The sequence below is a fragment of the Thamnophis sirtalis genome, unplaced genomic scaffold, assembly GCF_051295495.1.
Source record: "Thamnophis sirtalis isolate CommonGarterSnake01/CBP01778 unplaced genomic scaffold, rThaSir2_p1.2 scaffold_10, whole genome shotgun sequence".
In the NCBI taxonomy this organism is placed as follows: Eukaryota; Metazoa; Chordata; class Lepidosauria; order Squamata; family Natricidae; genus Thamnophis; species Thamnophis sirtalis.
In genome coordinates this window covers 71,178,036-71,246,938 of record NW_028261390.1, presented here as the reverse complement: position 1 = coordinate 71,246,938, position 68,903 = coordinate 71,178,036, and the positions used below count along the sequence as shown (strand labels likewise).

Below are 68,903 nucleotides of genomic sequence, written 5' to 3'. Positions count from 1 at the left end.
CGGCGAAGATGCCCGTTGTAGACGCCGCGAGCAAACTTCGGGGCGTATCGTAGTTGTGCCGGAGCCAACTGGGAGCCTGGTACTCCGAGCCGGGACTCCTGCAACTGCAAACATTCCGGTCGGAAGGGAAGCTGAGCGAGAGGCTCAGTAGGGACCCAAACTCATCTCCATGAGAAATGTCCAGGCTCCCCGTGTAGGACGAGAAGCTTCCCGAATAAGAGGAGTGGCTGCCGGTCGCTATTCCGCTGTCGGAGGAGCTCTGGCGGCCAATTTCTTGCAGCTGCCTGGAGCGCAGGAGACTGGGGGGCGGCTTGCTGGCCCCCTGGGCTCCGTCTGACTGCAGCCTCTCCACAGCTGCTGCCGCCGCCGCCGCCACCGGTCCACGAGACTCCTGGGAAGTGCCGGCGGATGACTGCTCGGGCCAGAGAGTCAATCTGCTCCCAATGCTGGCATCGGAGTGGCTGGTGTCCGAGGACGCGCTGGACAAGCTCCGGTCATCCCCTGGTTGAAGGAAGAAGGGACACAGGGTTAAACTGTGGAAGCTGTCTGGGATCAGAGAGGGACGCCACTAATCCTCGCCAGGCAGGGGAGCATCAGTTATCAGCCAGGCCGCCTAGGCAGAAGTGGGCTTCTGAGGCCTTATTATTCTGGAGGTGCTGGAGGCGGCGAGCGTGGTCACCTCACGGCTGCTGCTGTGTTGCAATATTTTCGGGGAGGGCTTATTTTAGTGCATGTGCTCAAAAGCTCGATTGGGCTTATTATCTGGGGAGGTCTTATTTTCGGGGGGAAAGGGTTATCTATCTATCTATCATATCTATCTATCTATCATCTATCTATCTATCTATCTATCTATCTATCTATCTATCATCTATCTATCTATCACATCTATTTACTTCTATAATCTATCCTCTCTCTCTTTCTATCTCCTCTATTTACCTCGATCCATCATCTATCTCTATCTTCTACCTCTATTCTCTGTCTGTCTGGAGTTTTTTTTTTTCTCAGCATATGCTCTTCCTTCCCTTCATTAACATGTTTTCCAATAAAAATACCACTATAAAATTAAACATATCGTGTTTCCCCGAAAATACGACAGGGTCTTATTTTCTTTTGACCCCTGAAATCAGTGCTTGGCCTTATTTTCGGGGAGGTCTTATTATTTTTGAGGTGCAAGAGGTAGTGAACATGGTCACCTCACGGCTGCTGCTGTGTTGCAATATTTTCGGGGAGGGCTTATTTTAGCGCATGAGCTCAAAAGCCCAATTGGGCTTATTATCCAGGGAGGTCTTATTTTCAGGGAAACAGGGTGGGTATCTACCTACCTATCTATCTATCTATCTATCTATCTATCTATCTATCTATCTATCTATCTATCTATCTCTATCTATCTACCTACCTACCTACCTACCTACCTACCTACCTATCATCTATCTATCTATCTATCTATCTATCTATCTATCTATCTATCTATCTATCTATCTATCTATCTATCTACTCTATCTATCTACCTACCTACCTACCTACCTACCTACCTACCTATCATCTATCTATCTATCTATCTATCTATCTATCTATCTATCTATCTATCTATCTATCTATCTATCATATCTATCTATCTCATCTATTTACCTCTATCCATCATCCATCCATATGCTCTTCCTTTCCTTCATTAACATGTTTTCCAATAAAAATACCATAATAAAATGGAACATATCCTGTTTCCCCGAAAATAAGACAGGATCTTATTTTCTTTTGACGCCCGAAATGAGCGCTTGGCCTTATTTTCGGGGAGGTCTTATTATTTTTTGAGATGCAGGAGGCAGCGAACCTGGTCACCCCACTTCTTGCTTTTTAAAGGAAGCCTGGGTTAGAAGACCTGGAACTTGGCACCGGCTGTGCAGGAAGCAGCAGACGAGGGGGGGGGGCACCCTGGCATCTGAGGCACAGCCTTCTTCTCCTCGCCCCCTCCCACAGGCCCTGGAGGATCCAGAGTGTCCAAGTGATTTCGGATTCCCTGGCTCAGCTGGAAAGGAAATTTGCTAGGACGGAGGAGGAAGGGCTAGGAGAGACGTTACCTCCGCTGCCGTGGCAGCCGCTGTGGGAGAGCAAGCTGAGGCGCTTCTCCAACTTTGAAGCCTCGTAGGCCACCCTTTCTTCCGTGCAGGCGGGATTCGCACTGGGGTCTTCGAGAAGGAAGAGAGAGAGAGAGGGAGAGATCAACGAGAGAGGCTGAGATGAATTCTAACGGACATTCGAAGGACAGCCTGGCAGGCCTGTTGTAGCCCGCCAGCTGCCAGCGGAGCTGGTGGCGGACTCAGACAGTAAGGAGGTTGGGGAGGAATAGGGGCCAGTCCTGGAGTCTGGGGAAGGCTCCGCGTCAGGCCAGGGCTTCTCCAACAGTTCTCAGCTGCCTTTGGAGTCGGAGATCAGAAGAGGCAGAAGAACAGCTGGAGCCTGTTCCCAGTGTGCGTATGCACAGATGAAGGGAACATAGCTAAAGAACAGGGGTTGACTTGGGAGTAAGGCCACAGGTGGACGATGAATGGCCCCTCCCAGAGGTGATAAAAGGGGAGCGAAAGGGGAGTGGAGTTTGCAGGAGACCATTAGTTCCCTTAATCGGTTCGTGACTCTCCAAGACTCCTGGCCAAGTTCTGCAGATCTCAGCCTGGCAGCTCTCCAAGGCAGATGAGGTCTGTGACCGTAAATCCTCCCTTGAAAGACTTCGCTGGATGTGAAGGAGCAGAATTCACCGCCAATTAATAAAAGGGTTTTTTCCCCCCAGGGCCAGGAGTTTGCTTCATGCTCTTGGGAAGCCTCAGCCAGAACAGCTTATCATCCCATTCCTGGGGGGTGAGGGGTGGGGTTCCCCCCCCATCTTAACCTGCTAGCGCCCGCCGAAAGCCTTTGGTCGGACAGATGCCGTGAACGATACAGTCGAAGAGAAAGCTGATTTTTTCGCCTTCCGTGCAAGAGAGGAAAAAGACTCCAGCCCCTGTAAAAGACGAAAAGGTTTACACTTGCTATGCATTCAGCGTATTATTGATTGATTGATTGATTGATTGATATTGATTGATTTTTCAAACATCGATCTTTTTTTTAATAAGTTTATAATATAAAATGCAAAAATTCGAGAAGCAAATAATAGGAAGAGCAGGAGAGGGGGAAGGGAAAAATGTAGACAGGAAGAGAAAAAGATTTATTCAGTAGAACAACATCAAACCTCAACCGTTTTTTACTTTTACGTAACAGTATAGACTTGGGATGCGGTGGCTCAGTGGCTAAGACGCTGAGCTTGTCGATCAGAAAGGTCGGCAGTTCGGCGGTTCGAATCCCTAACGCCGCCTAACGGAGTGAGCTCCCGTGACTTGTCCCATCTTCTGCCAACCTAGCAGTTGGAAAGCACGTAAAAAATGCAAGTAGAAAAACAGGAACCACCTTTGGTGGGAAGGGAACAGCATTCCATGCGCCTTCGGCGTTGAGTCACGCCGGCCACATGACCACGGAGACGTCTTCGGACAGCGCTGGCTCTTCGGCTTTGAAACGGAGATGAGCACCGCCCCCTAGAGTCGGGAACAGCTAGCACATACGTTCAAGGAGGGGAAACCTTTACCTTATAGACTAGTCATTTCTATACCAACAGATCTACCTGATTGGTAAAACCCAGAATCAAAGATTCATATATTTTTTTCCCTATCTCAAGCACAAAGCCCAGAAGTGGTTTCCAATGAGAAACAAAATTGTGGAGTGGTTTGTTTTTTTTGATCAAAGCACTAAATTTAAACCTCTCTGCTAACCCCCATCCGCTTTTGCAGCTGTTCATCCATTGTGGGAATCCTTCCATTTTTGTACATGAAGTAATCTTGCTGTCATCAACCTATATGAGCATCCATGTTCCAATTTTTCCCCCCAAGTGTTTTTCCATTAAACCCAGAAGAAAAATTTCCGGTTTCATCTATATTCATTTCAAGAATCTACTCCAATATTTCTATGCTTTGTCACATCATCATCATCCTCTCTTTTTTTTTAAAGCAGATTTTTAATTGTTTTTTTTAATCATCATCACTTTTTTAATGAGCCCCATAATAGCAATAGCAATAGCAGTTAGACTTATATACTGCTTCATAGGGTTTTCAGCCCTCTCTAAGCGGTTTACAGAGTCAGCATATTGCCCCCAACAACAATCTGGGTCCTCATTTCACCCACCTCGGAAGGACGGAAGGCTGAGTCAACCCTGAGCTGGTGAGATTTGAACCGCCGAACTGCAGATAACAGTCAGCTATATGTTCAATTTTATTATGGTATTTTTTATTGGAAAACATGTTAAGGAAAGAAAGGAAGAGCATATGCTGGAAAAAAAAAACCCTCCAGATTGGCGACAGGGAAGGCCATCCAGCCAGTAAGTATATAAATCCAATAAACAAAGAAACAAACACTCAGTTGCCCAGACTCCACCCCGCAAGGGAGCCGAGGTGGAGCAGTGGTTAGAGTGCAGCACTGCAGGCCACTTCAGCTGACTGCTAGTTCTGCAGTTCGGCTGTTCAAATCTCACCGGCTCAGGGTTGACTCAGCCTTCCATCCTTCCGAGGTGGGTAAAATGAGGACCTGGATTGTTGGGGGCGATATGCTGACTCTGTAAACCGCTTAGAGAAGGCTGAAAGCCCTATGAAGCGGTATATAAGTCTAACTGCTATTGCTATTGCTAGATCATTGTTATTTTTGTAGTAAAAACAAATATCCTGGAACGGGGAATACTCACAGAAACCGCATCGGGTGCCGCCTTCAAAAACGAATCCGTTAGGGACGGCCCCATAGCGCCGGAGGTCCGATAGCTTCCATTGTCCCATGATGACCGGCGGGACGTCCTTCACCAAGACGAGTATGTCGTTGCAGAGGTGAAGAGTAGCCGGGCCGCTCTCCAGCGTGGTTCCAGGCGCTACCACGACGTGAAACCGGTGGACTGGAGGGTGGGAGGGAGAAGCCCAAAGAATTCAGCTTTTTATTGAAATACTTTTAGTCTGCCCACTTCCCTTCGGGTCAGGTGGCATCACTGCATCCAACAGCAGCGTTCTAATCGGGAGGGAATTGTGGTGGTGGAGTGGTTAGAAGGCAGTATTGCAGGCTAACTCTGCCCATTGCCAGGAGTTCGATCCTGACTGGCTCAAGGTTGAGCCGTCCTTCCGAAGTCAGTGAAATGAGCACCCGGATTGTTTGGGGGGGGGGGGGGGGAAGGCAAGAGGCTGGCTCCGCAAACCGCTTAGAGAGGGCTGTAAAAGCACTGTGAAGTGGTATACAAGTCTATGTGCTATTGCTAGTCCATCCGTCTTTCCTTCCTTCCTTTGTTCCCTCCCTTCCTCCCAGTGGTTAGAATGCAGTTTTGCAGGCTAACTCTGCCCACAGCCAGCAGTTCGATCCTGACCATCTCAAGGTTGACTCAGTCTTCCGTTCTTCTGAGGTGGATAAAATGAGGACCGAGATTGTTGGGGGCCAGAGGCTGACTCTGAAAACCACTTAGAGAGGGCTGGAAAGCCCTGTGAAGCGGTATATAAGTCTAAGTGCTAGTGCTATTTTTTCCCTTCCTTCCTTCCTTTTCCCTTCCTTCCTTCTTTCTTTCCTTCTTTTTTCTTTCCTTCCTTCCTTTTCCTTCCCTTCTTTCCTTTCCTTTCATTTCCTTCCTTCCTTCCTTCTTTCCTTCCTTCTTTTTTCTTTCCCTCCTTCCTTTTCCTTCCCTTCCCTTTCCTTTCCTTCTTTCCTTCCTTCCTTCTTTCCTTCCTTTTTTCTTTCCTTCCTTCCTTCCTTTTCCTTCCCTTCCCTTCCCTTTCCTTTCCTTCTTTCCTTTCCTTTCCTTCTTTCCTTCCTTCTTTTTTCTTTCCCTCCTTCCTTTTCCTTCCTTCCTTCCCTTTCCTTCCTTACCTTCTCCTAAACTGTAGCGGATGTGCGCGTCCCAGACATGCATGGTTTCCTTGCTCTCAAAGCCCAGCATCACCACCTGGGTGAGGCAGATGATGGCCAGGGTGTGGGTCAGCCCCTCGTAGCAGAGCCCGGGGTCCAAGCCGCAGATGTCCTCCAAGGTCAAGCTGCTCCTCTCCTTCAGCCCTCGGAGACGCTCGGCCCGTTCCTTGTACACCAGGAGGAGCAAACAGTCTGGGGGAGAGAGAGAGAGAGTGAGAGTGAGAGACAGAAAGAGAGAGAGAGAGAGAGAGAGAGAGAGAGTGAGAAAGATGAGAGAGACAGAGACAAAGAGAGAGACAGAAAGAGAGACAGACAGAGGCAGAGACAGTGACAGGAAGAGAGACAGACAGAAAGAGAGACAAACAGAGAGAGAGACACAGACAGTGACAGAAAGAGAGAGACACAGAGAGAGAGACAAACACACAGAGAAAGAGACACACAGAGAGAGGAGAAAGACAGAGTCAGAAAGAGAGAAAGTCAGAGACAGAAAGAGAGAGACAGAGAAAGAGAGAGACACAGACAGTGACAGAAAGAGAGAGACAGAGAGAGAGACACACACAGAGAAAGAGAGACACAGAGAGAGAAAGAGACAGAGACACACAGAGAGAGGAGAAAGACAGAGACAGAAAGAGAGAAAGAGAGAGACAGAAAGGAGAGAGAGAGAGACAAAAAGAGAGAGAGACAGAGAGAAAGAGGAGAAAGACAGAGACAGAAAGAGAGAAAGAGAGAGACAGAAAGGAGAGAGACAAAAAGAGAGAGAGAGACAGAGAGAAAGAGGAGAAAGACAGAGACAGAAAGAGAGAAAGAGAGAGACAGAAAGGAGAAAGACAGAGAAAGAGAGAGACACAGACAGTGACAGAAAGAGAGAGACAGAGAGAGAGACACACACACAGAAAGAGAGACACAGAGAGAGAAAGAGACAGAGACACACAGAGAGAGGAGAAAGACAGAGACAGAAAGAGAGAAAGAGAGAGACAGAAAGGAGAGAGAGAGAGACAAAAAGAGAGAGAGACAGAGAGAAAGAGGAGAAAGACAGAGACAGAAAGAGAGAAAGAGAGAGACAGAAAGGAGAGAGACAAAAAGAGAGAGAGAGACAGAGAGAAAGAGGAGAAAGACAGAGACAGAAAGAGAGAAAGAGAGAGACAGAAAGGAGAAAGACAGAGAAAGAGAGAGACACAGACAGTGACAGAAAGAGAGAGACAGAGAGAGAGACACACACACAGAAAGAGAGACACAGAGAGAGAAAGAGACAGAGACACACAGAGAGAGGAGAAAGACAGAGACAGAAAGAGAGAAAGAGAGAGACAGAAAGGAGAGAGAGAGAGACAAAAAGAGAGAGAGACAGAGAGAAAGAGGAGAAAGACAGAGACAGAAAGAGAGAAAGAGAGAGACAGAAAGGAGAGAGAGAGAGACAAAGAGAAAGAGAGAGACAAAGAGAGAGAGAGAGAGGAGAAAGACAGAGACAGACAGAGAGAGAGAGACAGAAAGGAGAGAGAGAGAGAGACAAAGAAAGAGAGAGAGATTACACGTAAACAAAAGGACTATTAGGATATGCATGAAAACCCCTGGCCTCCTCCGCCTTTGCTCCACTGAGCAGAATAACTGAGCTTGTAAGAAGGAAATGAAACAACCAAGTATTGATTAACATTCAATGCTTATAATTTTATATTCGAAAGACTTGGTATGAATGAAAAGAGCATCCTAAAATAAGCCCCAACTGAGAGGCAGAATGTTTCTGGAGAGAGTTTGTTCAATCAGAATAGAGCTGGAAGTGACCTTGGAGGTCTTCTAGTCCAGCCCCCTGCTCAAGCAGGAGACCCTAAACAATTTCAATCAATCAATCAGAATAGAGTTGGAAGGGGCCTTGGAGGTCTTCTAGTCGAACCCCCTGCTCAAGAAGGAGACAGTAAACCATTCCAATCAATCAATCAATCAATCAATCAATCAGAATAGAGTTGGAAGGGACCTTGGAGGTCTTCTAGTCCAACCCCCTGCTCAAGCAGGAGACCCTAAACAATTTCAATCAATCAATCAGAATAGAGCTGGAAGGGGCCTTCGAGGTCTTCTAGTCCAGCCCCCTGCTCAAGCAGGAGATCCCATATCTTCCAGGGAAGTGGCCAGAGTGAGCGCAGGGGCAGAATCCCCGCCTCATTGAGCCACATGTAGGGAGGGGAGCTGTAGTGCAGCCCCCACGACCTCCCCCCCCCCTCCTGGGTTTCCCAGTGTCTCCCTCCCAGGTGCAGGGACTGCATGGGTCCCCCCCCCTGCTCCCAGGCAGAAAAGGGGGCATCCAACAGGGGCAGTATCTGCCCAGCTCCCCAGCGCAATGTTGCCTGGGGTCTCACTTGGAGGGGGGGGGCTAGCGGCTGAGGGGCAGAATCCCACCCCTCTGAGCCACATCCCCAGGGAGGGGAGCTCTAGACCTACCAGGCACCCCCTCCTTCTGGGTCCCCCCCCCGTGCAGGACTGCATGGGTGCCCGCCTGCCCTCCAAGCCAAACCCTTGCCCACCCTCCTGCCCCACTGCCCTTCCCCTCACTTGTGGGGGAGGAGGTGAATTAGGGGAAGAATCCCACCCCATTGAGCCACAGCCCTGCCCCTCCAGCCAAGGAGGGGAGGGTCCCCACGACCTCCCGGGAGCCCCCTAAGAGGAGGTGGTGGTGTGGGTGCCCCCCCCTGCCCTCGGACTCTCGCCCCCCCTCCTGCTCCCAGGCAGGTGGAAATAGGGGGTTCCAACAGGTGCAGCCCGTGGCCCCCTCCCCCAGGGTGTCACTCCTGCGGGGGTGGCCCAAGAGAGGAGGGTGGCGGGGATGGGAGGCCACCAGGAAAGCCCCGGGGAGGGGGAGGACTCACCGGCCACCGGAGACGGCTTGCGCAGGACCAGCCACCGGCTCTTCCACTGGGGAGGGGGAAGACAGAGAGACAAGGGGAGGGGGTTAGCAGAGTCCCAGGTCTCCTCCCCCACCCACCCACCCCCCTCCCTCCCCTCCCCCTCCCCTCCAGGGCACCTTCTTCCCCTCCCGCCACTTCAGCTGCCCCTCCAGCACCACCGCGTCCGTCATCTTCGCGCATGGCTGCCGACAGCTGTTAGGGGGCGGGGCGGGGGGCGGGGACTGGGCGGGGCGTCCGCCTCCCTCCCTCCCTCCCTCCCTCTCTGCGCCGCGTGGCATGCCGGGAGCCGTAGTCCGCAGGGAGGACGCTGCCACGGCGGCGGGAGGGCGGGCGGGCCGGAGCGGGCGGGTGATTGACAGCGGCGGCGCGCGTCGCCCTGGCAACGGGGGCCGAGGGAGGCCGGCGGCGGAGGTGAGCGGTGGCGGCGGCGGACAAAGGGCGGGCGGGGGGCGAGGGAGACCCTCCCCGGGGGGAGAGAAGGCGCGGGGAGGGGAGGGGAAGGGGAAGCGGCGCCCCCCTTGCATCCCCCGGGGGCCTCTGCGAGGGCATCTGGCCTCTCCCCTCCTTTCTTTTCTTTCTTTCTTTCCTTCCTTCTCTCCTTCCTTTTCTTTTCTTTCTCTCTCTCTTTTCCCCTTCTTTCCTTTCTTTCTTTCCTTCCTTCTTTCCTTCCTTTTCTTTTCTTTCTCTCTTTTCCCCTTCTTTCCTTCCTTCTCTCCTTCCTTTTTCTTTTCTTTCTCTCTCTTTTCCCCTTCTTTCCTTTCTTTCATTCCTTCTTTCCTTCCTTTTCTTTCTCTTTCTTTCTCTCTCTTCCTTCTTTCCTTCCCTCTCTCCTTCCTTTTCTTTCTCTCTCTTTTCCCCTTCTTTCCTTTCCTTTCTTTCCTTCCTTCCTTCTTTCTCTCTTCTTTCCTTCCTTCTCTCCTTTCTCTCCCTCTCTTTTCCCCTTCCTTCTTTCCTTTCTTTTTCTTTCTTTCTTTCTCTCTTTTCCTTCCTTTTCCTTTCTTTTTCTTTCTTTCTTTCTTTCAATTCATTCCTTCCTTTCCTCCTTTTATCTTCCTTCTTTCCTCTTTCCCTCTGCTTCCTTCCTCCATCTCTTTTCTTTCCTTCTTCCATCCCTTAGCTTCTTTTTATCTCCTTCCCACTTTTTCTTTCTCTCTCTCTCTCTTTCAGTTCCTTTCTTCCTCTTTCTCCTTTTCTCTTCCTTTCCATTTCTCTTTCCTTCTTTCCTTTCCTTCCCTTCTCCTCCTACTTTTATCTTCCTTTCCTTTTTTCTCCTCCTCTCCTTTCTCCTTTTATCTTCCTTTCCATTGCTCTTTCCTTTTCTTCTTTCTTTTCCTTGCCTTTTCCTTCTTCTTTTATCTTCCTCTCCTTTTTTTCCTCTCCTCTCCTCCTTTCCTTTCATCTTTTATCTTCCTAACTCCCCTTCACTCTTTTATATTCTTCCATTTTCTCCTTTCCTTCTCTTTTCCTCTCCTTCTTCATCCATTTCTCTTCCCTTCTCTTCCCTTTCTGCTTTTATCTTCCTTTCCCTCCCTTCATTCTTTTATATTCTTCCCTTTCCTCCTTCCCTTTCCCTCTGCTCCCCTTCTACCTTTCCCCCTTCCTTTCCTTCTTTCCCCTTTCCTCTGCTTTCCCTTCCCCCCCTCCTGCTTCCCTTCCCCTCCCTTTCCCCTCTCCCTTCGTTTCCTCTCCTCCTTCCCTCCTCTTTTCCTTCCCTTTTCCTTCCTTTCTTTTTCCTTTCTCTTCCCCCTGGGGAATCCCCAATTTCCCAGCCACACTAGGGTGGTGGCGTGCTGCTTCTTGGGGAGGGCGTGGTGGTGGAAAGACCCTTTGGAGTTGAGCAAAGTTTTTAGGCTGCTGGGAGAAGTTCATGTTTTGGCACCTCTCCCCTTCCTCCAGCTGAAGTAGTCCTCGAGATACGACCACAACGGAGCCCCAAATCTCCGTTGCTAAGTGAGACATTGGTTAAAGTGAGCTTCGCCTTCTCTTTCACGACCTTTCTCGCCCCCGTCGTTAAGCGAATCCCCTGCAGCTGTTAAGCCAGTCAACCCGGCCGTTAAGCGAATCGGGCTCCCCCTGTTGAGTTTTGCTCGTCGGAAGATCGCAAAAAAAAAGGGGGGGGGATTGCGTGACCCTCGGGGGACACGGCCACCGTCGTAAATGAGAGTCACGGCCACCGTCGTCAACAGGAGTCCGTTCATCCGAGCATCCTAATTGTGGATCGCGGGACTGCCCGGATCTTAAAGCCAGGGAGACGGTCCTTCCTTCGGTGCTGTGGTAGCTTCGGACCGGTCGCTAAACGGGCGGTCGCAAGTCGGGGACTCCCTGTCTTGCGAGGCCGCCTGCCTGCCTGCCTGCTTTTCCAGTTTCTTGGAGTTTCTTTCCCGGGGGGGGGGGGGCTTCCTCCTTGGCCTAAATTGTGGATTGCAAAGCGAAATAAGAGCAAAATGACAGGTTAACATTTCATGGCAGGTTTTGCTTCCGGGCTAGTGAAAAAAAGAACTTTTGTTGCCCTGCTTTGCGTTTCCAAAGCCGGGATTGGAAAAGTTCAAAGGCCTGGCAGGAAGCCTGAATGTCCCTGGGATTTTCCCTGCCCAGGTTCTCTGGGAGACGGGAGCACATCCATGCGCAGGGTGGGACTCATCCGGCCCTCCCACCTGGGCAGGATTTTACGGAGTCCTGGGGGCACCTATTGCTTCCTTCCTTCCTTCCTTCCTTCCTTCCTTCCTTCCTTCCTTCCTTCCTTCCTTCCTTGTTTATTGCCTTCCTTTTTTTCTTTCCTCCCTCTTCTCTCCCTCCCTCCTTCCCTTCCTTGTTTATTTCCTTCCTTCTTTATTTCTTCCCTTCTTTCCGTCCTTGTTTTCCTTGTTTCCTTCTTGTTTCCTTCTTGTTTCCTTCCTTCCTTTTCTCTTCCTCCCTTGCTGTTCTTCCTTCCTTCCTCCTTCCTATCCCTTTCTTCCTCCCTTCCTTCTTTCCTTCCTTCTTTATTTACTTCTTTCCTTCCTTGTTTATTTCCCCCTCCCTCACTTCCCACTTCCTGAGTCCCCTTCGGGGAAAAGGGCGGCATAGAAATATAATAAATTCAATTCAATTCAATTTATTTCCTTCCTTCCTTTCTTTTTGTTTCCTTCCTTCCTTTTGCTTCCCTCCCTCCTTTCCTTCCTTGTTTCCTTCCCTCCTTCCTTTTTTATTTCTTCCTTTCCTTCCTTGTTTATTTTTCCCTCCCTTCCTTTCTTGTTTATTTCTTCCTTCTTTCTTTTTCTTTCCTTACTTTTCCTTCCCTCCTTCCTTGTTTCCTTCCCTCCTTCCTTTTTTATTTCCTTCTTTCCTTCCTTGTTTATTTTTCCCTCCCTTTCTTGTTTATTTCCTTCTTTCTTTTCTTTCCTTCCTTTTCCTTCCCTCCCTCCTTTCCTTCCTTGTTTCCTTCCTCGTTTATTTATTTATTTCCTTGTTTATTTCCCCCTCCCTCCCGTCCTTTCTTGTTTATTTCTTTCCATCCTTTCTTTTTGTTTCCTTACTTTTCCCTCCCTTTTCTCTTCTTCCTTTCCTTCCTTCCTTGTTTATTTCCTCCCTCCCTCCCTTCTTTCCTTCTTTCCTTCCTCCCTCCCTTCCTTTTCCCTCCCTCCTTTCTTTCCTTCCTTCCTTCCTACTTTTTTGTTTCATTCCTTTTCATTTCCTGTTCACTCAGCCTTCTGTCCTTCTGAAGTTCATAAAATGAGGACCCAGATTGTTGGGGGGCAAGAGGCTGACTCTGTAAACCGCTTAGGGAGGGGCTGTAAAGCACCGTGAAGTGGTATATAAATGCTACTGCTAGGCCTTCCTTCCCTCTTCCCTTCCTTCCTTCTCATTTCCTTCCTTCCTTCCTCTTCCGAGTGGTTAGAATGCAGTATTGCAGGCTAACTCTGCCCACTGCCAGCAGTTCGATCCTGATCAGTTCAAGGTTGTCTCAGCCTCCCGTCCTCCCGAGGTGGGTAAAATGAGGAGCCCGGTTGTTGGGCGCAAGAGGCTGGCTCTGTAAACCGCTTAGAGAGGGATGTAAAAGCACAGTGAAGCGGTATATAAGTCTTAAGCACTCTTCTTCCTGGTCTTGGTATTATTCAAACTTGTCCTTATTCTTCTTTGGTTTCGTGGTATAATGAATTATTTTGCCCTTGAATCTGCTCTCTTGCCTGCTTCTACCGATATCAGGCACACAGGGAGTCCTCGTCGTACGATCACAATTGAGCCCCAAATTTATGTCGCTAAGTGAGACGTTTGTACAGTGAGCTTTGGGCCATGGTTACGGATTTTCTCACCCAAGTCGGTTAAGGGAACCTCTACCGTTGTTCCATTGTTGTTAAGCGGATCTGGTTTTCCCCGTGAATCCTGCACGCCAGAAGGTCGCGAAAGGGGGTGGCGTAACCCACCCCTGGGCCGTGCAACTGTCGTAAGTCTGAGTCAGCTGTCGGGCATCCGATATTTCAACACCCCCCCCATCTGACCCCGGGGAAGTTGCAGTGGCCATAAGTTTAAAAAAAACGGTCTCCGCGAGTCGCTTTTTTTCAAATGGCCTCGTAACTTCGGACGGCCACTCAATCAACCGTTGTAAGTTGAGGACTACCTGTACTTTGCATCCCCGTGATGGCGAACCTGTGGCGTGGGTGCCAGGGGTGGCACGCAGAGTGTGGGCATTTATGCCATCGCCAGCCAGCTCCTGAAGAGCCAGAAAACGGCATGGAAACAGCCAAAAACGTCCCAAAAACAGTTTTGAGTCCTTTTTTCAGGTCGTTTTTGCCTGTTTTCCAGGCCATTTTTTTAAGCTGTTTTTTGGAGCTCTGGAAAAAAAGCAAAAAAAAAAAATGCCCTGAAAAACAGCCTAAAAAATTGCCCGATTAATCTTAATTATTACCGATCCTCCTCCAGAGCTATCAGTCTGAGAACTAATCATTATCCTAGAATAATAGCTATGCTCTCAGATGCCTTTGAGGTCTGCCTCCCTTTGGCCGGGCTCTGTAAAGCCCTTGGATAATTGCTCCCAGGTGTGTGGCGTCTTCTCTTGAACCCGTTTCCCCAGCTTCACAAGTCTGGCTGGCCCCATTTGACCTGGCCAGGGGTGCCCACTTCTCCAGGCCGTAAGATATGGCTGGATTCGGCTCCAGAATCTCCCATCCGGGATGCTAAGAGGTGAAATCCACTTTTCTCAAAAATGGGGAAATTCTGTGGGGGGTAGAGGAGGAGGGAGATGTAGAGAGGGGAGGGAGGGAAAGGGAGGGAGGGAGCGAAAGAAAGGAGAGAAAAGAGAGGGAGTGAAGGAAGGAAGGAAGGAAGGAAAAAAGAACAGGAAGGACAGAAGGGAGGGAGGAAGGGGATAGGAAGGATAAGGGAGGGAGAAGGAAAGAGAGAAGGAAAGAAAAGAGGGAAGGAAAAAGTAGGGTGGGAGCAAAAGAAAGGAGAGAAAAGGAAGGAAAGGAAGGAAGGAGGGAGGGGTAGAAAGAGAAGAAGGAAGGTAAGGGGAGGGAGGAAACAAAAGAAAGGAAAAAAAGCAGGAAGGAAGGATAGGAAGGGAAAGAAGGTAGGTAGGTAAAGGAAGGGAGGAAAGGAGCAAAAAGAAAGGAAGAAAGAACAGGAAGGGAAAGGAAGGGAGAGGGAGGGGTAGAAAGGAAAGGAAGAAAGGAAAAAGAGGAAAAGAAGGAATGAAAAGATGGAGTGAAGTAAGGAAGGAAAAAAGAACAGGAAGGGCAGAAGGGGGGGAGGAAGAGGGTAGGAAGGATAAGGGAGGGAGAGTGAAAGAGAGAAGGAAAGAAAAGAGGGAAGGAAAAAATAGGGCGGGAGCAAAAGAAAGGAGAGAAAAGGAAGGAAGGAAGGAAGGAAAACAGGAAGGAAGGAGGGAGGGGTAGAAAGGGAATAAGGAAGGTAAGGGGGGAGGAAGGTAGGTAAAGGAAGGGAGGGAAGGAGCAAAAAAAGGAAAGAAAGAACAGGAAGGGAAAGGAAGGGAGAGGGAGGGGTAGAAAGGAAAGGAAGAAAGGGAAAAGAGGAAAAGAAGGAACGAAAAGATGGAGTGAAGTAAGGAAGGAAAAAAGAACAGGAAGGGCAGAAGGGAGGGAGGCTTAGAGAGTGGAGGAAGGAAAAGGGAGGGAATGAGCGAAAGAAAGAAAAGTAGGGAAGAGAAGAGGGGAAAGGAAAATCAAAGGGAAGAAGGGGTAGAAAGGGAAGGATGGGAGGAAAAGGGTGGGAGAGAGCAAAAGAAGAGGGAAGGAAGAACAGGAATGAGAGAGGGAAGTGAGAGGGAGGGATAGAAAAGGAAGGAAAAGGGAGGGAGAGAGCAAATGAAGGAAGGAAAGAAAGAGAAAAGGAAGGAAGGCAATGGAGTGAGTAGGCCCCTTTTTCTGCCTCCCTTCCTGCTTTCCCAGAGTCAAGATTCAAGCCCATGGCTTTGCAGGACAGGCAGTCCTCGACTTCCAACGGCTTCGTTTAGTGGCCGTTCAAAGTTACATCCGCCCTGAAAAAAGTGAGTCGTGACCATTTTTCAAACTTGCAACCATTGTGGCATCTCCGCAATCACGTGATCAAAATCCGGATGCTTCATGACTGACTCATACTTACGACAGTCGTAGTGGTCCCCGGGGAGTGGGGGGAGGTCATGTGATCTGCCTTTGGCGACCTGACCGGCAAAATCCGCAGGGGGAGCCGAATTCGCTTCACGACCGTCTGACGAACTGAACAACTTCAGCCATTGGCTTAACGACGGTGGCGAGAAAAGTTGTAACATGGCACAAAACTCACACAGATGCCTCCCTTTGCGACAGAAATGTTGAGCTCTGTTACGTTCATAAGTTGAGTCGGGGGGGGGGTTACTAATTTGCCAGCTGTTGTGATTCACTTACCAACGGTGGCAAGGACGTTTGTAAGAAAGGGGCAAAACTGAGCAAAGACAAATTTAAATGCCGAAGGCAGATTCCTTGGGTGTCCAATCACATTTGGCCAATAAAGAATTCTATTGCCGTGTTTCCCTGAAAATAAGACAGGGTCTTATCTTCTTTTGACCCCCGAAATAAGCACTTGGCCTTATTTTCGAGGAGGACTTATTATTTTTGAGGTGCAGGAGGCGACGAGCGTGGTCACCTCACGGCTGCAGCTGTGTTGCAATATTTTCAGGGAGGGCTTATTTTAGTGCATGGGCTCAAAAGCCCAATGGGGCCTATTATCCAGGGAGGTCTTATTTTGGGGGAAACATAATAGATGGATGGATGGATGGATGGATGGATGGATGGATGGATGGATGATAGATAGATAGATAGATAGATAGATAGATAGATAGATAGATAGATAGATAGATAGATAGATACAATAGATACAATAGATAGATAGATGATAGATGAGAGATAGATAGATGATAGATAGATAGTTAGATAGATGATAGATAGATAGATACAATAGATAGATGAGATAGTAGATAGATGAGAGATAGATAGTAGATAGATAGATAGATAGATAGATAGATAGATACAATAGCTAGATAGATGAGAGATGAGAGATAGATAGTAGATAGATGAGAGATAGATAGATACAATAGATAGATAGATGAAAGATGAGAGATAGATAGTAGATAATAGATGAGAGATAGATAGATACAATAGATAGATAGATGAGAGATGAGAGATAGATAGTAGATAGTAGATAGATAGATAGATAGATAGATAGATAGATAGATAATCTAATGACCTACACATAGATAGATAGATACAATAGATAGATAGATGAGAGATAGATGATAGATAGATAGATGAGAGATAGATAGATAGATAGTAGATAGATAGATGAGAGATGATGATGATAGATGATAGATAGATAGATAGATAGATAGATACAATAGATAGATGAGCGATGAGAGCTAGATGAGAGATAGATGAGAGATAGAGAGATAGAGAGATACATGCATACAATAGATACATAGATAGATGATAAATAGATGATAGATACAGACAGATAGATAGATAGATGATAGATAGATAGATAGATAGAAAGATAGATAGATAGATAGATAGATAGATAGATAGATAGATAGATAGATAGATAGATAGATAGATAGATAGATGAAGATACCGTGTTTGCCCAAAAATAACAGAGGGTCTTATTTTCTTTTGATCCCCGAAATAAGCGCTTGACCTTATTTTTGGGGAGGTGTTACTACTTTTGAGGTGCAGGAAGCGGTGAGCATGGTCACCTCATGGCTGCTGCTGTGTTGCAGTGTTTTCGGGGAGGGCTTATTTTCAGGAGCGACGTCTTATTTAAGTGCATACGCTCAAAAAGCCCAATTGGGCTTATTATCTAGGGAGGTCTTATTTTGGGGGAAAACGGGGTACCTATTTCTCAATCTCAACGTCTTTTTCGGATGTTATTTTTTTTCCCCCCTTTAGGACACGTGAAGATTCAGACAGCCCACGAAAATGTAATTCTTGCAGAGGTTTTCTTGGCACCAACCAAATCCAAGCATGTACAAACCAGGAGAGAAACCGAAAAGGCGGCTGCGCGCTCACAGCTCCAGCATCCGAAACATCGAAATTGCCCGAGGGAGAGCGGGATACGGTTTCACTCTTTCGGGCCAAGCTCCCTGCGTGCTGAATTCTGTTTTAAAAGGGAGCCCTGCGGATTACGTGGGGCTGAAAGCGGGCGATAAAATCTTCGCCATCAACGAAATTAACGTGAAATGGGCCTCCCACGAGGACGTGGTGAAGCTGATCGGCAAATGCTCCGGGGTTTTGCACATGGTCGTCGCCGAAGGCTTCGGCCATGTGGAAGCGGGTTCCAGCGAGGAAGAAGATGGCGCTCGCGATGGGAAGGGGTGGCCGAAGACCAAGGTTGACCTGAAAGGCCCCGGGATCAACCGGGCGGTGAAAGTGGTCGAGGAAATGCAATCCGGCGAAATTTTCAACATGATCTTCGAAAACTCCAACGTTTCCACCGGCGATACGCAGGCGCCAAAGCGAAAGGAAAAGTCCGAGGGGTCCAAGTTGGAAACGGAACTTCCCGCTGGGAGCGATAAATCCCTCGACGAGGAGCGGGAACCGACCTTGAACCACGACTCGGTGTTCCGAGTTGACCCGGATTGCTGCGGAATCGATGCGAGCATTTTAAACGTAGCCATGGTGGTGGGCTACCTGGGATCCATCGAGCTTCCTTCTTCCAGCTCCAATCTGGAGTACGACAGCTTGCAGGCCATCCGCGGCTCCATCCGCCGCCTTCGGGCCGAGCAAAGGATCCATTCGTTGGTGGCGATGCAGATCATGCACGACGCCATTCAGCTGCGCACAAACCCGTCCGCCGTGATCGCGACCTACCCGGCCGAGAAGCTGGCCTTCAGCGCGCTCTGCCCCGACGACAAACGGTTCTTCGGGCTGGTCACCATGCAGAGCGTTGAGGAGGCGAGCTTGGCTACGGAGGACGATGCGGTCTTAAGGACATCCTGCCACGTCTTTATGGTGGATCCGGAGCTCTTCAGTCATAAAATCCATCAGGGCATCGCCCGGCGGTTCGGGTTGGAATGCACGGCCGATCCGGACACCGACGGCTGCCTCGAATTCCCCTTGTCGTCTCTCCCGGTCCTGCAGTTCGTCTCCGTCCTGTACAGGGACATGGGGGATTTCATCGAGGGGGTGAGGGCCAGGGCCTTCCTGGACGGAGACGCGGACGCCCACCGGAACAACAGCATGAGCAGCAACAGCGACAGCGGGATCGGGAATGTCAACCAGGAGGAAAAAAGTCGGGTTTTAGTGGTCGATTTAGGAAGCAACTCCAACAAACACCCGCTGAGCAATCTACAGGGCAGCCCAGTAAACAGAGTTCCAAATTCCCACTGGAGTTTTGGTCACGAACAAGAAAGTGCGGGATTGGGACCCGCGTTCCAGACCGACAAATCTCAAAGCCTAAGTAAATTTCTGGCGTCTTCGGCTCATGTTGACGTTCCGGGGGCTTCATCCAAGGCCTCAGGGCCCCCGGGCCAGAAGAGCCCCGGGGACCATCAGAGGTGGTTGCCCCCGCACGTCCTGAAAGACTGGCAGCACGGATGCCTGAGCGACCAAGAGTCGTACACGGATTCTACCGACGGCTGGTCGAGCGTCAACTGCGGGACGCTTCCGCCTCCCATGAGTAAAATCCCGGCGGACAGGTACAAGGTCAGCGGCAGCTTCGGCCAGCTTCATCCTCTGTCCCCAAAGAAAGACGTGGCGGAGACAGAATTTCAGAGGGAGGATCGCTTGGATTCCCAACACGGATTCCGACCCCCTAAAGAAGATAAGAAGGTAGGTCTGTTAATGAAATATGCGTGCTCCTCGACACAAATGTGCTTTCTTTTATTTCCTGATCTCTCTCTCTCTCTCCTTCCCTCTCTTTCCCCCCCTTCTCTCCCCTGAAAAAAACTCAGCATTAGTGACAGGAAGGGCATCTGGCCAGTAAACACTCAGCTCCATTCAGTTGCCCAGACATCACCCTGTAAGGAATTAGCACTGTGGAGCGGTATATAAATCCAAGTGCTACTGCTATTGTCCTTCCTTCCTTCCTTCCTTTCTTCCTTCCTTCCTTCCTTCCTTCCTTCCTTCCTTCCTTCCTTCCTTCCTTCCTTCCTATTCGAATGCAGCATTGCGGGCCAACTCTGCCGACTGCCAGCAGTTCGATCCTGACCAGCTCAAGGTTGACTCAGCCTTCCGTCCTTCCGTGATGGGTAAAATGGGAACCCGGATTGTTTGGGGCCAGAGGCTAGCTCCGCAAAACCGCTTAGAGAGGGCTTTAGAGCACTACGAAGCGGTATATAGGCGCTATTGCTCTTACCGACTCCCTTAACAACTATAGCAAAGAAGGCCGTATAATTAATTTAATTTAATTTAATTCAATTTATTAGATTTATAGGCCGCCCAATCCCGGAGGACTCCGGGCGGCTTACACAGAACAAGAAGACTCAAACAAAATAAAAATAAAAATAAAAAAATTTAATATAATAATGGAGCAAAACCTTGCTTAACGAATTTCTCACAACTGAAATTTTGGGGCTCAGTTGTAAGCCGAAAGCCACCTGCGCGCCGACTCTGTAAACCGCTTAGAGAGGGTTGTAAAAGCACCATGAAGCGGTAAATAACTCTTAAGCGCTATTGCTAGTCCTCCCTCCCTCCCTATTTCCAGCGGGGGAAAAAACTGCAGACTACATACAGGTATCATTTGCACCACTCAGGTGACCCTGAGGACACAGAGACAAACTCCAAACGTGACCCGTCAAAACCGCGCTTGACTAAACCACGCCCGATTAAACCGCGTCGCTGACGTCATCAACAGGGAGACAACAGCCAGCGCGGAGAAAGAAGGGCGCTTTAAATAGCGCTTTGAAAGCAAGCCGATTCAACTTAAGGTAAGGGTTAGGTTTAGGGTTAGCTTTAGGGTTAGGTTAAGGGTTAGGGTTAGGGTTAGGGTTAGGTTAAGGGTTAGGATTAGGTTTAGGTTTAGGGTTAGGTTTAGGGTTAGGTTAAGGGTTAGGTTTAGGGTTAGGTTAAGGGTTAGGTTTAGGGTTAGGTTTAGGGTTAGGTTTAGGGTTAGGTTAAGGGTTAGGTTTAGGGTTAGGTTAAGGGTTAGGTTTAGGGTTAGGTTTAGGGTTAGGTTTAGGGTTAGGTTTAGGGGGGGTTAGGTTTAGGTTTAGGGGTTAATTTTAGGTTTAGGGTTTACAGCGTGCTTCTGTCTCCGCGCTGTTGTCGCCCTGTTGATGACGTCAGCGACGCGGTTTAGTCGAGCGCGGTTTTGTGGTGGAACCAACTCCAAGTGGCCTCAACGACCCTCTAAAAAGGAATGCGAATGACCAGCCGTCTGCAAGGAGTATCGATCCTTCCATTCCCCACCATCCAATCAGAACTGAAGAAGCTTCTGGGATAAGAAGCAAAACGTCAAAAGGAAAAAAAAAAAAACAGAAAGTCCAGTTTACCTCTTGAAAAAAAAAAAAAAAGCATCTTTCGGACAATCTGTTCCCTACCAAATGTACAGGCCTAAATCTGGATGCACGCTCAGAATTGCAGAGTGGAGGCGGCATGAAGCGTTTAGCGTCCTGCAGGGACGTCGGCGGGAATAAATTAAAAGCAGGGCAGTTATTTTGAGCGTCTTAGACCATTTCAGAAAACGTGGGGGTGTGTTTTTTTTGTTTTTTTATACCCCCTCCCCTCTCTTGAATTTACAGCACCCCGTAATCAAGACATTTTTATATTTTTTTTAGATTCTATTGTTTAAAAATAGCATTCGAAACCCTGCAATTAGGAACATTTGCATTGCTGGTGTATCCGAGGCTAAACAAATCCCAGCTGCGCCTCATTTTGCTCGACAAAGAACTCGAAAACTTTGCAAAGATCGGGCAGTCTTAATGACACAACAAAAAGAACTCGATGTCGCGGGGGGGGGAGATGCAGTTGTGTTAGCGTTGTTCGTGCATCAGCAAGTATCCCTAGACCATTGCACCAAACATCAGGTCCTCCCAATGATTTGGAATGAGTGAATGTGAGTGCAAGAAACAATTGTTTTCTTGAGCGTCTACCAAGTGCTAAAGCTAATCATCATTGTCTTTTTTTTGTAGTTGTTAGTTGCCAAGTTGTATCCGACCCATGTAGAACATTCCTCCAGGCCTTCCTGTCTTCTCCCATCCTCTGGAGTCCATTGAAGCTCAGGCCGGCTGCTTCGTTGACTCCATCCAGCCACATCCTTCTCTGCCGTCCCCTTCTTCTTCTTTTGCTCTCCATCGTTCCCAGTATGAGGCTCTTCTCCAGGGAGTCCTCCTTCCTTCTCATCAGGTGGCCAAAGTCTTTGAGTTTCCTCTTCAGGATCTGGCCTTCTAAAGAGCAGCCAGGGTTGATCTCCTCTAGGACTGACCGGTTGGATGGCCTTGCAATCCAAGGGACTCAATGCAGGAGTCTTCTCCAGCCCCAGAGTTCAAAGGCCTCCATTCTTTGGCTTCCTTCCTTCTCATCAGGTGGCCAAAGTCTTTGAGTTTCCTCTTCAGGATCTGGCCTTCTAAAGAGCAGCCAGGGTGGATCTCCTCTAGGACTGACCGGTTGGATGGCCTTGCAATCCAAGGGACTCAATGCAGGAGTCTTCTCCTCCAGCCCCAGAGTTCAAAGGCCTCCATTCTTTGGCGCTCAGCCTTCCTTATGGTCCAATCTTCACAGCCATCCATTGCAACTGAGAAAACCATCGCCTTAATGAGCCCATAATCCTTTGTGGAATGGAGTCTGGGCAACTGAAAGGAATTAGCAGAGTGTTTTACTGGCCGGATGCTCTTCATGTTGCCAATGCGGAGTTTTGTTCGGCAGATATTTTCCCATTGTGCCCAGAGAGAGAAATATCTGCCTCTACCTAGGATTGAACTCACAGCCTCCTGATTGTGAGGCGAGTGCTCCACCTCTAGGCCATTGCACCACTCTTAAGTGTGAGGTCTAAAATCCTAGCAAAAGAACAAGCCAAAAGTGATCCATTGATCATACAGGTAGTCTTCGACTTACGACCACAGTCAAGCCCAAAATTTCTGCTGTAAAGTGAGACATTTGTGAAGTGACCCAAGGGGGCTTTTTCAGGAGGCAACTGGACCTTCTTGTCTGTTTTCTTTTGAAGACGTTTTGCTTCTCTTCCAAGAAGCTTCTTCCGCTCAAGACAGGATAGTGGGGGAATGGAAGGATTTATTGGAAGGACTTCAGTTGCCTCCTGAAAAAAGCACCTTTGAGGACAGCCATAACCTGGATGACTGAGAACCTCTACAAACGAAGTGAGTTTTGTCCCCCTTTATGACTGTCCCTTGCCTCGGTTGTTCAGTGAATCGCTGCCATGGATAAGCTAGTAGCCCGGTTGTTAAGCAAATCTGGCTTCCCCGTGGATTTTTATTCTGAGAAGGTCACAAAAGGAGATCATGTAACCGCAGGAGCAGGGATGGGATTCAGCCGGTTCGTCCTGGTTTGGGCAAACCGGATGCTAATTTTGCATCCGATTCACCGAACTGGTTGTTCCAAGGACCAGAACCGTATGCAAGTTATCAGCTGCTTTCGGAATCAGACATTAGTGGAGCAGAAGAACAGCTGGAGCCTGTTCCCAGAGTGCGCATGCGTAGAGTGGCCAGACGAAGGGAACAGCTAAAGAACAGAGGTCGACTTGGGAGTAAGGCCACAGGTGGACGGTGAATGGCCCCTCCCAGAGGGAATAAAAGAGGAGCAAAAGGGAGTGGAGTTTGCAGGAGACCATTAGTTTCCTTAATTGGTTTGTGATTCTGAGACTCCTTGCCAAGTTCTGCAGGTCTCAGCCTGGCAGCTCTCCAAGCCAGATAAGGTCTGTGACCGTAAATCCTCCCTCGAAAGACTTTGCTGGATGTGAAGGAGCAGAATTCACAGTCAATTAATAAAAGGGTTTTTTTGTCGGGACAAGGAGTTTGCTTCAGGCTCTTGGGAAGCCTCGGTCAGCCCTGAGGTAAAAATATTCTCTTCTGTCAGTCCCACTTAACGTCCAGACCGTTGAAATTCCACCAACCGACTTACTGACCATTCGAAGTTATGACGGCAATGAAAAAATGACTGTCATTATTATGGCCTTCGCTGTATCCCCGTTCAGAGGCTTGGCAACTGGCTCATAGTTAGGACCGTTGCTGGGTTCCCAAAATCATGTGATCACTTAGCAACGGTGGAGTGATTCACTTATCAACGGTGTCGAGAAAGGTTGTAAAACAGGGCAAAACTCGCTTTAACGAATAGCTTCTGCTGTCCTCAACACTTTTTATTTTCCTTTCTGCTTTACAATAACGCTTAATAACAATTTGATTTCAAGGAAGGTGTAGGGAAAACAGATCGCGGAGAAATGAAGATGGAAACCTATATTCAACGTCTTTTTCTGTGGCTGATTTAGGGCGCAAAATTCGGACCCGCCTTCGGATTGGTGCAGCTCTTCCATCACTCCGCTTCAGCTCGGAGATCGTTCGGCCGTTCCAAGAGATTCAGCGTGACCCGTTCGCTGGAAGATCTTGAGGTAACTTGTGACCGTCGTGTTCTCAGAGCGAAGTCAGTCAATGCACAGTTCATTCTGATGGGGGAAAATTAACAGAGGAGTCGTGTTATTTCTGGAGATTCTGTCCCGAAGTCAATTTTACCCGTCCCCGATTCCTCATTTCTGAATCTTAAATTCTGCTTTGCTTAGCAACGTTTCGTATTCGTAACTGCAAAGGTTTTCTTACGTCAGAGGTGGTATTGAATTGAATTGAATTTATTTCATTTATATGCCGCCCTTTTCCCCGAAGGGGACTCAGGGCGGCTCACAATCCAAGTCAAGGGAAGGGGTGCAAATAAAGAATAAGAAAGACGAACAAAACAATACACAATTTAAAAAGCACACAACAACCATACCATTCGAGGGAGGGGGCAAAAGCTCTTTAGCCCCAGGCCTGTCGGAACAGCCAGGTTTTAAGGGCTTTGCGGAAGGCCTGGAGGGTGGTGAGGGTTCGAATCTCCAAGGGGAGATCGTTCCAGAGGGTCGGAGCAGCCACAGAGAAGGCCCTCCTCCGGGTGGTCGCCAGTCGGCATTGGCCGGCGGATGGAATTCGGAGGAGGCCTAATCTGTGGGATCTAATCAGTCTATTGGAGGTATTCAGCCAGTTCACACCGTTTTGCCAGAACCGGTTGCGGGAATTTTGCCAAGTTCGGTGAACTGGTAGCCCAGGCCGGCTGGCCACGCCCCTGAACCAGTCCACCTGTCACCACTTGCTCGCCCCGGTTGCCACTCGCTCGCCCCGACACTTTGCATACCGGTTCCCCAAGAGGCCGCGGCCAGCCACAGGCTGCTGAAAAGTCCTCCGGTCGGCGAGAAAGCTGCTGCCGTCGCCGCCATGTTCCTTGTGCATGTGTATTCCATTGCCTTGCAAGTCCGCTTTTCCCGTGGGTGTGGCTTGGTGGTGGGGGTCATGTGCCTGAGTGGACGTGAGTGATGTCAGGTTGGCCACGCCCACTCAGTCACATGCCCCTACCCACGCCCACCAAACCAGTAGTGATTTTTTTTTTGAAACCCACCACTGGGAGAGGTTGGTTGGTTAAGATTTGGGGGGTGGTTGTGATCACTGAGTGGTGTGGTGGCCTAGAGGTGGAGTTCTCACAATCAGGAGGCTGTGAGTTCTATCCTAGGCAGGCAGATATTTCTCTGTTGTGGCTTGTCGGACGCTGGCCCCTCCATCAGCCGAATCAGCGATGTGGGAAACCTGGGAGCTCCGAGGGGGAAGAGGGAATGGAGCTGGCAGAGGGAGAGAGAGAGAGAAAGACAGAGGTGGAGCCTTCCGTCAGCCCTCAGATGGAGAGTCAACAGCCCCCAGGTCTGGAGGGGGCTGATGAGGAAGAGGAGGAAGAGCTGGGTCCAATGCCTGACACACAGATGCACAGAAGGCAGAGGAGAGGAGAGCAGTGGAAATCTATGGGCCGGTCCTTGGGCTGGAAGAGCCACCGCTGCTAGCGAAGCCCCACCCTGGCTCTGGGGATCAAAGGCAGGGGGCGGGGATGAATATATGTGGCAGAGGAGAGGAGAGCAGTGGAAATCTATGGGCCGGTCCTTGGGACAGAAGAGCCACTGCTGCTAGTGAAGCCCCACCCTAGCTCTGGGGATCAAAGGCAGGGGGCGGAGATGAATAGATGTGGCAGAGAACTATTCATCTCCCTGCTGGACAGACTTGTTGAGAGAGAATCTTTTTGCCTAATAAAGGAATCTTTTGAGTTCACTTTAGACATTGTCTTGTTGGCGCAGCTGGGTCAGAACATTTTCTCTCTGGGCATGATGAGAATATAATTGCTGAATAGAATTCTGCATTGGCGACAGGAAGGCCAATAATCCCTCCATCATTTCTCCATTCAGTTCCCTAGACGCCATCCCGCAAGGTATTATGGGGTCATTAAAAGAGGATGATGGTTGTGTGAACACCTCTCTCGGGCATAATAAAGCTTTGAGGTCCCTTCTTTCGCGTAGGATATCTCATCAGGGTAGCCTAGCATCGGTTGTGTCAATGCACAACTTCACACTTAGTGTTGTGCCCTGGACCAGAGGTAGCTGGTGCAGCCCCTATTCTTCTGGACCGAGGGTCTCCAACCTTGGTGACTTTAAGACATCTGGACCTTCAAACTGGCTCAATAGCAGTAACTGTGAGAGGGATCTTGGAGTCCTAGTGGACAACCGTTTAAATAGAAGCCAGCCGTGGGCAGCAGCTGCCAAAAAAGCCAACACAGTTCTAGGCTGCATCAACAGAGGGAGAGAATCAAGATCCCGTGAAGGGTTAATACCACTTTATAAGGCCTTGGGAAGGCCACACTTGGAATACAGCATCCAGTTTTGGTTGCCACGATGTATAAAAGATACGGAGACTCTGGAAAGAGTGCAGAGAAGAGCAACAAAGAGGATTAGGGGACTGGAGGCTAAAACATATGAAGAACGGTTGCAGGAACTGGGCATGTCTAGTTTAATGAAAAGAAGGACTAGGGGAGACATGATAGCAGTCTTCCAATATCTCAGGGGCGGCCACAAAGAAGAGGGAGTCAAGCTATTCTCCAAAGCACCTGAGGGCAGGACAAGAAGCAATGGGTGGAAACTAATCAAGGAGAGAAGCAACCTTGAATTAAGGATAAATTTCCTGAGAACAATTAATCAGTGGAATAACTTGCCTCCAGAAGTTGTGAATTCTCCAATACTGGACGTCTTTAAGAAGAGGTTGGATAACCAATTGTCTGAAATCCTATAGGGCAGTGGTTCTCAACCTGTGGGTCGGGACCCCTTTGGGGGTCGAGCGACCCTTTCACAGGGGTCGCCTAAGACCATAAGAAAAGACATATTTTCGAAAAAAAAGACAGAAAACATAAAATAATTTTATGGTTGGGGGTCACCACAACATGAGGAACTGTATGAAAAGGGTCGCAGCATTAGGGAGGTTGAGACCCACTGCTGTAGGGTCTCCTGCCTGAGCAGGGCGTTGGACTAGATGACCTCCAAGGTCCCTTCCGAATCTCTTATTCTGTTCTGTTCCATTCTGTAGTGAAGAGCAGATGGTTCTGAAGCAACATCTGTCGTCTCGTTCTATGTTATGCCAAAAAAAAAATTATTATTTTTTCCATTGTACCATTGGCCATTCAGTCGACGTCGTAACTTTGGTCTCCTAAATGAACGGTTGCAAGGCAAGGACCGCCCGTGCTTTTAATTTTCTTCTACAGAACATTTCTCGTCAACCTTTCAGCGCCCCGCCGGTTTCAAACAAGTGGGTGTGGTACCCGTTCTTTTTTTTTTTCCCGCGGGAATCCTGTTCTTCCAGGAGAAGAGAAGAGCTCGTCAACTTAACGGAGCGAAGAAAGGAGCCAGTCGATTGGAGCAAGCCACGGATCCGTCTGGCGTGTGATGGCAATCTCCTGCGGACATGCAGCGACACGCCAAGAGGCAGCAAAGAGTAACAAGCTTTTACAGGATTCTTTGAATCCGGGGCTAAAGATTCAACTGGCGTAAAGGGAGACTCGAACTGGGGGAAAAAACACCAACAAAGCGGGGCGAAATCTCGTATGGATAATCCCTTAATCTGCTGTCTTCGGTCGACAGCTCCATTGCTATGCAAGGATTGTCACCACCGGAATTTTAAATCCTTGAGTTTGGGCTGCCGCTACTCCGCGTTGTAGCGCAGCGGAGAAAGCCTACGTCGAACCTGGGTGGGTCCCCAACTGGGGGGGAGAAAGGAGGGAAGGAAGGCAGAAGAGGCACTAAACACTCCCAGTTATGACGGCGAGGAAGGAGAAGGGGAGCGTGTCTCAGTGACCAGCCTGAGAATTTGACTTGAATGAAAGATAATTCTGTGATTTATTCCGTCTGTTCATGGATAAAGACTGCAAAGCCGGCCATGTAAGTTTTACTTTGCTAAAAAGAAAGAAAGAGAGAGGGGGGGGAGAGAGAGAGAGAGAAAGAAGGAAAGAAAGAAAGAAAGAAGAGGGAGGGAAGAAAAAGAAAGAAAGAGGGAGGGAAGGAAGGAAGGAAGGAAGAAAAAAAGAAAGAAAGAGGAAAGAAGAGAAAGAAAGAAAGGGAGGGAAGGAAGGAAGGAAGGAAAAGAATGAAAGGAAGGAAGAAAAAAAAAGAGAAAGGAAGAGAAAGAAAGAAAAAGGAAGGAAGAAGAAAAAAAGAAAGAGGAAGGAAGAGAAAAGAAAATAGAGGAAGGAAGAGAAAGAAAAGAGGGAGGGGGGAAGGAAGAGAAAGAGAGAAAAAAGAGGAAGGAAGAAAAGGAAAAAAGAAAGGAAGGAAGAGAAAAAAGAAAAAAGGGATGGAAAGAAAGAAAGAAAGAAGAGGGAGGGAGGAAGGGAGGGAAGAAAAAGGGAGGAGGGAAGGAAGGAAGGAAGAAAAAGAAAAAGAAAGAAAGAGGAAGGAAGAGAAAGAAAGGAAGGAAGAAAAAGAAAAAAGAAAGAGAAAGGAAGAGAAAGAAAGAAAAAGGAAGGAAGGAAGAAGAAAAAAAGAAAAAGAGGAAGGAAGAGAAAAGAAAAGAAAAGAGGAAGGAAGAGAAAGAAAAGAGGGAGGGACGGAAGGAAGACAAAGAAAGAAAAAAGGGGAAGGAAGAAAAGGAAAAAAGAAAGAGGAAGGAAGAGGAAAAAGAAAAAAAGGGAAAGAAAGAAAGAAAAAGAAAGAAAGAAAGAAAGAATGAAAGAAAGGAATAGACTAATTTGAGTTTAGGGTGAAAAGTCTTTATTCTGCAGATTAGAGATTTTTGTTATTTGACGATGCCAGCAAACAATACAATACTTTCCTAGTATTTTAATACTAAATGGTGTGTAGCTTCCTTTAGCCGTTTAAAATATTTATTCTTTTTTTCCCCCTTGATGTTTTCCTCAGCTGCTTTTTGTTGTTGTTGTTGTTGTTGTTGTTGTTGTTGTTGTTGTTGGTTTAACAGAGGTTCGACCAGTTTGTGGCTGGTTCAAAATGTTAACCCTGTCGATTTGCATTAGGTTTTTATGTCTTCGGAATGGAACGGAAGGAAACATTTCGAAAGAGCCGGGTGGGATATTGGAAAGATCGGGGCGGATTGAGGGCAGAAAGAAGCTTAAAACGGGGGGGGGGGGGGGTATTTCTTCTTAGGCTCTCTTTACCTTCGTTTGGGGGGGTGGTGGAAATGTTTTTGGAGGTGCCCAGGTTTGAGAAGGAATCCACGCAAAATTAAAGAGGGGAAGACAAGATAGCAGTCTTCCAATATTTGAGGGGCTGCCCCAGAGAGGAGGAAGGGGGTCAAGCTATTTTCCAAAGCACCCGAAAGGCCAGAGAAGGAATCATGGATGGAAACTGACCAAGGAGAGATTCAACCTGGGAATAAGGAGAATTTCTGACAGTGAGATCATTCAAACAATGGAACAGAAGTTGCCTTCAGAAGTTATGGGAGCTTTATCACTGGAGGCTTTCAAGAAGGAGACCGGACTGTCATCTGTCAGAAATGGTGTAGAGTCTTCTGCTTGGGTGAAGGGGTTGGACTAGATGACCTACAAGATCCCTTCCAACCCTGTTAATTTGTAAAGGATATTGAGACTCTAGAAAGAGTGCAGAGAAGAGCAACAAAGAGGATGAGGGGACTGGAGACTAAAACATACGATGAACGGCTGCAGGAACTGGGCCTAGCTAGTCTAGGGAAGAGAAGGACCAGGGGAGACAGGAGAGCATCTTCCAATATTTGAGGGGCTGCCACAGAGAGGAGGAAGGGGGTCAAGCTATTCTCCAAAGCACCCGAAAGGACAGAGAAGGAAGAATGGATGGAAACTGACCAAGGAAAGATTCAACCTGGGAATAAGGAGAAATTTTCTGACAGTGAGAACCATCAACCCATGGAACAGAAGTTTCCTTTGGAAGTTGTGGGGGCTTCATCCCTGGAGGCTTTCAAGAAGAGACTGGACTTCCTATTGTCACAAATTGTGTAGGGTCTCCTCCTTGGACAGGGGGTTGGACTAGATGACCTCCAAGGTCCCTTCCGACTCTGTTCATCTGCCATCTTTTCTGCTGGGATTTTCACCCAATTTGTCAATTCCACATCCGATATTCAGACATTTATAACCTTCCTCTCCAAATGTTTTAATCTCCATTCGTTGTCCGACGTTTTAGGTGCGCCAGGCTAAGTATTCCTTCTCGGTAGGAACAGCTGCTGGCAAGGAACGATTAGGCGATGAGTTTAAAAAAAGGAACCAAACCTGGCCCGATGTAAGAGTGAACAATCCTCAAGTACAAGCAAGTCCTCGGCTTACAACAGCTCATTTAGCGAACGTTCAAAGTTACGGCAGCACGGGAGAAAGCCGCTTACGGCTGTTTTTTTTCCCCACACTTAACGACCGTTGTGGCATCTCCACGGTCCCCTGATCCGACTTCAGGCGCTCAGCGTCTGGTTCATAGTTATGACGGTCCCGGTGGGGGTCCCACTTTCGCTGAACAACCAGCCGCTGTTACTGGATTTACGTCGGCCGTCATTCGCCTGACGAGGAAAGCCGCGAAACGGGGGCCAAAACTCGCTCGGCCGGTGTTTCGCTTATCGAGGCAAATTTGAGGGCGCCCTCACTGTGGTCATAAGTCAAGGACCCCTTGCGCAGGCAGACAGTGATGTTCGTTGATATGCGTCTGCCTGGAACCAAGGTCTCCATTCATATGGATGGATTAGATCAGTGTTTCCCAAACTTGGCAACTTGAAGATGTCTGGACTTCAACTCCCAGAATTCCCCAGCCAGCATTCGCTGGCTGGGGAATTCTGGGAGTTGAAGTCCAGACATCTTCAAGTTGCCAAGTTTGGGAAACACTGGATTAGATGACAGACAGGCGAATTTCCAGCAGGGTCTCACACACAGAGGGGGGGGGATTTTAGCAGCCCCCTTTCCTAGCTGCTCCCACCTTCCTCTCACCGCACCCCGCTCGGCCTTGGGTTGAGGGACCCCCCTCCTTCAACTATTAGCGCCTTCAAGGATATTCTAGCTCCCAGCTGAACTAGCCTCCCTCCGTCCTACGAAGGTTGTGAAAAGTGCTAGAAAAAAAACAGGCCGAGCCAGATACACACACTCACACTCACACACACACACACAGACACACAGAGGTCAACAAGGCCAAAATTGGGAGTGAAAAGTTAAAGCAACACATTAAAAAGTTAGAAGGGTGAAAAAATCAGGTAGTTTAAGTAGGTTGGAGTCAGAGATGGGAAGGCCAACGGCGTCACACTACAAAACTTTTAGAATTCTTTGTCGGCCGAGTGTGATTGGACACACAAACACACGCAAGGAATTTGTCTCCGGTGCATAAGCTCTCGTTGGACGTACCAGCTCTAAGTGATAAATCGTAGTCGTCATTAAAAAATACATTCCTCGTGAATCATAAGATTCAACCCTTAGGGATCGTCATGGGATAAGCCACCAACATGAGAATAGAAGAATGGAATTGGAAGGGACCTTGGAGGTCTTCTAGTTCGCTTCATTGGTTCGTGACTCTCCGAGACTCCTGGCCAGGGTTTGTAGATATAGGCCTGGCAGCTCTCCAAGCCAGATAAGGTCTGTGACCGTAAATCCTCCCTTGGATGTGAATGAACAGAATTCACAATACATTAAATCAAAAAGGTTTTTTGGGACAAGGAGTTTGCTTCATGCTCTCGGGAAGCCTCGATCAGAACGGTCTCCCTGCCTCTTAAATCAATTTTTATTCGTCCAATATGTTTTCATCGGGAATGTTTTCTTCTCATTGCCGGCCAAATCTTAAATCTCACTGAATGGGCTGATGGGTTGAAAGTCGGATCAAAGGGGTGGATCTTTTGAGTTTTCCAGTTTTTGCATCCATGACTGATCATTTCTCTCTCTCTCTCTCTCTCTCTCCTTCTTTTTTCCTTCTCTCCCTGCAGTCTACAACCGTCTCCGATGGAGGTAAGTGAAATGCTTCTCTGTTTATGAAAAGAACGGATATTTTTTAGGTGTGCGACAATGAGTAGTACTGATGATGTTACCTAGTTGGGTCGTGAAACGTCTGCAAGAAAACAAGCAAGCTCAGAGAGCACTAAGGACCCCACAGTCCTCTTCTTCCTCCTCCTCCTCCTCCTCCTCCTCCTCCTCCTCTTCACAAACCCCACTCCCTTCTAGCACTGATGATGTTACCTAGTTGGGTCGTGAAACGTCTGCAAGAAAACTAGCAAGCTCAGAGAGCATCAAGGACCCCACAGTCCTCCTCCTCCTCCTCCTTCATTCTGCGAATCTCAGAAATTTCCTGACAGAGAGAACAATGAATCAGTGGGACAACTTGCAACCAGAAGTTGTGAATGCTCCAAACACTGGAAGCTTTTAAGGAGAGATTGGACAAGCATTGGTCTGAAGTGGGTTAGGGTCCCCTGGATGAGCAAATGGTTGGACTAGAAAATCTCCAAAGTCCCTTCCAGCTCTATTCTGATTGATTGATTGATTGATTGATTGATTGATTGATTGATTGAATGAATGAATGAATGAATGCTGGGTTGGCCTAATATTCTGCCTTTTCAATATTTCCTAGGATATTTCAATTTTCTAGGAGGGGTGGGTGGGTGCTAACTTTCTACAATGGCCTGGCTGTAAAATCTGCCCAGTGGCTTTTCTCTCTCTCTCTCTCCCTCCCTCCCTCCCTCTCTCTTCCTCCCTCATCTCTTTCTCTCTCTCTCTCTCCCTCCCTATCTCTCTCTCTCCCTTCCTCCCTCCTTATCTCTCTCTCCCTCCCTCCCTCTCTCTCTTTCTCTCTCTCTCTCTCTCCCTCCCTCATCTCTTTCTCTCTCTCTCTCTCCCTCCCTATCTCTCTCTCTCCCTCCCTCGTTATCTTTCTCTCTCTCCCTCCCTCCCTCTCTCTCTTTCTCTCTCTCTCTCTCTCCCTCCCTCATCTCTTTCTCTCTCTCTCCCTCCCTATCTCTCTCTCTCTTCCTTCCTCCCTCGTTATCTTTCTCTCTCTCCCTCCTCCCTATCTCTCTGTTTCTCTCTCTCTCCCTCCCTAGCTCTCTCTTTCTCTCCCTCCCTCCCTATCTCTCTCTCGCTCCCTCTCGCTCCCTCTCTCCCCCTTCCTCCCTCTCTCTCCCTCCCTATCTCTCTTTCTCTCTCTCTCCCTCCCTATCTCTCCCTCCCTCCCTATCTCTCTCTTTCTCTCTCTCTCCCCCCCATCTCTCTTTCTCCCTCTCTCCTCCCTCCCTATCTCCCTCCCTCTCTCTTTCTCTCTCTCCCTCCCTATCTCTCTCCCTCCCTCCCTATCTCTTTCCCTCCCTCCCTCCCTATCTCTCCCTCCCTCCCTCTCTCTCTCCCAACCTCCCTCCCTATCTCTCTCTCTCTTTCTGTGTGTGTGTATGTGTGTGTTGGATTGTCCTCTTGGCTGTGGCCACTGGAGCGCTGCGTCTGTCCTTGCATTGCGCTGCAGGTTGAATAATTCATGTCTCTTCGGCAACAGCCTTTCTCGTTCAATTATTGATGTCTCGCTGGATCGAATTTGAGTCAGGTGTGCCCAGAGCATCTTACAGGCTCTCAGGGAGGGTGGGGGGGCTGGCGGATGCCACTTGGAAGACATGCTGTAAAACAGAGTGAAAGGAACAGGAAGAAAGGATGCTGGCGGCTGCTGGTGTCGCCGCCACCGGGAGGCCAGCCGGGCCTTCTCCGTGGGCTCGGCCGCTCGGCCGGGCATGGCCGCTGAAAGGTGGCCCTCCCTGAGTGACTGGAGGGGTCTGCTGAAGTGGCACCACGCCAGGGGGTCATACCAGCTTTATCCAGGTAAGTTGGTAGGGACCTTGGAGGTCTTCTAGTCCAACCCCCTGCTCAGGCAGGAAAACCTTCGCCATTTCAGATGTATGGTTTTCTGGTGTCTTCTGAAAAACTTCCAGTGTTGGAGCATTCACAACTTCTGGAGGCCAGTTGTTCCACTGATTATGTCAAGAAATTCCTCCTTAATTCCAGGTTGCTTCCCTCCTTGATTAGTTTTCACCCATTGCTTCTTGTCCTGCCCTCGGGGGCTTTGGAGAATAGCTTGACTCCCTCTTCTTTGGGGCAACCCTTTAGATACTGGAACACTGCTCTCATGTCACCCCATTCCTTTTCGTTAAACTAAACATATGTGCTAGTCGTTCCCGACTCTAGGGGGCGGTGCTCATCTCCGTCTCAAAGCCGAAGAGCCAGCGCCCTCCGAAGACGTCTCCGTGGTCATGTATAAGACGCACCAAGATTTTGAAGAGGTAAATTAAAAGAAAAAAGTCCCCCCCCCCCCGGGAGCACTTTGCAGGCTTCTCAAACTCTGCATGCCCAATTTTTTGCAGAGGATTTGGGAGTCCTGCTCCGGGGGGACGGGACTTTTTTCTTTTAATTTACCTCTTCAAAATCTTGGTGCGTCTTATACTCCGGTGCGTCTTATAGTCCGAAAAATACGATATTTGGATCCCACCACTGGATTGACACAGCCGTACTTTTATTGCCAGATGATGATGAGGATGATTATTATTTTTGGACGTTCCCGCAGAGCTGAATCATAGCAACTTGAAAGATGGCGCCAGTGACACCAGCCTCAGCAGCAATGCCAGTCTGCCCAGTGTCCAAAGCTGCCAACGACAGCGGGAGAGAAGAGTTGCCAGTTGGGCTGTTTCCTTTGAGCGGCTTCTTCAGGATCCACTTGGTATTCGATATTTTTCTGTAAGCAACGGAGCAACGGCTCAGCCGCGGTTTTGGGGTTGGCGTTATCGCAAACGGAGTGCGTGCTGAACAAACAGATTAGCAGAGTTGGGAGGGATCTTGCAGGTCATCTAGTCCAACCCACTGCCCAAGCAGGAGGCCCTACCTGGGATCAAACTCACAACCTCCGGATTGTGAGGCGAGAGTTCCACCTCTAGGCCAATGTCTAACCCTAATCCTGGTGGTGTCTAAGAGGGCATGGCCAGCCTGGAATATCCCGGACAATCCCCCCTAGGCTGGTCTTCTCTGACCTCGGGCAAACACGGCAAGATGGAATGGGAGTCACAGGCCTTAGGGAAGGAAGGAAGGAAGGAAGGAAGGAAGGAAGGAAGGAAGGAAGGAAGGAAGGAAGGAAGGAAGGCTCTGCCCAGGTGCTCATGACCTTGGTTGGAAGAAATGCCATCTGTAGATTTTAGATTTAGATTTTATTTATTTGTGATTTATTTAGATGTCTATGGAGCTTCTCCATCATCCAGGTCATGGTTGTCCCAAAGGTGCTTTTTCAAGACACGTGGGCATCGCAGCTTCAGGAATGTCTGGATGTTCCTGTTTGTCTAGATCTCTTTGGGGAGGGGTCTTGTTTGAAAAGAGAAACTCATTGTGTGACATGCATGCACACCCACACCCCCTTCTTAATCCTTCGTGCCACGAGATGGGCAGATGGAGCCAACCCGGAGATTCCCCTCCATTTTTATGCCTGTATATGGGCCAGTAATATGGTTGTCTCCTTCGGGGGCCATCACAAGTATGGTGGCCCCATCATCCTTCTCAGTGGTGGGATCCTACTGGTGTCAGGGTTCCAAATAGCAAATAAATAACTCAAATAAATAACACCTCCGAGGGTAGACAATCCTCAAAGTTCCAATTTATGAAGAAAGCCATGTTGGCACATCTGGGAAAACCCGTATCTGAAAGCTTCCCAGTTCTCCCCCCCCAGTTGAAAGTTCAAGATCTTGCCTCCACACCCACAAGTCCATCCCATGGTCCAATCAACCATTGCCACGAAGGAAGTTTCCTCCCATCTACATCCATCCAGGTGCTGGGGAAAGGTGACCTTGACATCCCGAGGAGGAATGTCATTATGGCTACCTACCTAGACTTTGAAAGAGACACAAGAGGGTCCCTTGTCTGGAAGATGCTTCAGGGTTTGAGACCTGGTGGGCTTTTGGAAGGTCCTTGGGACATTTCCCCTCAGCGTGGTTTTTAATTCCTCTTTCCCACCTAGGATTTTTTACGGAAGGAATTTAGTGAAGAAAACATACTGTTTTGGCAGGCCTGCGAATATTTTAACCACATACCTGCTCACGACAAAAATGAGGTACGTCCATACGGTCAAATGCCTTTTTCCCCCCTCTTTTTTTCTGTTCATTTTGAAACAAACCTACAATAAATTCTGGCCGTTCAAACACTTTTGGAAAAAGTCCGAGGTGGGGAGGGGGAGAATCAGGGAGGAGAAAGGAGCCACACACACCCGGGGGAAGGAGAAGATAGCTAATCCTTGACTTGCAACAGCCCATTTAGTGACGGTTCAAATTTACCACGCCAGTGTGACCTGTGATAATTTTTCGCACGACTTTCGTGGCATCCCCATGATCATAATTCAGATGCTTGGCAACGGTCTCGTATTTATGCAGTCTTGGGGGGGGGGGTCACATGATCCCCTTTGTGACCGCCTGAACCAGGGAAGCCATGGAAGCCAATGGAAAATATGGTCATAGGTCCCTTCCCCTCCCCAGTGCCGTTGTGGCGGTCACTAAATGAAACTGTTGTAAGTCGAGGTCGGCCTGTATCACGGCTGCCATAATTCCTGCGTAAAAGGTAAAGGTTCCCCTCCTTGCAAATCTGTGCTAGCCGTTCCCGACTCTAGGGGGCGGTGCTCATCTCCGTTTCAAAGCCGAAGAGCCAGCGCTGTCCGAAGACGTCTCCGGGGTCATGTGGCCAGCGGGACTCGACGCCGAAGGCTCACGGAACGTTGTTACTTCTCTTAATTCCTACACGCTTCCCTTTTTTAACGTCCTTTCTTCTTGCTTCGCAGCTTTCATTCCGAGCGCAGGAGATCTTTAATAAATATTTATGCAGCAAAGCTACGACTCCGGTCAATATCGACAGCCAAGTCCAGCTGGCGGACGATGTCCTGACTGCACCGCATCCAATATGTTCAAAGATCAGCAGCTTCAGGTACCGTCGGAAATCTGAACAGTCCCCTTCCGCTGGTTGAATGGCCCCTCCCAGAGGAAATAAAAGAGGAGCGAAAGGGGAGTGGAGTTTGCAGGAGACAATCAATTTGCTTAATTGATTTGTGACTCTCCCGGACTCCTGGCCAAGTTTTGCAGATGTCGGCCTGGCAGCTCTCCAAGCCAGATAAGGTCTGTGACTGTAAATCCTCCCTTGAAAGGCTTTGCTGGATGCGAATGAACAGAATTCACAGGAAATTAATAAAACGGGTTGTTGTTTTTTGTTGGGGCCAGGAGTTTGCTTCATGCTCTCGGGAAGCCTCGGTCAGAACACTCTCCTTTAGCTACTCCAATTTCCCCCCGAAATATTTATTTATTTTATTTTATTCCCATCCCGGGGGACAAGTTCTGCCACTTTGGAAACTGGTATTCGCTGCAGCGTGGGGTGAATTCTGCCTTAATAGAACTCCGTTTCGTCCGTTAGATCTTCAATTTGATGAAATTCGACAGCTACGCACGCTTTCTGAAGTCTCCGTTTTACCAAGAATGTGTTTTAGCCGAAGTGGAAGGCCGCCCGGTCTCCGATCCGCAATGGGTCCCAAGCAGCCCTACTCAGAAGTCCAGTTTCGGTCCGGATATGTTCCCTGTTTCCACTCCCAGAAAGGTATCTATTTTTTTAGGCTGTGCGGTTGAAAAGAGACTGAATTCTTGCTGGTGTGGAATAGAATAGAATAACTTCATTGTCACTTTGAAGGTCCACTAACTGGCATGCATTAAAACGAAATTTCATGGCATCCAGATCTCAAAGGGTCACTGCCTCCAATATACGCTTCGGGCAAACCGGTAGTGGCGGGTGGCGGGAGACTCCGCCCACCCGCCCAGACGTCACCACGGGCGCCCCGCGCGAACTGGTAGCGTAGGTAACTGGATTTCACGCCTGCTGCAAAGTGTGTATGTCTGTGGGACTGAAAGTTGTTTGGGAAGAAGAGGACGCGGAGGCAGCAGAACCAGCCAAATATAAGCACCGGTCTGGTGAAAGGGGTTCCACCACAAATCCGCGAAGCCCTTATCCGCGGAGACATAAGCGCGAAGACTAATTCGCGCCGTTCTAAGCGCTAAGGAAAAACGCGACCCTACCGCGATGACATAATCGCGGAGGGCAAATTTGCGCATTCCCAAGCACTCAGTACCCTAAACCTAACCCTAAACCTAACCCTAAACCTCACCCTAAACCTAACCCTAAACCTAACCCTAAAACAAACCCCTAAACCTAACCCTTAACCTAACCCTAAACCTCACCCTAAACCTAACCCTAAACCTAACCCTAATCCTAACCCTAAACCTAACCCTAAAACAAACCTCTAAACCTAATCCTAACCCTTACCTTAATTGAAGTCGGCTTTCTGCCACGCCGCCGTTTTAAAGCGCCCTTCTGTTGCCGCGCTGTTGTCGCGGCGGTGATGACGCGCGGTGATGACATCGCGGGTTTAGCGCCGCGATTTCATCACCGCGATTTTGACGAGCGCAGTTTTGTCGTGCCACTGGCGAAAGGAAGAAACCATCGCGGAAAGTGATTTTTAACATTGCACTTGTTGGTAGTTAGGTGGAAAAGCCAAGTCCGGCCGCTCCTTAAATGAAGAATCTGGAGAAGAAGACGGCGAGAAGAAGAAAAAGGGAACGTTCTTCTCCTGGTCGAGAAGCAGGAGTCTGGGGAGATCGCAGAAGAAGAAGGAGAACGGCAACTGTCTCAAAGGTGGGTTCTAACATCCGAAGGTAAAAGCTTTGCGGGGGGAGAGAAAAGGATGGGTGGATGGATTCTAAGAGACGGAGGAAGAAGGAGAGAAGGAAGGATAGGAAGAGAAGGATGGACGGAAGGCTTCTGTGAGAGAAAGAAAAGAAGGAAGAAGGAAGGAGAGAAAGAAAGAGAAAGAGAAGGAAAGAAGGAAGGAGAGAGGAAGAAAAGGATGGATGGAAGGATTCCGAGGGAGAGGAAGAAAGAAGGAAAATGAATGAAAGAGAAGGAGAGAAAGAAAGAGAAGGAAAGAAGGAAGGAGAGGGGAAGAAAGGGAGGGATGAAAGGAAGGAGGAAGGAAGGATAGGAAGAGAAGGATGGATGGAAGGTTTCTGTGAGAGAAAGAAAAGAAGGAAGGAGAGAAAGAGAAAGAGAAGTTAAGAAGGGAGGAGAGAGGAAGAAAAGGATGGATGGAAGGATTCTGAGAGGAAGGAAGGAAGATGAATGAAAGAGAAGGAGAGAAAGAAGGAGAGGAGAAGAAAGGGAGGGATGAAAGGAAGGAGGAAGGAAGGATAGGAAGAGAAGGATGGATGGAAGGCTTCTGTGAGAGAAAGAAAAGAAGGAAGAAGGAAGGAGAGAAAGAGAAAGAGAAGGAAAGAAGGAAGGAGAGAGGAAGAAAAGGATGGATGGAAGGATTCCGAGGGAGAGGAACGAAAGAAGGAAAATGAATGAAAGAGAAGGAGAGAAAGAAAGAGAAGGAAAGAAAGGAGAGGAGAAGAAAGGGAGGGATGAAAGGAAGGAGGAAGGAAGGGCAGGAAGAGAAGGATGGATGGAAGGCTTCTGTGAGAGAGAGAAAGGAAGGAAGAAGGAAGGAGAGAAAGAAAGAGAAAGAGAAGGAAAGAAGGGAGAGGAAGAAAAGAATGGATGGAAGGATTTTGAGAGAGAGGAAGGAAGGAAGATGAATGAAAGAGAAGGAAGGGGAGAAAGAAAGAAAGAAGGAAAGAAGGAAGGAGAGGGGAAGAAAGGGAGGGAGGAAGGGATGAAAGGAAGGAGGAAGGAAGGAAAGCTGAGTGAAGAAGGAAAGAAGCAAGGAAGGGAGGGAAAATTCAGCTTGCTAAGCAAGACATTTGCTAAGGGAGTTTTGCCACGTTTTACAACCTTTCTTGCCACCATTGTTAAGTGAATCACCGCAGTTGATAAGTTACTAACAAGGTTGTTAAGTGAATCTGGCTTCCCCCTTGGAAGAAGGTCGCAAAAGGGGACCACACGTGAGCCCCCGGGGGCACTGCCACTGTCATAAACGCAAACCGCTTGTATATGGAGATGGAAGGGAGAGTTAGAAAATATATCCAGAATTCCAGTCCTTTTTGGTCCAATTTTGGAGTCCGAATACTTTTGTTGCGCTTAGAGAATTAAAACCGCTGGAGTCTTAAATCGAGATTCCCTTCAGAGATTGAAGCGCAGAAATCGCGGGAAAAGCTGATTTAAGACCTTCCGAGGAGGATTGTGAGGTTTTTAAGCCCAGCTAATAGAGACCTCTGACTTAATATTTCTCCCCAGAATCTCCTCAGTCGGGCGAACTCTCCTACAGACAAAAATCTCAAGATTCCTTATCTTCGGCTGCCAGTCTGGAAATGGTAAGATTTGGCGTTTTGGATGGGAAATATGCCTTAGGACAGTGTTTCTCAACCTTGGCAACTTGAAGATGTCCAGACTTCAACTCCCAGAATTCCCCAGCCAGCATTCGCTGGGAGCTGAAGTCCGGACATCTTCAAGTTGCCAAGGTTGAGAAACACTGTCCTAGCCACTGTCTTTCCACTGAAGAGGATGAAGGTATCTGAGGCTTTAAATCAGTGTTTCTCAACCTTGGCAACTTGAAGATGTCCGGAATTCAACTCCCAGAATTCCCCAGCCAGCATTCTGTTGTTATAGAAATGTCTAGTCAATAAGGTAAAGGTTCCCCTCGCACATGCGTGCTAGTCGTTCCTGACTCTAGGGGGCGGTGCTCATCTCCGTTTCAAAGCCGAAGAGCCAGCACTGTCCGAAGACGTCTCCGTGGTCATGTGGCCGGCATGACTCAACGCCTGAAGGTGCACGGAACGCTGCTCCCTTCCCACCAAAGGTGGTTCCTATTTTTCTACTTGCATTTTTTCCATGCTTTCGAACTGCTAGGTTGGCAGAAGCTGGGACAAGTCACGGGAGCTCCCTCCGTTAAGCAGCGCTAGGCCCCACTGTACTTTGTTTAAATCCCCCGCTCGATTTACCCAGCAGATCCGTAACGCTTTCTCTTCAAAGGGCGAGCCCTGCCGACCCTCGGGACCTCCCGCCGCCAAAGAGAAGCCCCCCAAGTGTTGCCACATCCACCTCCCCGACGGCTCCACCTCCGTTATGCCTGTCAGAGGCGGGTTCTCCTCAAAGAGGCGCTCTCCGACTTCTGCGAAAGGCAGCGGATCAGCATGGCTGCCGTCGACCTCTTTTTAATTGGCGGCGATAAGGTACTTCACCCTCCTGGGACTTTTTAAATATATATATATATATATATATATTCATTTTTAGGCTACATTTTTCCAAGAGGGAGGCAGAGGTTAGCGATAGCGATAGCATTTGGACTTACATACCACCCCAATAGCCTCCAAGGCCCCTTCCAGCTCTATTCTGATTGATTGATTGATTGATTGATTGATTGATATTGTTTAGGGTTTCCTGCTTGAGCAGGGGTTGGACTAGAAGACCTCCAAGGTCCCTTCCAGCTCTATTCTGATTGATTGATTGATTGATTGATTGACATTGTTTTAGGGTCTCCTGCTTGAGCAGGGGGCTGGACTAGAAGACCTCCAAGGTCCCTTCCAGCTCTATTCTGATTGATTGATTGAAATTGTTTAGGGTCTCCTGCTTGAGCAGGGGGCTGGACTAGAAGACCTCCAAGGTCCCTTCCAGCTCTATTCTGATTGATTGATTGAAATTGTTTAGGGCCTCCTGGTTGAGCATGGGGTTGGACTAGAAGACCTCCAAGGTCCCTTCCAGCTCTATTCTGATTGATTAATTGATTGATTGATTGATTGATTGATTGATTGATTGATTGATATTGTTTAGAGTCTCCTGCTTGAGCAGGGGGCTGGATTAGAAGACCTCCAAGGTCCCTTCCAGCTCTATTCTGATTGATTGATTGATTGATTGACATTGTTTAGGGTCTCCTGCTTGAGCAGGGGGCTGGACTAGAAGACCTCCAAGGTCCCTTCCAGCTCTATTCTGATTGATTGATTGAAATTGTTTAGGGTCTCCTGCTTGAGCAGGGGGCTGGAGTAGAAGACCTCCAAGGTCCCTTCCAGCTCTATTCTGATTGATTGATTGATTGATTGAAATTGTTTTAGAATCTCCTGCTTGAGCAGGGGGCTGGACTAGAAGACCTCCACGGTCCCTTCAAGCTCTATTCTGATTGATTGATTGATTGATTGAAATTGTTTAGAGTCTCCTGCTTGAACAGGGGGCTGGACTCCAAGGTCCCTTCCAGCTCTATTCTGATTGATTGATTGATTGATTGATTGACATTGTTTAGGGTCTCCTGCTTGAGCAGGGGGCTGGACTAGAAGACCTCCAAGGTCCCTTCCAGCTCTGTTCTGATTGATTGGTTGATTGATTGATTGATTGACATTGTTTAGGGTCCCCTGCTTGAGCAGGGGGCTGGACTAGAAGACCTCCAAGGTCCTTTCCAGCTCTATTCTGACTGATTGAAACGATGACCAAATTGCATTATTTATTTTTGTAATAGTTCCAACGGGGTTTAAATTAAATGGAAAGAAAACCAATAACCGATCAGAAACCTCTGCTGAAGGCATCTCCAGGTGTTTTCTCTGGAGTAAAAGTCTCTACTCTTCAAGGGGCAATGAAAGTTCTCGGTTTGTTAACTCATTTCACCCATCAAGCGTGACGTTAAATGTGATTCCGTCCTTCTCTGTCGGCAGCCACTCGTATTGCAGCAGGACAGCAGCATTCTGGATTCCCAAACCCTCCGCTTAGAAAAAAGGACGTTGTTTCGGTAAGACCAGAAACCTGCTCCGACCCCCTTGTCACTCCCTTACGACCATTTTTCACACTTACGACCGTGGCTGCGTCCCCCATGGTCATGTGATCAAAATCCAGGAGCTTAGCAACCAGTTCACATTTAATTTTTTTTTTTTTTAACAACCCCGTAATCCCTTGCGGGGTGGAATCTGGGCAACTGAAGTTTTTTTTTTTTTACTGGCCAGATGCCTTTCTTGTTGCCAATGCGGAGTTTTGTTCAGCAGATATATATTCTTCATTGTGCCCAGAGAGAGAGAGAGATATCTGCCTCTACCTAGGATCAAACTCACAGCCTCCTGATTGTGAGCTCCGCCTCTAGGCCACCGCACCACTCCTAACGCATCTCAGTTCACATTTACGACGGTTGCAATATCAGATTCTCCTTAACAACTGAATTATTAAGTACGGTAGTCCTCAACTTATAACGGTTCACTTAAGTGAGCCGAGGCGGCGCAGTGGTTAAATGCAGCACTGCAGGCTACTTCAGCTAACTGCAGTTCTGCAGTTCGGCTGTTCAAATCCCACCAGGCTCAAGGTTGACCCAGCCTTCCATCCTTCCGAGGTGGGTAAAATGAGGACCCGGATTGTTGTTGGGGGCAATATGCTGACTCTGTAAACCGCTTAGAGAGGGCTGAAAGCCCTATGAAGCGGTATATAAGTCTAACTGCTATTGCTAATTATTAAGTACGGTAGTCCTCAACTTATAACGGTTCACTTAACTGACCGTTCAAAGTCACAACAACACTGAAAAAAAAGTGGTATATGGCCAATTTTCACACCCCACAACCTTTGTAGCATCTCCACGGCCTGGTAATCAAAATTTAGATGCTCGGCTCATTGGCAAGCACTGGTTCGTACTTATGACGGTTTCGGTATCCTAAGGTTGGATAAGTAAGGGTGAGAAAAACGGTCTTAAGTCGCTTTTTTGTCAAAATCAAGTTGCAATTTCGACTGGTCGTTAAATGAGCTGTCGTAAGTCGAGGAGTAGCTATATTCACTCCGGTTTGTCTATCCGTTTCAGGCTTGATCTGCTCCCTATAAACAGGTCGGTTGGTTTAAAGGCTAAACCCACCAAGCCAGTCACGGAAGTCCTGCGCCCAGTCGTGGCAAAATACGGACTGAACCTGAATAATCTCGTGGCCCGACTAGTAAGTCATTCCTTGAACTGAAATAGGTTTTGTGTTTGTTTGTTTTTAGAGATTTTAATGTTACGGCGTTTTCCTTTACGATAAATAAAGGTCTCCAACCCCATTTGTCATTAAGAGACACACTAATCTCACCAATGGGAGATTAAAGCAGTTTTTATTCCTTCTCCTCTACGTGCATATTTTATAGAATTCCAGATTCTGCGTGTTAAGTTTTAATTCCTTGATACACCGTATTTTTCTTTTCTTTTTTTATTGAAAATTTTTAAAAAATATTTACAAATAAATACCTCCCTCACCCACACTTCCCCCCCCCGCGCCCATCTCCCCCCCCTTCCCCCCCAACTTCCCAGAGCAAATACAGGGTATAAATTACAGAGCCGAGGTGGCGCAGTGGTTAAATGCAGCACTGCAGGCTATAAGACGCACCCAAATTTTCAGCCTCTTTTAAGAGGGGAGGAAGGTGCGTCTTATACTCCAAAAATACGGTGTTTTTTAAAAATTCACCTTGGTACCCCCTGAATTTGAGCAGCTTGCAATACACCGGACAGTATAGAAGCGAGAAATAAAGCCAAAGCAGATGTTGTGGCCTGCAAGCTGCCCGCACCCCCCCCCAAACAGCTGGATCAGAGGAATAGAAGGCGGTGGGGGGGGGTCAGGATCAGCATCAAGGCAACCTGGGACCTCTGAGGGCGTAAGAGGGAACGGAGCTGGCAGAGAGGAAGAGAGAGGCGGGGGCCGGGCCGTCCGTCAGTCCTCAGATGGCGAGTCACACACACACACACACACACACACACACACACACACACACCAGGTCTGGAGTGGCTGAATCCAAATCCCGATTGCTTTATTCGCGCTAACTCACGGTTACGGTGCTGGCCACAAATTCAGTTCCTTTAAAACCACCATATATTTTTTTTCTGAATTTGATGACAGAACGGCGAGCAAGAACCCTTAGATCTCGGGGCTCCCATCTCCAGCCTTGATGGACAGAGGGTGGTTCTGGAAGAGAAGATTTCGAAAAAGGGAAAGGTAAGCACTTGTGTTAAAATCCTCTTTTGCTAAATCGGGATCGGGCGTGATCCAGCCGAATAACCCAGCCGCTGAATTCAGGACCAAGTAAAGTGTCCCGAGTACAGGCAGCCCTCGACTTACGACCACCATTTTCTTTCTTGTTAAGTGAGACCTTTGTTTAAGTGGCTTTTGACACACGTTACAGCCTTTCCTTGCCTCCGTTCTTACGCGAGTCGCTGCAGAAGCTAATTAGTAACGCACTTCTTTGGTGAATCACTGCAGTGGGTAAGTTAGTACCACGGTCGTTAAGTGAATCTGGCTTCCCCCATGGACTTTGCTGATCAGAAGGCCGCAAAAGGGGATCACATGATCCCGGGACCCTTCTTTTTTTTAGTCATTTAACGACCCCGTAATCCCCTTGTGGGGCGGAATCTGGGCAACTGAATGGAGCTAGGATAGTGTTTACTGGCCAGATGCCTTTCCCTGTTGCCAGTGCGGAGTTTTGTTCGGCAGATAGATTCTCGTTGAGAGAGAAATATCTGCCTCTACCTCTAGGATCGAACTCAACAACCTCTCGATCGCGAGGCGAGAGCTCCACCACACCACTCACCCCGGGACACCATAACGGTCCTGTGGCCACTATGAACCAGTTGCCAAGGGCCTGAATTCGAATCATGCGATCGCAGGGAGGCTGCAAAGGCTGTAACTTATGAAAAAGGACCCTGGGTCATTTTTCTCACTGCCGATGTGACTTTGGTCACCAAATAAACTGTCGTAAGCCGAGAACTACCAGTGCTCTTCAGAGGCATTTCAAGTAGCCCAGGCGGTGGGAAGAAGGGGGTGAAAATTAACCCTTAAGAAAGAGGTCCTTTTGTCCCTGGTGCCAATCGGCGCCCCCAAAACCCACTCATCAAGCGACGGCCATGATCTTTCGTGACCAGCCCCTCTTAGACGGTAAGCGTGTTGGCCAGGAAGCGTCTGGTTTTGGAAAAAAAGAATTAAATTTCTATCGTTCACAGACAAGGGGAAAGCCGCGTCCTTAAAACACACTGTGCCTGTAACTTCTAATGCAGGAAATCAAGCACTCGCAGTAAGTTTTCTTCAATTATTCGAAACCCCCGTGATTACACGCACCCACCCACCCTCCTTTTCAACATTTTCTTCCCAAAATGAAGAGCGTTGGATGGGTAGAGAGTCCCATGTTTTCTTTGTGCTAGTTCTTTATTGTTATGTTTGCATTCCGGGGCTCCTCCCGTTCAACCCTTCAATACGTGACATTTATTTATTTGTTTGTTTGTTTGTTTGTTTGTTTGTTTATTAAATATATTTATATGCTGCCCAATCCCGAAGGACTCCGGGCGGCTTACACAAAATATAAGAAAAAAACACATAACGATAAAAGAAAACAATTTGAAAACGACAAACACCCTCGTACATTCATTCTAGTCGGGGCCGGACCTCAACGGTGAGGTCAACAGCCCCAGGCCTGCCGGAACAGCCGAGTTTTTACGGCTTTCCTGAAGGCCATGAGAGTGGGTAAGGTCCGGATTTCCGGGGGGAGCTGATTCCAAAGAGTCGGAGCAGCCACAGAGAAGGCTCTCCTCCGAGGGGCCCGCCAGCCGACACTGTTTGGCTGACGGCATCTGAAGGAGGCCAATCTGTGGGATCTTACTGGCCGCTGGGAGGTATGTGGCAGCAGGCGGTCTCGAAGGGTTATGGGTTCATCACCGGAGAGTTTACACAAGAACATTTTACAGAATCTAGAAGAACAGAGTTGGAAGGGACCTCGGAGGTCTTCTAGTCTGACCCCCCCTGCTCAGGCAGGAAAGCCTTTAACGTTTCAGACAAACGGCTGTCCAATCTCTTCTTTAAAACCAGTGTTGGAGCATTCACAACTTCTGGAGGCCAGTTCCCTTCCCACCAAAGGTGGTCCCTGTTTTTCTACTTGCATTTTTACGTGCTTTCAAACTGCTAGGTTGGCAGAAGCTGGGACAAGTCACGGGAGCTCACTCCATTACGCGGAGCTAGGGGATTCGAACCGCCGACTTTTCTGATCGACAAGCTCAGCATCCTAGCCGCCACATCCCCAGAGAATTGTTTAGTTTTGCTCAAAAACTCTTTATAGCCTTCCCCTCCTCTTCCCATCAATCTAACTCTTGATTCGATGCGTAGAAGCCACGTAACTGAAACGCATCTCCTCCTTGCCAACCCAGAAGTGTGCGTCCATCGTGACTATTCTTGTGAAATTTTCTTTTTTCACTTCCTGCAAAAGGGGATTCCAAAAAAATTGTTTCCAAGGAGAAGAAGCAAAAAGGCTTTTCAGAGACCAATAATCTGGAGCGAACAAAGTCCCTTGTCTATTTTGGCATCTTGTTTCTTGATTTTCTTCCAAAGTAATTGTGGTAGCGATAACAACCTCCTGCTGGCCTGGACATTTCCATGCTGCCTCTGAAAATGTGGATTTTTTTTTGCCTAGCTCTTTTGATAAAGCCTCTTTCTTTCTTTCTTTCTTTCTTTCTTTCTTTCTTTCTTTCTTTCTTTCTTTCTTTCTTTCTGTAATTTTAATTGCAAAGACAGTGACGCATCAGGATAATAATTACATATAAAGCCAAGCCAATGAAAAGTTAATAGTAAATCTTAACACACAAGCTAGTAACTATAACAATAATATAACAACAGTAATTATAGTAGTGTGACGAAAAAGAGTAACGAAAAAGAGCTTTAAGTAAACTTCTACTTACATTAGCCTATTTACAATTTTCCCCCTTACCATAGTTCCTAGTTTTATACATCTTTATTTTCCATGCTAACAATTATTGACATTGGTAAACTTATTCTCCCCTCTCATTTCTACCTCTCGTCTCTTATCCAGTCGTAAAATTTATTCCGTGTCCGATAATATTTCGAGTCTTCTTTATCTTTGATTTTTAAGGTTAATCTATCCATTTCAGCACAGTTCCCAGATTTTTCCTAATTATATCGTCATCTGATGGGGTGTTCCCATTTCCCCAATATCTAGCATATATGATTCTTGCTGCCGTCAATATATGTAACATTAAATATATGATTGTTTTGTCATACTTTTCCGATAGTATACCTAACAGACATGTTTCTGGTTTAAACTCAATATGTTGCTCAGTTATCGTTTCCAACCAATTATGATTCTCCCCCCCCCCCCCCCAAGTAAATTCCTTGCTTTCCTCCACCTCCACCACATGTGATTGCAGATTCCTTGGATCTGGTTGCATTTCCAACATTTGGCGGAGGAATTCTTATACCTTTTTTGCCAATCTGGCAGGTGTCATCGGTCATCTGCTGCTTCCCCCGTGGGCTTCTTCTCTTCCTCCATCTTCCGAGTCTTTACACCGCCCCGGGTTCGGGTCTGCGTTGGGGCTCAGGACCCCACACAGCACCCCGAAGGTCAGGATAGCTGGAGAAGTATTTTAATGGAGATTCGGGTTAATGTCAGGGTTCCGAATAGCATCCAAAAGTAAATCAGGAGTCCAATATTGCTCAAAGTTCCCAATTTATGAAGAGAGCCATGTTGGCACATCTGGGGAAACCTGAATCTGAAAGCGTCCAGGTTTTCCCCACCCAGTTGAAAGTTCAAGATCTTGCCCCCCCACACCCACAAGTCCATCCCATGGTTCAATCTTCCACTTCCATGCTGGCAGTTCCACCCATCCAGTTCCGGTCAAGTGTAGAGGTTCAGAGATAAAGGATGACCTCGGCTTTCTAGAAAGAATGTTGTTATGGCTACATAGCATCTAACTCCATACAATTCCCCCTCCCATTTTCCCACAATAGAAAGTGCATAGTAGAATAATAGAAACTGTGGCAGGCCTGGCAGCAGATGCCACCTGTAAAACATTTTATATAGGTTTTCTTAAATACAGCCAGTCTTTTCCTGAATGACTCCCAGTGGCACCTGCTGAAGTCCCTAATTTCTCTCTGGAAAAGACTGGGAAATACAGAAGTTCCTGATTTTAAACAAAAATGTCAGCGTGAGGCTCGGAAAATTGAGGGGGCGGGAGGGGGAAAGAAAGAAGAGGGAAAAGTAAGAAAGAAGAGTATCTCACAGAAGGAGCCAAAATATGATTTGCTTGAGGTGTTAAAAGGAGTGGACAGCTGACCCTACCTTTGGCCAGAGTTAGGATTAGGGTTAAGAGTTTCTGTACGGTCTCTGTATTACTAAATCTTCATGTTGGGGTGACAGGCTCAGGTGGGGCATTTACAGAGGGGGGGGTTGGAAATGATGGAAGACCCAAGAACCATCATCATCATCTTCTTTTAATGACCCCCTTAATCCCTTGCGGTGCGGAGTCTGGGCAACTGAATAGAGTTGAGTGTTTACTGGCCGGATGCTGTTCCCTGTCACCAATGCCGAGTTTTGTCCAGCAGATATATCTGCCTCTACCTAGGATCGAACTCACAGCCTCCTGGTTGTGAGGCAAGAGCTCCACCTCTAGGCCATCGCACCCCTCTTAAGGGAGATCCAAGAATGTCCGGGCCAAAGTCCCCGGATTACATATTTGGCTGTTTGTTCCTCCGCGCGGCCGTCGTGCCGAGGTAATTTGTGTTCCCTTTGGCTTCCCCTATAGGGCGAAGGAAGACCTGTTGGAAAGCACAATTCTTTTAAATTAAAAGGCGAGTCGGGGAAAAGCTCTCGAGCCCCAAGACAAGACGGCCTTGCTCAGACCGAAAAAAACACACGCCAGCATTTGAATTTGGAAGAAGCAGAGGGTATGTCATTTTTAAAATATATGCAGTAGTGTGTTGTCTCGTCCACCGTGGTGACCAAAGTGGAGTGTGTTTTATCTGTTCCGGCCGTGTGTATTGGCGATCCAATAAACTTCATCCATTCTGAAGTTAACGTTCCTGTGTCGGTGGAAGTGTCTGGGATGAATGGGGAAGACGTCGGAGCTCGGCCACGCCCCGCTCCTGGCACTCACTCGCTTCGTCTGTTAAGTGAGCTCCTGCCGTGCGCTGGGTGGAGGCTGGGGCGGGGATTCGGTGATCCACTCACGGGACACTCTTGGCCATGCTAGAATTATTCTTGGTTCCCCAACTCAACCCATCATCTAGGACAGTGCTGTCAAGTCTATTTCATTGAGGGTTGTGTTTCACCTCAGGGTGGGCATGGCCAGCTCGATGTCACTCGTGTTGGGGATGCCGGTGGTGGCCCGAGTGCTCTGTCAGCAAAAACAGGCTCCTGAGCTCCGTTTTCGGCTGCGGCAGCCTCCTGCAACCCAGAGCTTGGGACGGCTGCACACAGCCCCCCCTCCTTGAGTTCCCTTAGCGCTGGCAGAGGCACCGCAGGCTGGTCCTTCGTTGTTTCCCAGGCGGCCCCGCGTGCGAGGTCTAAGCACCACATAGGCCGCATCGAGCCCCCGGGTCTTGAGTTTGATACCCCTGCTTAGTATCCACGTGGGCATCACCTTGGCATCAGCCACAGCCCTCAAGAGCATCAAACGAGCTACGTCATAAATTAGAATCATAGGATTCCGGGGCTGGGGGGGGACCTTGGCGGCTGTCTAGCCCAACCCCTTGCCCATTTTAAGAATCCTCATACCATCCTAGACAGGAATGGGTTGCTCCCAGCATTACTGCCAATTTGGTGCGTGCGCATGGGTGCACATTTGCACAAAAATAGGTCTGCGCGTGTGTAAATGTTAAAAAAAAGGGGGGGGAAATAAATTTGTACAATTACAAGATGGCGGCCCCATAGGAGAACCAGTTCAGGGGCGTGGCAGGCCTGGGTCACTTCCAGTTTGCTCGTAGGGTCGTTTTTTGCCCTCCGGAGCCTTCAGGGAAGCCTCCTGAAGGCCACTGAAGACTCCGGAGGGCTAAAGCCAGTCCTACGAGCAAACCAGAAGTCCGTTCCCGAACTTCCTGTTTGCCCATAGAGCCGGGTTTTTTCGCGCTCCGGAGGCTTCAGGGAAGCTCCTGAAGCCTCCGGAGAGCCTCCGGGAGGGGAGGCTGTTTTTACCCTCCCCAAGCTCCTATAAAGCCTCTGGAGCCTTGGGAGGGTGAAAAAAGCACGCCAAAAATGGGGGGGAGCGCTGGTCGTGCTTGCTGAGGTGCGCATAGCATTATGGGTGTGGCACGCCCGCGCACGACCCCCCCCCCCGCGCTCCCCCCGCTTTTGGCACGCGAGCCAAAAAAGGTTTGCCATCACTGTCTTATACCGTCCTGGACAAATGGCTGTTTAATCTCTCCTTAGAAAACCAAATGTGTGCGTTTTAGCATTTGTTCATTCCGTGGTTCAGGAAACACTTGAGTTGGGAAGCCTGGAAGGGACCTTGGAGGTCTTCTAGTCCACCCCCCCCCTGCCCAAGGCAGGGATCCTCATGCCACACTAGACCAAGGGCTGTCCAATCTCTTCTTAGAAAACTGAACGTGTGCAAGTTAGCATTTGTTCATTCCGTGGTTCAGAAGACTCCTGATGATAGGGCGGGGAAGGGACCTTGGAGGTCTTCTAGTCCAACCCGCTGCTCAAGGCAGGAGGCCGTAAACCATTACGGATAGATGGCTGCCCAATCTTTTCTTGAAGACCTCCAGCGATGGGACACCCACAACTCCGGGAGGGAGGCTGTTCCATTGCTTCATTGCTCTCGCTGTTAGGTGAGTCCCAGGTAGGACTTCTCTACACATAAGTGGTGAGGAGAAGCCATGGCAGCATCTGCAGCTGGTGCCTAGAAGGGAAGATGCCCAAAGCTCTCCACTCTCGCCAGGCTAACCTTTGGCTGATGCCCAGATGATGACTTTGTTGTTGCATTTTCCCCCTTTATCAGTGTATCTCTTTCTGCTCATCGCTAGATGGCTCTTCCCAAACCACAAATGCAACCCAACAGCTGACTGTCAATACTTGCCAAAAATGCATGAAATCCACAAAAAATAAAATAAAATAAGGAGAAAAAGGACTTCCCCTTGGGCTCTTCCTTTGGTTAATTAATTTCTTCACTTCCAACCTGCAGAAGACATAAATCCTCGGAGGCTACGGCGTTTTAACCTCCACTGCCTCTTTTTTTCCCTTCAATAAAATTCCCCGAAAGCCAGTTAGTCACTAATTCTGCTCCGGGACCCTTTAAGATCAAAATCAATGTTTCTTTTTCCCTGTGAGTTGGTCTCGCCCAGTTTCCACACGCTGTTCCAACACCGCTCCAGCACAAATAGCTTAATCTGGATGCCCCAGCTTTGTGGTCATTTAATTATGGCTGCCACCCCTGCTACCAGTTTGAAGGGCTTTTCTCCGACCTATCAAGGAACTGCTGGTTCCTCTTGGTCGTCCGAGATGTCCCTTCCTCTCCCTCCAGGACAGGTTTCGGTCCGAAGACCTCCCGACAGCGGTTTGTCCGGCTGGATTTCCACGTGGCTCAGCAGAGCCCGCTATTTTCCAGCTGGTCTTGCCGTAACGCTTCCGGCTTCTCCTCCCAGATGATGACTTTGGACAAGAGAACCTACCTCCCAACACCTCATTCAACGACTTGTTCTAGACTTCCCTTCACAAATCACCTTCGGCAGGTAGGTGAAGCTTGTCCTGGATCCTCCACAGAGGGAAGAAACGTTGGGGAAAGCCTCCTTAGCTTAGTCCGTTCATCTTAGATATCTCTTTTTGGTCAACCTTCGGTAGGGATGGAAATAAGAGAGGGAATCTAATGCTTTGCTGGAGGAGTGGTGCGGTGGCCCGGAGGTGGAGCTCTCGCCTCACAATCAGGGGGCAGTGAATTCGAACCTAGGTAGAGGCAGAGATTTCTGAGAATATATCTGCGGAATATAACTCCGCATTGGCGACAGGGATGGGCATCCGGCCAGTAAACACTTTCCTAGCTCCATTCAGTTGCCCAGACTCCACCCCCCCTTGCAAGGGATGATGGGGTGGTTAAACCAAGATGATGACGATAGACTAGCTTTGCTGGCATTTCATCTCATGGAAGTTTCCACTTGCGCAGATCACGTGCCAGGAAGCATAACTTGAATAGAATCCTCGTCACGGAAGGGTTGAAGGGAACTCTGGAGATCATGTAGCCCAGTCTCCTGCAGGGATCTCTTCCTACAGCTTCTCCGATGACGACCTTCTCCTGAGTCGTCACCTGCTCATCATCCCCACCCCACCCCCCCAGCCTAAACTTTCCTTGCCACGTAGAGAGGCGGTTGGGTCTAGGGGCCAAGGCGTCGGGCTAGAAACCAGGAGACCAGGAATTCTAGTCCCGCCTTGGACTAGATGCCTAAGGAGGAACTATAGGATCAGAGTGGCAGGTCTGAGGTCCCACCGCGATGCCCCCTCTGCTTTCCGAGGCAATTTTGGACAGCTGGTCCCAGAAGATCTCTCGTTTGCGCCGGGCCACCAGGTAGGCAGGTAAGTTCCCAGCCTTGTTAATACTTTGCAAAGGGAAAATTTCCGCTTCGGGCCGCTTCTCTCTGTTTGTGGCGATGCGGATCTATTATGCCAGGGGTCCCCAACTCCTCCGTCCGTGGACCCGCACGGGGCTGTGGGATGCCGGCAACCGGGCCACGCAAACGAGCAAGACCCTCTCCACGGGATGCAGGCAGCACGCAAAACTACGTCCCGTCCGGTTCGACGGAAAAATCCTTTCTCCGCAGAACCGGCTCCTGGTGCCCGAAAGATTGGCGGGGGGGGGAGTGGGGGCACACAAATCCAAGGCCAGTTGAACTCTTGTCACAGTTATAGACTTCCGTTGTAGCTGTTTTGCTACCTGTATTGGATGTGGTCACAGGTAGTCCTTGAGTTGTGACAGTCCGTTCAAAGTTATAACAGCGCTGGAAAAAGGGACTTACGACTGTTTTTTTAAAACTTATGACCATTACAGCATCCCCCGAGGACACGTGATCAAAATCCGGACGCTCGGCAACTGACTCATAGTTATGACCGTTGCCGTGTCCCTGGGTGTGTGTGTGTGTCATGCGACCCGACCCCCCCTTTTCCCCACCTCCCGACAAGCCTGATTCGCTGAACAATAACCGGGCTTAACTAACTAAGCCGCTTCGGCGATTCGCTTTGCAACCGCCGCAAGGGAAGTCGTAAAGCGGGGGCAGCGCGCTCCCTCCCTTGACCCACGTCCCACTTAGCGGCAGGAATTTCGGGCTGCGTGGTGGTCGTAAGCTGAGGACTAGCGGTGCCGACGTAACAATTTTAAGCGCTTCATTTAACAGCCGTGGCAAGAAAAGCCGTCAAAACCCATGTTCCGCTTAGCAACCTAAATGTTGGGCACAATTGCAAGTCGTAAGTCGAGGACGAGCTGCAATTTAATGTCCCCTTCTTGATTTGATTTTGTGGCTCTCCTCCCAGAACCCACCTGGGTTGTCCTGGGCTAGTTTACACCACAAAGTGGACAAGAGAGTTGCCTGTTTGTTAACGTTGTTGAGCTATTCTCTTCTGTGGCAACGTTCGTTCGAGCCAGAGCCATGTTCCCTGTGGAAAAACACATTTGGGCGCATAAAATAGCCCGATTACAAGTCAAGGACTACCTGTGCAATAAATCTTGGGGTGGGGAATCCTCTATAAACTACAGCACTGGGAAGGGAGAGAAAGAAAGGAAGGAGTAGATAAGAGGGATAGAAGAGCGGGAGGGAGGAATGGAAGAGGGAGGGAGAAATAAAAGGAAGGAATAGAGGAAGGATAGAGGAGAGGAAGGGAGCAATAGAGAGGAGGGATAAGGAGAGGAAAGAGGGAATAGAAGAGGGAGGAAGGAAGGGATAGAGAGGAGGGATAGAGGAGAGGAAGGGAGCAATAGAGAGGAGAGATAAGGAGAGGAAAGAGGGAATAGAAGAGGGAGGAAGGAAGGGATAGAGAGGAGGGATAGAGGAGAGGAAGGGAGCAATAGAGAGGAGAGATGAGAGGAAGGGGGAATAGAAGAGGGAGGGAGGGATAGAGGAGAGGAAGGGAGCAATAGAGAGGAGGGATAGAGGAGAGGAAGGGGAAATAGAAGAGGAAGGAAGGAAGCGATAAAGAGGAGGGATAGAGGAGAGGAAGGAAGCAATAGAAAGGAGGGATAGAGGAGAGGAAGGGGGAAATAGAAGAAGGAAGGAAGGAAAGAGAAAGAAAAGTATTTTTTTGAGTATTTTATTTGGATTTATAGGCCGCCTTTATAGAAAGAAAGAAAGAAAGAAAGAAAGAAAGAAAGAAAGAAAGAAAGAAAGAAAGAAAAACGGCTGGGATCCTGGAGTCTTAGTGGACAATCAATTAAACAGGAACCAGCCGTGTGCAGCGGCATCCAAAAAGCCAACTCAATCCTAAATTGCATTAACAGAGAGATACAATCAGGATCAAGGGAGGTCCTAATACCACTATATAAAGCCTTAGTAAGGCCACACCTAGAGTACTGCATCCAGTTTTGGTCACCACACTATAAAAAAAGAGGTGGAGACTCTAGAAAGAGTGCAGAGAAGAGCAACCAGGATGATTGGGGGACTGGAGGTTAAAACATACGATGAACGGTTGCAGGAACTGGGCCTGGCTAGTCTAGGGAAGAGAAGGACCAGGGGAGACACAAGAGCATCTTCCAATATTTGACCTGGAAACTAGGAACATTCTGACAAAGTGAGGACAATCAACCCATGGAACAGGAGTTGCCTTCGGAAGTTGTGGGAGCTTCATCCCTGGAGACTTTCAAGAAGAGACTGGACTGCCTTCTGTCAAAAATGGTGTACGGTGTCCTGCTTGGGCAGGGGGTTAGACTAGATCACCCACAAGGTCCCTTCCAAATATATTAGTTTGTTATTCTCTTATTCAGGTTTTGTGGGAGCTTCATCACTGGAGGCCTTCAAGAAGAGGCTGGGCGTTCATCACAAATGCTGTAGAGTCTCCAGCTTGGGCGGGGGCTGGACTAGATGACCCACAAGGTCCCTTCCCACTCTGCTAACCTGTTAAGTAATTTGCCATCCCTGGTGGCGTTCAAGAAGAGACTGGACTGCCATCAGAAACGGTTTAGGGTCTCCTGCTTGGGCGGGGGGCAGGGGTTGGACTAGATGACCTCCCTGGTCCCTTCTAACGCTGTTAATCTGCAATCTTGTTTGGCCATGATGGGCTTTTTGCAATGCTGACTCTCACCATCTGGGTTTCTTGGCTTAGAATTTTTCGAACTCATATCCAAAGTCCAGAGTAACCGAGCCGACGACCAGCGCGGGTTGCTGAGAAAGGAAGACCTGGTTTTGCCCGAATTCCTTCAGACGCCCCCGGGCCAGACGGGCCTTTCCACATCTGTCCCCAGGGATACTGCAGGCACTCCCCCGCGGACGCCCCATCCTGATGGGCAGGAGGGCAGAAGGTGCCTGCAACCCCCAAGCAACTCGGCGGCTGGGCAGAGAGGTCCGGAGAAGGGCGGGATGACGCCCGTGGCTCTCGCCCACGCGACCAGCGATGGAAATGCTCCCCGCCCTCCGAATCTGCTTTTGCAGGGCAACTCCAGGTGGAAAGAAGAAGAGGAGACTATGGAGGAGGAGACCATGGAGGAGGAGGAGGAGGAGGAGGACGATGTGTTCCTGGCGGACCTCACCCTGGTGCCGGAGGGGGACATCGCCAGCCCCCCAAGCCGCAGGCTGCCCCTCTCTGAGACGGGAAGTCCCACCGAGGTCAAAGCCGCCTCTGAGAAACTCAGACCAGGTATTTCCAGATGTTGAATGGCTTGGCAATCATTCTCTGTTATGCTTGTTGCATGGTTTGTTACACCGGCTCACTGTTGTGGCCCACTAGCAGCCAACAAAGCTGGCAGCAGAGTCGGACAGTGAGGAGGGTTGGGGAGGAACGCAGAGCGCAAGCCCATGCTCACATTTGTAAACTGATGGGAAGGTAAACGAATACCACCACTGGTTACAATACGAAGCCTTCTCATCTCCCCTCTTCCCTTTTTCTTCCGTGTTCTAGGTTTGCTCCACAAGCCTAGAACCCACCTCCGAGGAAGCGAGGGGAGCCTTTACGACCCGACCTCCCCAAGCCACCATCGTGACTTCAACCCTGCCGTGATCCGAAAGGAGACTTGTAGGCCCGAACTCCCGATCCGTTGCGTAATCGACGTGGACAGTGTTACAGCATCCTTGCCAGCCCCGCGATGGTCGTGTCCCGAACCAGAGAGCCGCGTCCTTTTTGACGGCAGCGTCTCGGAGCCCAGAGCCGGCCAGCCGAAAAGACAAACGAGAACTCAAAGGACATCCAACCTTCCCGCTGTCCCTGCGGCCGGGAGTGAGGAGAACGAGGGTCCTTGCAAGGCGACTTTCGTTTGAACGTCTGGACGCGCAGCGCCCGGCGCGCTTTGTACTCCCTGTGGCATTCACCTGTGGAGCCGCGGTGGTGCAGTGGTTAGAGTGGGGTACTGCAGGCTGCTTCTGCTGACTGCCTGCAATTTGGCAGTTTGAATCTCACCAGGCTCGAGGTTGACTCAGCCTTCCGTCCTTCCGAGGTCGGTCAAATGAGGGCCCAAAATTGTTGGGGGCAATAGGCTGACTCGGTACACCGCTTAGAGAGGGCTGTAAAAGCACTGTAAAGCGGTATATAAGTCTAAGTGCTATTGCTATTTTCCTTCCTTCCTCGCTTCCTTCCTTCCCAGTGGTTAGAATGCAGTATTGCAGGTTAACTCTGCCCAGTGCCAGCAGTTCGATGCTGACCGGCTGAAAGGTTGACTCAGCCTTCCATCCTTCCGAGGTTGGTAAAATGTGGACTCAGATTTTTGGGAGCAGGAGGCTCTGTAACCGCTAGAGTGGGTGGTAAAGCACTGTGAAGCGGTATATAAGTCTAAGTACTATTGCTAGTCCTTCCTTCCTTCCTTCCTTCCCATAGATTTCCACTCCTCTCCTCTGCCTTCTGCGCATCTGTGTGTCAGGCACTGAGTCCAGCTGTTCCCCCTCTTCCTCATCAGCCACTTCCAGACCTGGGGGCTGTCGACTCTCCATCTGAGGGCTGACGGATGGTCCAGGCTCTGCCTCTCTCTCTCTCTTTCTCTCTCCCAGCTCCATTCCCTCTTTCCTGTTGGAGCTCCCAGGTTGCCCTGATGCTGATCCTGACCCGCACACCTACTCCTTATCTGATTCGGTTGCTGGAGGGGCCAGCACCCAACGGGCCACAATACCCCATTCTGTTTGTCCGTTGCCAAGTTGACCAGGGCAAACTGGCCACGGCAACTTGGCCATGGTGAGTTGTCCCATTTCATTTCACCCCAAGGAACAGCTGAGAATACTGTGATTGTTGGGGAATCCACAAGTAACGTCACACTTGGATGGAGGGACCCCTTGAAGGTGGACTCGGGGTTCTCATTATATGCCACCACGTCCAGGTCGAAATTCAGCAGGTTCTGACCGGTCCTGGAAAACCGGTAGTGGAAATTTTGAGTAGTCCGGAGAACTGGCAAATACCACCTCTGGCTGGCCTCGCCCCTGTCTAAATCCCAGCTGATCAGGAGGGAATCCTGATTTTGCAGTATCCTTCCCCTTGAGTGAGGTGGGAATGGAGATCTTGCAGTATCTGTCCCCTGGAGTGGGGGAAGGAATGGGGATTTTGCAGAATCCTTCCCCTGGAGTGGGGAGGGAATGGGGATTTTGCAGTATCCTTCCCCCAGGAGTGGGGTGGGAATGTAGTATACTTCCCCTGCCACGCACACCAAGCCACATCCACAGAACTGGTAGTAAAAAAAATTGAATTTCACCACTGATCACGTCTGCTTAATGGGAAGGATCACAAGACTATTAGTTGTGATAGTCATTCCCAGCCACTCACTCACTGGTCATTCGCAGCGAACCGGAAGTTTCTGGCATTACATGTTGGGCCATGCCACGCCCCTATGCTCCCTTCAAAGCGGAATTCGAACCCCGTTCTGGAATTCAGGAGGAAGAAGAGGTTGCATATCGTATTTGGACATTTTGTTTTTTTGCCTGTCAGCTTTCCATTTTGTCAATTGTGTGTAAATTGAATGGTTTAATTTAAGAGTAAATTTATCTTTTAAAATTAACTCCGCCTCTTCGGGCTGCGTTACTCAACCGGGGGTCGTATAGTTGGGCTTGTTAATTCTCAACAAGTGGAGCTGGGAAAGGAAGCCTTCTGCAAATATTGATCATCCCCAATTCTCTGCAACCTGCTTTCTTTGGCTTCCGTTTCTCTCCCGCGATCGATCGATCAATCGGTAGGTGAGCGGGTGAATGATTAACCCTCGTTGAAGTAGTGGCAGGAGTTAAAACTTATCTTAAAAGGAAGCAAATTTGCATGCACCCCCAACGTTGCTTGGAGTTCCTATTTGATCCTTCAGCCCTGAGATATTCCAGAAAAATTCCAAGGTAGTTTGGTACTTTAAAAAAAAGGAGGGGGGTGGGAGAATTAATGAAAGAGAAGACGATGAAAATCTACATTTTTTCCATCACGCTTGCTCTGGTTTCGGGTCTAAGGAACACCACAACTAGGCCGGTAAGTAAGTAAATAAGTAAGTGTGTGTGTGTGTGTGTGTGTGTGTGTGTGAGAGAGAGAGAGAGAGAGAGAGAGAGAGAGAGAGAGAGAGAGAGAGGGTCCCTAGGGAGTAGGCAGCATACAAATCCTATTAAAGTTTAAAGTTTAAAAGTTTAAGAGAGAGAGAGAGGTAGGTTATGACCGGTACACCTCAGTATGGGGGTACTGGTGCTTGCCAGGAGCACCAGATACTGTTCCAGTACGGTGCTCCGGAGGGCCCACCTGTGCTCCTTACCGGTATTTGAGGTTTTGGGGGCTTCCACACACGTTCATGGAGCGTATGGCGCCTGTGCGATGCTCCGCCGAGCATCTGGAGCGTCGTGGAAGCATTGCGGAGCGTCACAGGTGCTAAATACGCATGTGCGTGCTGCGCACATTCATGTGCTGGATGCCCGGCCCCGTTGCACTGTACTGGTTGCACTGGGACCCGGAACCCACCACTGGTGTGTTGGTATGTTTGTATGTTTGTATCTGCTTGCTTTTAACATTTTCCTGGCTGAATCTGGAGTCAGAAAAACGAGAACTTTGGTGACGATATCGGGAATGGAACGACAAGTTCCAAGAAATGGATCCTTGTGGCCAAGAGCTTCTCCTCCTTACAGAGACCCAGATCTTGCTAATGGGAACAGATACAGGGAGTCCACGATTCGTTTAGTGACCATTCAGAGTTACAACGGCCGTGAAGAAAGTGACTTACAATCTTTTTTCCCATGAGCGTTGCCGTATCCCTGTCCCTGCCAGTTCGGATCGGTTCAGCCGAACCGTTAGTGGTTTGGTGGCCTGGATCGCTGGAGCCGGCAGTGACCCAGGCCTGCCACGCCCCAAAACCGGTTCTCCGGGTGGCGCCCATCTTGTTTTTCGCTTCTGTGCATGCGCAGGACAATTTTCATTGCACTGGGCATGCTCGCGCACGCAGCGCGCCCCATGAGGTACCCGGCAGTATTGCCTGCTGGAACCCACCCCTGATTCCTGTGGTCACATGATCAAAATTCAGAGGCTTAGCGACCGACTCTATTTATGACGGTTGCAGTGTCCTTGGGGGGGGGGGGTGCTGCGTGATACGCGTTTGCGACCTTCCGACAAGCGAAAGTCAACGGGGAAGCCGGATTCACTTAACAACCGGTTTACGGTGGCAAGAAATGCCATAACATGGGGCAAAGCTCACTTGACCGACGTCTCCCTCAGCCACAGGAATTTGGGACTCCGACGGCGGTCATAAGTCGAGGACTACCTGGTTTTAAAACTGGAAATGGAGTATGCGGAGCGTTAGGAAAGATTGGATGAAGCAGGTAGCAAGCCCAACATTTCTGTTCTTAAGCGGGACATTGCATTTTGCCCCATTTTAACAACCTTTCATGCCTCAGTACTTAAGTCAGTAAACCGGTCGTTAAGTGAATCCGGCTTCCTCCATTGACTTTACTTGTTTAGTGGCCAGGTTTCTGAATTTGGACCACTTCACCACAGGAATGCTGCAGAGGCTGTTAACTGTGGAAAACGGTCATAAGTCACTTTTATCGGTGCTGTTGTAACTTCGAAGAGTTACTACGTGAAGTGTTGTAAGTCAAGGACCAACCTGGTGGCAGTCCTGCCCCTAAGACCTTCTGTTCTGGGGTTGCCTGGGAGAGTTTTTCTTCCTCATCCTTTGAACCTCTCCCTAAAAGAGATTATAGAAAGCCATTCATCGCCCGGCCTTCCTCCCAAGTCGGCCCCTGTTCTTTAGCTGTTCCCGTTGTCTGGCAGCTCTGTGCATGCGCACACTAGGAACAGGCTCCAGCTGTTCCTCTGCCTCACTGATGTCCGACTCCGAAGGCAGCTGATAACTGGCATAGGGCCCTGGCCCCCTCTCTGCCTCCGACACAGAGCCCTCCTCAGAGCCTTCCCCAGACTCCAGGACTGGCCCAGGTTCCTCCCCAACCTCCTCACTGTCCGAATCTGAGGTTTGAGGTTTGAGGTTTGTTTTATTTATATGCCGCCCTGTTCCCAAAAGGGACTCAGGGCGGCGAACAACTCAAGCGGGAAAGGGAACACACAAATACAAGACAAGCATTTAAGATAGCCAACAGCCACACCTGTCGGGAGGGGAAGGGAGCTCATCAACCCCAGGCCTGCCGACACAGCCAGGTTTTAACGGCTTTTCGGAAGGCCTGGAGAGAGGTGAGGGTCCGAATCTCCGCGGGGAGTTCGTTCCAAAGGGCCGGAGCTGCAACAGAGAAGGCCTTCCCCCGGGTCGTAGCCAGATGGCATTGGCTGGTAGACGGGACCCGGAGGAGGCCGACCCTGTGCGATCTAATGGGTCTTTGGGAGGTAATTGGCAACAGGCAGTCTCTCAAGTACCCAGGTCCAATACCATGAAGGTATTAGAGTTTAGAGTTTTATTTCATTTGTATGCCGCCCTTTTCCCTAAGGGGACTCAGGGCGGCTCACAACTCAAAAAGGGAAGGGGGGGGATACAAACAGTTTAACAAGAACACAAAACTATACATAGTTAAAAAGCACAACAATCATACCATTCGAGATAGGGGCAGCGAATCTTTAGCCCCAGGCCTGTCGGAACAGCCAGGTTTTAAGGGCTATGCGGAAGGCCTGGAGGGTGGTGAGGGTCCGAATCTCCATGGGGAGTTCGTTCCAGAGGGTCGGAGCAGCCACAGAGAAGGCTCTCCTCCGGGTAGTCGCCAGTCGACACTGGCCGGCGGATGGAATTCGGAGGAGGCCTAGTCTGTGGGATCTAATTGGTCTAGTGGAGGTAATTGGCAGTAGGCGGTCTCTCAAGTATTGCTGCCTGATCCGATGACTGCTGGTGGGCCACAACAGTTTCAGGAATCCCTCTCCCACCCCTTCTGTCCCAATTGCTCTGATGACGTGATGGAGGATTGATTGACCAAAGGGAGGGAAGCAAGAGAGGACACCAGCCCCGGAGAGAGATTGCAGGGACAAAATTATTGTAAGGATTGGTTTTCTCTGCAACCTGTTGGAATCTTCGCCTCGCCCTCCTCTGAGGTCCTTTTCTGCAGAATCTTCTCTTTCTTTAACTCTCTTTCTATTAAATGCGCCGCGGCATCCTGGCTCGGGAACGTCACCTTCCAAACTAGGATAAAATGCAGGATAATAAGTGAGGTTGAACAAGAATAGCAACAACAGAGCTGGAAGCAGAGGTGGGATTCAGCCGGTTCGGGCTAACCGGTTGTTAAAATGCTGCCCAGTTCAGCGAATTGGCTAATCCCACCACTGGCTGGCCCTGCCCGTTTTTCGGGCCAGTCATTAGGGTAGAGAACCAGTTATTAAATTATCTGAATGCCACCACTGGTTGGAAGGGACCTTGGAGGTCTTCTAGTCCAACCCGCCCTGCTTAGGCAGGAAACTCTACACCACTTCAGACAAACGGTTATCCAACATCATCTTAAAAACTTCCAGTGTTGGAGCATTCACAACTTCTGGAGGCAAGTTGTTCCACTGATTGATTGTTCTAAGGGCCAGGAAATTTCTCCTTGGTTCTAGATTGGGTCTCTCCTTGATTAGTTTTCCATCCATTGCTTTGGAGAACAAGTTGACCCTCCTCTTCCCCATTGACAACCCCTTAAGTATCAGAAGACAGCTATCAAGTCACTCCTAGCCCTTCTCTTCGTTAGGCATGGAGCCCACCCATCACTTCATAATATAACACCGTTGAAAGGGACCTTGGAGGTCTTCTAGTCCAACCCCTTGCTCAAACAAGAGGCCCTACACATTTCAGACAAACTGTGGTCCCATCTCTTCTTTAAAAAAAACCTCCAGTATTGGAGCATTCACAACTTCTGGTGGCAAGGTGTTCCCCTGGTAAATTGTTCTCACTGTCAGGAAGCTTATCCTTAGTTCTAAGTTGCTTCTCCCCTTCATTAGTTTCCATCTGTCACTTCTTCTTCTGTTTTCAGGTACTTTGGAGCAGTAAGTCCACCAACTGGCGATCCACAGAAAAATCTTTTGCATTTTTGCATTTTTTTAAATAATGCACTAAATCAGGGATTCTCAAACTACGGACCTGGGGCACATACGGCCCGCCTACACAATTACTCCCAATCACTGGCGGGATGGGGTCCTTCAGGCACTCAGCTTGGTCACCTGTTTAGTAACTGCAGCCCTTCCCTCTCTCCCTGGGAGTCCAGGGGCTTCAGTGAGTGGCGCGTAAAACTCGGCTGGGCTGACTATAAGACAAACTTTCATTCTTGGCCGTATTTGAGATTCCTAGCTGCAAGGATGGCTTTCGCACAAAAACTGGAAACGAATCAATACACCCGCAGACGAAACAATAATTAGAAAGGTCCTCGAATGTGCAGAGATGGACAAAATGACTTTGGAGTTAAGAGAAAGAGAAGAACGGGATTATTATCAAATATGGAATTGTTTTTATTCCATACTAGTTTTTTTAAAAAACAGAGACTTCTGTTACTAATTACTATCAAACTTAAATTATTGACCATAATGTAAATACAACGGTGATATGAACAATTAATATTATTGCAATTGTTAGTACAACTGTCATTACGCTATTACAGATGTTAAAACCGATAGGAAGGCAACGTAGAATATAGAGAACCACTAAAGCTAAATATGTAAACCGATTCAGGAGGCTGTAAAATTACTTTGTATTGTTATGTGTGTCCTGTTTTTTTTCTTTATTTGCTGTTGTTGTTTTTCCTGGTTTTAAAGGTTAAAATGTTTAATAAAAACTTTGTTTTAAAAAAAGAGAGAGATTCCTAGCTGCAATGGACAGAAAACCTAGAGTTGACTATCCGCTAACAGGTGGCCAAGCTAAGTGCCTGAAGGACCCCATCCCGTCACTAATTCATATTAGTGGTCCACGGGATTTAAAATTATGAATTTAGCGGTCCTTGAGTTCCGAAAGGTTGGTGACTCCTGCTTTGGAAACTACGTCGACTTGCCATTTTGTCTTGCAAGTTTTACAAAAGTTCCATGGCTCTCAATTTCCAAGAAAAAAACAACAATACTATTTACTCTTTGGAGCCCTTTATGAGTTTGTACAGGAACAACAGAAACGTTGACCTCAATTGTGGTCGTAAGGCGAGGACTACCTGGATTTACTTACCATTCTCAATTTTAGAGAGAGAGAGAGAGAGCAAGAGACAGAGGATCTGTTTACGGGGAAAAAGTCAACTACTCACACAATTTACTCTTGACAAATTGCTTCCTAGGAGGAAATAACAGCGGGCATTAAGACGACAGCCGAACCTGAGTATGAAGTCTATCAACCCCAAGGTACCGAAAAAACCGACATGGAACAATCCAGTCAGAATTTAATTCATTTGCTTTCACACAGCAGACAGAATCTTGCCAGAGTAAACTCTTACTGTTCTTTTCCTGATAGATATACCCCAGGAGATACTAGGGAGTGAATATCTTGACTCTTTCCTCTGCCTCCTATGTAGCTCAGAGGTGGGTTCCTACCGGTTCGGACCGGTTCAGACTGGTTCGGACCAGTTCGGCTAAGTTGGTAGTAACTCAGCCTGCCACGCCCCCGTACTGGTTCTATTGGCGGTGCTGCCATCTTGGTTTCCGGTTCTGCGCATGAACAATCTTCATTGCAGAAATGCATTTTTCCCTTTTCTAATGTTGTGTGCATGCGCAGACCTTTTTAGGTGCAAATGCGCACACTCGCAGAGGGCGCATTTGGCGTGCACGCGAGGGGACTGAGCATGCGCACGCAAAAAAAATTGCACGGCGAACCAGCAGAAATGCCAGTAGCAACTCACCCCTGATGTAGCTCTGTGCTGAGTTTCCTCATTTCTCCTTCTTCCTTTTGCCCTTCCAGCTTTCTTCCCTTTCCCTTCCTTTTCCTTTTCCTTTTCCTTTTCCTTCCTTTCCTTTTCCTTTTCTGTCAGTGTGTGCGAGAGTTCATGACTCGGAAGACATGGTAACAAAGTCAGCCAATGAATAGGCATAACAACTAAGACAGCCAATGAGGGCTGTTCGGAAACCGAAACAGTATTTGCTGTGTGAGCAACACGGAGACAGCAAGGAGCCTGGGTGTGGCTTAGCTGTTCTGTACTAAAACTCTGAGTCTGTGCTGAGCTCAAAACTCGCCTGCTGCTCTGAACTGAAAGTGAAACTGTTCTCTACCTGTGTTTGTTTGTATTTACTACCACGTGGGAAACGCTGCTTTTGGTATTGTATATTTACTTCAGGTGTCGTATTATATATAAAGAGAAGTTAATGAATCCTGCTGAATCAGTTACCTGGGTGTGCTTTCTGGACGTGATTGCTGCCACAAACTCTGACATTTTCCCTTTTCCTTCCCTTCCCCTCTCTAACCTACCTTTTCCTTCCCTTCTTTTCCCTTTCCTTTCGTTTCCTTTCCCTTTCTCTTTCCTTCCCCCCTTGTTACCTTTCTTTGTTCTCCTTTCATTCAAAATTTGTACTGTTTTTTGCACTGTCGAAAAAACTTCCTCAGTAAAAATTATTTTAAAAAGAAGGACATGAGTTAGAATTGTCACGGCAAGGACACTCCTGAAGAGAAAACGGTCAAGGGACCCGCGGGGAGAGGAGACCCAGCAGGGAACAACCACCCCAGGGGAGATCTCTCTACCTGGCCTCCAAGGTCTGATCCTGGCTTGGTGTCGCACAACAATCCCCTTTCCTTTTCTGGTCTTCATTGGTGCGCCTCTCTTGATTTCCTCCTTGTCTGTTTTTTCTGTGTAGACGTTTCCCGTGACTGCGGACGTAACCCTTGTAGAAATGGGGGCGTGTGTTTCAGGGAATGTGACCAATGTTCTCAGCGCTGCGTCTGTCCTGCAGAATTCACAGGGACACAGTGCGAAGTTGGTAAGTTGAGTCTCAAAAGTGGTTTTTATTTTGAAAAGGATTGATATTTTGGGGGGGGAGGGGGAAAAAACAAGACGTTTCGCTTCTCATCATTGGATGCTGTGGGAGATGGACAGTCATGGACATTTGGTTAGCTGAGATTCTCCACTGGGTTTATGACAATTCACCACAGGCAACTCACCACAGCCAACTCACCATAGCCAACATCCATAGTCAACTCACCATGACCAACATACCATGGCCAACACACCATGGCCAACTCATCATGGCCAACTCACCATGGCCAACACACCATGGTCAACTCACCATGGCTAACACACCATGGTCAACTCACCATGGCCAATACCCATAGCCGACACACCATGGCTAACACCCATAGCCAACACACCATGGCCAACTCACCATGGTCAATATCCATAGCCAACTCACCATGGCCAACTCACTATGGCCAATACTCATAGCCAACACCCATAGCCAACTCACCATGGTCAACTCATCATTGCCAACACCCATAGCCAATTCCCCATGGCCAACACCCATAGCCAACTCATCATGGCCAACTCACTATGGCCAATTCACCATGGCCAACACCCATAGCCAACTCATCATTGCCAACACCCATAGCCCACTCAACATTGCCAATATCCATAGCCAACTCACCATGGCCAACTTGCCACAGCTAACTCACTGAGGGACAATTAATGTCAAAGAAATGGTGGAATAGAATTGTAAAAGAAAGAATGAAAAAGGAGGGACAGAATGAAATATGAATGACACACATTAAGATATTTTTTTAAATTTACTTTAAATGATTAAATTGAATTCTTAAATTGTCACACCGTGACGGTCCAGCTCTGACGGCAGAAATTGTGGTCCAGGCTAAAGGCTTTTATGCTTTCCCTCATTGCAGCGAAGTGCTTTGATGAGACTCTGTCTGAATACTTTGAGCCGGGAGACAGGTGGGCCAGAATCTACCAAGGCTCAATACAAGGATGCAGCTGTGTGAACAGCACAGCCGACTGCCATCCAGAAATGTATACAGGTATTGTGGGGAAGGGTCACCAGACGGCTTCCTTTGATGCATCAAACAATCAGAGCTGGAAGGGACCTTGGAAGTCTTCTAATCCAACTCTCTGCTCAAGCAGGGTGGGAGGAAAGAAAGGAAGGAAATAAGGAAGGAAGGAAAGGAGGGAGGAGAAAGGAAGGAAAGGAAGGAAGGAAGGAAAGGGAGGGAGGGGAAGAAGGAAAGGGAGGAAAGGCAGGAAGAAGGGAAGGAAGGGAAGGAAGAAGGGAAGGAAGGAGGGATGGAGAGAGGAGGGAGGGGGAAGGTGGGAGGGAAGAATGAAAGGAAGAAGGGAAGAAAGAGGGGAAGGAAGGAAGGGGAAGGAAGGAGAAGGAAGGAAGGAAGAAGGAAAGGATAGCCATTTGTCTGAAACAGTATAAGGTTTCCTGCCTAGGCAAGGGGTTGGACTAGAAGACCTCCAAGGTCCCTTCCAACTCTACTATTGTATTGTATTATAAAGGAAGGGAGAAGGAAAGGAGGGTGGAAGGAAGGAAGAAGGGAAGGAAAGGAAGGAAGAAAGAAGGGAAGGAAGGAAGGGGAAGGAAGGAGGGATGGATGGAGGGGGAAGGAGGGAGGGGGAAGGAGAGAGGGAAGAAGGAAAGGAAGAAGGGAAGGAAGGGAAGGAAGAATGAAGGGAAGGAAGGGAAAGGAAGGAGAAGGAAGGAAGAAGGAAAAGAAAGCAAGGGAGGAAGAAGGAAAGGAGGGAGGGAGGAAGGGAAGAAGGGAAAGAAAGGAAGGAAGAATGAAGGGAAGGAAGGAAGGGGAAGGAAGGAGAAGGAAGGAAGGAGGGATGGAGGGGGAAGGAGGGAGGGAAGGAGGAAAGGGAGAAGGGAAGGAAGGGAAGGAAGAATGAAGGGAAGGAAGGAAGGGGAAGGAAGGAGGGATGGAGGGGGAAGGAGGGAGGGGGAAAGAGGGAGGGGGAAGGAGAGAGGGAAGAAGGAAAGGAGGAAGGGAAGGAAAGGAAGGAAGAAAGAAGGGAAGGAAGGAAGGGGAAGGAAAGAAGGAGGGATGGATGGAGGGGGAAGGAGGGGGGGAAGGAGAGAGGGAAGAAGGAAAGGAAGAAGGGAAGAAAGGGAAGGAAGAATGAAGGGAAGGAAGGTTAAGGAAGGAGAAGGAAGGAAGAAGGAAAGGAAAGCAAGGGAGGAAGAAGGAAAGGAGGGAGGGAGGAAGGAAGGAAGGAAAAAGGGAGGAAGGAAGGGAAGAAGGGAGGGAGGGAGGAAACAGGAGAAATGCCAAATTTCACTATTGGCTGACTGTTCACCGACATTTAAGGTGAAAAGGCCTCGCCCTCTTCTGCGGGTGAGGATTCTGCTAGAGAAGCCTCAGTAATAACCCACAGAAACATCAGCTCAGGACGGAGTTCTCCTGCTTCGTATTTCTATCAGGAAAATGCCGGTTCTAAGGGCCCCCCCTTTGTCTGTGCTTGGCTCTCCCCCCCCCCAGGCTGTCCCTCCGACCCCTGCCTCCCTCGGGGCACCCGCTCGTGCAGGACGACTTTCTTCTCGGACAGGACCATCTGCCTCTGCAACCACCTTTTCAGAGGGAGACACTGCAACGTGGGTGAGTGAACAGTTGCGACCGGAAGTGTAAAGTTGTGTCCCATTGGGGTGATTTTACCTTCTTTTTTTTAAAGGGTTGGGTTGCTACCGGTTTTAATACTGGTTTGCAACGCGCGCTGCACACATGTGCACTCTTCAGTGTAAATTGTCCTCCACGCACGCGCACGACAATTTACAGCCAACTGCGCACGCGCAGACACTAAAAACCAAAATGGCGCCGGCCCAGCAGCAGCGAAGAAACTGGTTTGGGGGCGTGGCAGGCCTGGGTCGCTGCCGGTTCTGTGACCCAGGCCTGAATTCCCACTACCGGTTCGTTCGAACCGGGCCGAACCGGGCTGAACCGGGAGCAACCCACCTCTGGTCTGCAGCC

General features: G+C 48.8%; 4 protein-coding genes across 6 annotated transcripts in view; 3 read left to right on the top strand and 1 right to left on the bottom strand.

The window, feature by feature from the left end:
- DOK7 (docking protein 7) overlaps window positions 1-9,048 on the bottom strand; it is a 13,213-nt gene extending 4,165 nt beyond the window's left edge. For all 3 annotated transcript variants that reach the window (XR_015697925.1, XM_087724881.1, XM_087724882.1), the window contains exons 1-7: window positions 8,957-9,048; window positions 8,802-8,847; window positions 5,911-6,141; window positions 4,757-4,957; window positions 2,882-2,992; window positions 2,076-2,183; window positions 1-501 (exon numbers count right to left, since the gene is read on the bottom strand). The exon at window positions 1-501 is cut by the window's left edge and continues 308 nt beyond it. Coding sequence is in view for 2 of the 3 variants with exons in the window: in XM_087724881.1 (XP_087581007.1) it covers window positions 1-501; window positions 2,076-2,183; window positions 2,882-2,992; window positions 4,757-4,957; window positions 5,911-6,141; window positions 8,802-8,847; window positions 8,957-9,010 (1,252 nt within the window). In the remaining variant the exon portion in view is untranslated. The remainder of the gene's footprint in view (window positions 502-2,075; window positions 2,184-2,881; window positions 2,993-4,756; window positions 4,958-5,910; window positions 6,142-8,801; window positions 8,848-8,956) is intronic.
- An 8,148-nt stretch (window positions 9,049-17,196) lies between these two features.
- On the top strand, window positions 17,197-49,679 carry LOC106549956 (regulator of G protein signaling 12). The gene is given in 17 exon segments (XM_087724878.1): window positions 17,197-19,114; window positions 23,721-23,840; window positions 31,711-31,732; window positions 34,317-34,486; window positions 35,751-35,843; window positions 36,561-36,675; window positions 36,678-36,703; window positions 37,184-37,363; window positions 38,299-38,452; window positions 39,992-40,068; window positions 40,727-40,841; window positions 40,844-40,926; window positions 42,394-42,467; window positions 43,515-43,641; window positions 44,575-44,669; window positions 45,670-45,742; window positions 49,254-49,679. Coding segments are annotated over 17 exon segments (3,501 nt in total). The 5' UTR covers window positions 17,197-17,308; the 3' UTR covers window positions 49,425-49,679.
- Window positions 49,680-55,888: 6,209 nt separating this feature from the next.
- On the top strand, window positions 55,889-58,604 carry LOC148043934 (uncharacterized). The gene is made up of 2 exons (XM_087724877.1): window positions 55,889-56,275; window positions 56,537-58,604. Exons 1-2 carry the CDS (start codon window positions 55,999-56,001, stop codon window positions 56,890-56,892), a joined length of 633 nt encoding a protein of 210 aa, XP_087581003.1. The 5' UTR covers window positions 55,889-55,998; the 3' UTR covers window positions 56,893-58,604.
- A 247-nt stretch (window positions 58,605-58,851) lies between these two features.
- Window positions 58,852-68,903, top strand: part of HGFAC (HGF activator) — a 19,184-nt gene continuing 9,132 nt past the window's right edge. The window contains 5 exon segments of the mRNA XM_087724880.1: window positions 58,852-59,059; window positions 64,285-64,348; window positions 65,789-65,911; window positions 66,822-66,953; window positions 68,418-68,534. Of these exon segments, the coding sequence (XP_087581006.1) occupies window positions 58,976-59,059; window positions 64,285-64,348; window positions 65,789-65,911; window positions 66,822-66,953; window positions 68,418-68,534 (520 nt within the window). The 5' untranslated portion in view covers window positions 58,852-58,975.

Bases quoted from the DNA above. Each gene is read 5' to 3' on its own strand.
- LOC148043934 (XM_087724877.1), top strand. From the start codon at position 55,999: ATGACGCCCGTGGCTCTCGCCCACGCGACCAGCGATGGAAATGCTCCC. The intron at 56,276-56,536 runs GTATTTCCAGAT...TCCGTGTTCTAG, and splicing joins CTCTGAGAAACTCAGACCAG to GTTTGCTCCACAAGCCTAGA.